Source organism: Eptesicus fuscus, chromosome 5 (assembly GCF_027574615.1).
Source record: "Eptesicus fuscus isolate TK198812 chromosome 5, DD_ASM_mEF_20220401, whole genome shotgun sequence".
Classification (NCBI taxonomy): Eukaryota; Metazoa; Chordata; class Mammalia; order Chiroptera; family Vespertilionidae; genus Eptesicus; species Eptesicus fuscus.
This window is the reverse complement of record NC_072477.1, coordinates 68,924,054-68,996,142: the sequence shown is the minus strand read 5'-3', so window position 1 is coordinate 68,996,142 and position 72,089 is coordinate 68,924,054. Positions and strand designations below refer to the sequence as shown.

The 72,089-nt window shown below is 40.6% G+C and overlaps 1 protein-coding gene and 1 non-coding gene across 4 annotated transcripts; both read left to right on the top strand.

Moving 5' to 3' along the window:
* The first annotated feature begins 40,138 nt into the window (after window positions 1-40,138).
* Window positions 40,139-65,584, top strand: TMCO5A (transmembrane and coiled-coil domains 5A). Of its 3 annotated transcripts, none has more exons than XM_028147445.2 (12): window positions 40,139-40,226; window positions 40,791-40,835; window positions 50,812-50,961; window positions 51,388-51,511; window positions 52,093-52,143; window positions 53,147-53,218; window positions 57,226-57,282; window positions 57,725-57,784; window positions 58,213-58,277; window positions 59,407-59,464; window positions 60,951-60,991; window positions 65,206-65,584. In XM_028147445.2, the coding sequence occupies exons 2-12, from the start codon at window positions 40,801-40,803 to the stop codon at window positions 65,402-65,404; spliced, it is 912 nt and encodes a 303-aa protein (XP_028003246.2). In that variant the 5' UTR covers window positions 40,139-40,226; window positions 40,791-40,800; the 3' UTR covers window positions 65,405-65,584. The 3 variants fall into 3 exon arrangements, with proteins under 3 accessions (XP_028003246.2, XP_028003247.2, XP_028003248.2); XM_028147446.2 differs by lacking the exon at window positions 40,139-40,226 and adding an exon at window positions 40,233-40,357; XM_028147447.2 differs by lacking the exon at window positions 40,139-40,226 and having other exon boundaries at window positions 40,791-40,877.
* LOC114232074 (small nucleolar RNA U13) lies at window positions 61,362-61,465 on the top strand. The gene has a single exon (XR_003618114.2). It is a non-coding gene; the product is annotated as a small nucleolar RNA U13 (small nucleolar RNA).
* Window positions 65,585-72,089: the final 6,505 nt, after the last annotated feature.

The window sequence follows — 72,089 nt, the reverse complement described above, 5'->3', positions numbered from 1 at the left end:
TTGGGTATGCATTATATCATAATTACAAAAAAATGAAAAGTGAACCATCCATATTTTTCTATTTTCTCTTATCAAGACACATAAGTTTTACAAAATAAAACTCCATTCAATTCAAAGATTGACAATAAACACACTTTCCACTGTTTCGCTCATCTAATTTTGAGGTACCCAATCAGTTTCTTCAACAACTGAACTGTAGGTCTGCAGAAGGCATTGGATTCTCTACATAGTAGACAGCACAGTGACTGCTTCATGAAGGTGCTGCAAGACCTGAAGATGGGAATGGCATGAAGGGAAACACAGTCTTGAAAAGGATGGCTACAAATTTATGGGAATTAATATTGAGAAACTAAGATAAATTTGTTAAGCCAAAAACTTTATTCAAAAATTACAATTATTTCATCTTTACATTTGCTTCTCTCTCAGACCACACATTGAGCTTATCTGCTCCATGTCTCTAACACCTGTTTCTTTGCTCACACTGTTCCCGGAACCCACAGTGTTCTCTATTGATTCTCCTCTTCCCACATCCAGGTTCTATTCACCCCTCAGGCTCAGCTTCCACATCGGGTAAACATATCTCTATCTGCTCCTAGGACAGTGCTAGTTTGTATAAATATTAATTAATGGCTCTCCCTTTTGCTTTCTAATTTGGACAATAAATTGTATGGTCATGGTGCCAGTTACCAACTTACTGCTTCTCAGCTACAGAAGTATCCTTCTCTGTTCTACGTTGTAATAGTGGAGCTGGGCTCTATAAACATTCTCCTTTGCCACATGCCACAATGTTATGGCTTGTCAGTAGAGGGCATAAGCTAAAGAGTTTAATAGTTTTGCCACTTTATAGATAAGTGATATGTTTATCCTGCTTACCTATATATGTCCCTTTGTAAGTCACAAGGCCTCACATGATGGCAATAAGGTGAGGGGTAGGGGAGTTGCGTTAATAGAAGTTTATAATTGAGTATAATATTGATGACAAATTACAAGTATGTCTCTCTTATCTATAAAGTGGCAAAACTATTAAACTCTTTAGCATATGCAAAATACTATTGTAAACACGTATGAGGATACACAGAACCAACCCTCTGTTATTTGATACAATAGGGTACTGAGGACATAAACTAATCAAGTATTTCAGTCTCTGTAGTTTGCCAATTTCTAAGAAATCATAACAAAACAAGTAAATTAACTTAACACCCAAACTATGTTGAATGCAATTCATTTTTGTGAGTCTGGCACCACCATCTTGCAATGCCTCCTGAAGATCATTTATCATGACCCTGCTAATCAAAGGGGAGATGTGGAAATTATATCCTCTGAGAGCACGGAGAACATAGTCAGAGACCCAGATACAATCCTCACTTCGTCACTTATTAAAAGGGGGACCAAAAATTCTGTTTTCCCAAAATGGCCCCAGTTTATGCTGTTGAACTGACATATTTATTAATCTTATTCTCTTTCAATCTCAAAACTATCTCCATTGAACAATAAATGATATGGTCACCCTACTTTTGTCTGACCTTGAAGATTAATTCAAGAGTTCAGAACCCTGGTTTCCTCAATTGCAGAACTGAGGACCAAACTGAGATAATATACACAAAAGGGGTTTGCACGCTCTTAAGTACTACATACATGTATGGTATTATCACCATCATTGGAATGTTTTGTCAACAGTATCAAATAATAAGGTATCCTGGCTTAAGAAAACATTGTGTCCTTTTTATTTCCTTCCTTCACTCATTTGCCAAATATTCATTGGGTTATTAGTATAAGACAAGGGACTGTACTTGTCACTGGGGCTAGAGATGGAAAAAAAAAAATTGGTCCTTACTTGCCCATAGAGTTTACACTAGTGTGTCTGTGAAAATTAACCATGCTGGGAAAGTCTAAAATGAATAAGGGTAAACATCCTGTTTCAATTTACTAGTAATTGGGGAGACAACTAACATGCAAAAAGATAAGGTTCTCAGATCACTCAGTCCATTTTGGACAGAAGATAAAACTCAAGAATCCTGGTTCACATCCATGCTCTGGCCAGTTCATTGTTTTGTTTTTAAAAGATTAATGGAAATTCTTGTCGTGTCCTTGATCTTACCTCGAGAGATCTTCTAGTTCATCCTGGCCTCTAGGCAGGATTGCCCTTAAAGGCAAAACAAAAATAAAGCTAATCCTTGTAGTTGTGAACAAAGTTGGCCAGTCGTGTTTATACTGGCTCCACTGGGATGTTATTTTCAAGCTTAATGGCCTCATCTTCAGAACTTTATGAGCTGCCATAACCCTATAGACCTCAAAACAGTCTAACATTCTCAGTAGAGAAATGGAGGACTTCGAAGGGAAATAAATAAAAGGGGGAAGACTTCTATAGTCATGTGTCCAAATTAATCATAACTGAGCGATGTTTTGACAACTGATCTATAAAGGTAAGTTTTCAGGGTGAAGATAAATATGAGTCTCTTTCTGCTATATTCTGTGGCTATCAAGACAGCAGCTCCTTTTGACACTATGACTACCCTATAAATACAAAGAGAGTAAGTTTATGAATCACTAATATAGATGCACCTAAATAAATGTGTGCCTTCGGTTCAAAAGGCCAGTTACTAACAGCGTCTTACACATCCCTTGCAGGTTCCAAAGCCATATTTTAATCAGATCTGTCCTGAGAGTCAGAAAACATCCTGACAAACCTGAGCCCAGTGCCTGCTCTGATAAGGCTGTGACCGCCATTCAGAGAGCTCCAAGTGCCCTCTTTTGGCCGGCAGAGAGCACTGCAATCCCCTTCTCTTGTCAAAAGAGCCCTTTGGAAAAAAAGAATGTGTTTACAACAAAGCCCTTTACTTATGAGAAAACCACAATGATGACTAGACAAGTGGAAGTCGCCTCTAGTGAAAGCACTTCTGCTTTCAGAAAGCCTCATTAAATGAGTTTCAATATACATCCCTCTCAAGCCTGGTCAGCAGGCACAGCTCACTATTCACCCTCTCAGTCAAAGCCTGGATTTTAATAGCAATTCGTCAGGGAACACATGGTTCTCTCTTACAAGCTGCCTCTGAGGACAAGTTATGGCCAACAGTCATCTGTCCCCTTCTTCCCTCTCCATTTAGAATCTATATCATTCTGTCCTACACTGTGGTTAGCTATTGACAAAATAGTTTGTCAATTCCATGAGGGCATGGACTATGTTATTGTTTCTCTCTCACCCCTAGAACTCAGCACAGCGCCCGGCATGTAGCTGGGCTTTGTGAAAATTGAAAGGGTCTTGGGATGTGAAAGAACTCATTTGGAGAAAATCTTTAGTAGTATCATTGATGAAAATGGGTTTTCTTTCTTCAATCTATTTTGACCCAATGCCCTGGTAAAATTTTCAATTTATTTCCTTTTAGAACTTTTGGAACTTGAGCACAGCAATAAGGATCCAATGGCATTAGGTAGCATAAATGTTTCAAAGGAAAGAGGAGGAACTCAAAGTTTTATGATCCCCTTACCGGGTCTCTGCCTTTAAAAAATCTTCAGAAAACATAGTGTAATGTTAACTGCAACCCTCAGCCTTCTACCTTAGAAAAGACCTTTAGAGTTAGTTATACTCAGGTAACAAATTCAAAACCTACTACTAGGTCAACATCAAATTTTACAATATAGCTTATGGGAAATTTCACCTTTTTAAAAAAGATATCCTTGCCCAATCTTAAACTATCTTGAATAATATCCTAAACTAAATATCTTCTCAAGCAATCTGCTCATTAATTTCACAACTCTAATTAGTGCTTTGGCTAAGAGTGGTGGATGGTTGCTGTAGATACTTACTTGATAAATTATAATAAAAAATTTTAAAGGGAACATATACCTCAGGTATTTTTAAATGTGACTTTCTAAAACTCCAAAGGACAAAGTTGGCTGTATGTTCCATCTACAGCCTGAAATTACACAGCACATTACCAGTCCATAATAACAACCTATATGCCCAAATAAAGTTTTCTCAGCACTATCTCAAAAGAAATTGGAAAATGCATCAGGCATACCTTGATCGGATAGGACCATTCTTTGTCATTAATTGGCATTTACCCAGCGCCTGCCAGATCCAAAGCACCATGGGCGTTAGTTGACTGCAAAGGTAATAGATGATGCCAAGGACCATGGTCCCCAAACAGAGCAATTCTAGGTCCAGTTAACTGACTGAGTGGCCAATATTGATAGAAACTAGTTGAAACACAAGCTCAACTAGAGATACCCCAATTTAAATGAATAGAATAAAACCTATTGCAGCAAGATAGTAATAAATGGCACACTCAAGCCTACTCAATATCTGTATAGAAAAAGTATGTTAAAAAATACTAAGTCTTGCCCTAACTGGTTTGGCTCAGTGGATAGAGCGTCAGCCTGCCAACTGAAGGGTCTCAGGTTTGATTCAGGTCAAGGGCATGTACCTTGGTTGCGGGCACATCCCCAGTAGGGAATGTGCAGGAGGCAGTTGATAGATGTTTCTCTCCAATCGATGTTTCTAACTCTCTATTCCTCTCCCTTCCTCTCTGTAAAAAAATAAATAAAAATATTTAAAAATAAAAATAAAAAAAATAATAAGTCTTTTGAATGGTATTTGTTGGGAGGGGTAAATAGAAGACACAAATCACCTCTGCCTTTCACTAACCTAAGAAGTCTTTATAAAGTAACTAAAATAAGAATGTTGCTTTCAATTAAAAGCTGTGGCAAATGATCAAAAGTCAAGTGTCAGTGGATAAAAAGATAAATAAGGTAATATATAAATAGGATAAATACCTTTGCCAGAAATAAGAAATTTGTTTGAAAAGTAAGTTTTAAAACCCAAAATGATACCTCTTTTTTTATACTAATATTTTAAAAACTGATGAGTAAATTGCAGTGTATTAATACAATCTAATGGGACAAAAGTAATTCATTAGTGAAGATTTTTAAAATTTTATTTTTTAAAACCCCCAATAGTTAAGAAGCAAAGAGATTAATAAATGGGGAATACTAATCTTTAAGGCAGTGGGAAACTTTCATTTTAAGTCTTAGCTCTAAAGTATATTATTAATAAAAATGACTTTTCACTGCACAGTTGATATCTATATATGTCCATGCATGTGTAAATAAATATAGACCTGTATGTATAAATGTATTTGAATATATGTACATACCACACATAATCACAAACATAGTTGCTTGGGGAAATATTTAAATTAAGAAACAAACTGATAAATCTCTTTTGCAGCAACTGTTTGCTAACATTTCCCCTAAACACATACTAAACAAAGAAAATATTATATCTATTAATGTTTTCTCTCTGGGATAAAACATTCTGTATTTGATCATCATGCATAACCATTTAGTTAAGCAGAAAAGAAGGTTTTCTGAAAAATATGCTCATATTATCAACAATTTAAGAATGTCCCTTGCTACTAGGTCGCCCACTGCCTCATGAAAACAGGAGAGGCAAAGGAGGAGGTCTGACCTTATGGTGATGGTATCTATCTATCTATATAATAATCTATTTGTAATTCTAGATCTAATTCATAAAGTATCTGGTGTAAGGTGCATAACTACTTTTTGTACCATGGAATCCATGGACAGTCTGGTGAGATCTATCAATCCTTTCTGAGAATAATATTTTTTAAATATATTTCAGAGAGGAAGGAAGAGGGAGAGAAAGAGAGAGATGAACATCAATGGTGAGACAGTCATTGATTGGCTGCCTCCTGCACACCCCCTATTGGGGATCGAGCCCACAATATGTGCATGTGTCCTGACCGGGAATCAAACTGTGATCTCCTAGTTCATAGGTCGATGCTCAACCACTGAGTCACACTGGCCGGGTGAGAATAATAAGTGTATATGATAAAATATATAAAATAACAAAGAAAACAGTTATCTTTAAATACATTAAAATATTTTAAAATGGAAAATTATGATAAAATACTATATGTGCTTTTTAACATATTAAACTTAAGTATCTATTTTTTAATTTTTTTTCTTTATTGATTAAGGTATTATATATGTGTCCTTATCCCGCCATTGTATCCCCACCCCACCACTCATGCCCTCACCCCCCTGGTGTCTGTGTCCATTGGTTAGGCTTATATGCATGCATACAAGTCCTTAACATAGTAAGCTTTACCCACACTCTAAAATCATTTAAAATGAAACAAATTCTCCAAATGGTAACTAAGATTTTTTTTTTATTCCTGAGACAAATTAGACAATTTTCTACTGACTTAGGAACTCCCTACTTGATCACTGGAATTTATTAAGCATCCCAAATCTCAGATTGCACTTAAGAAGAGAGGTGCATGTGTGCGTGCGTGCGTGTGTGTGTGTGTGTGTGTGTGTGTGTAAGGAAAGGGGATATTAAAGAGCCATGTGTTTGGAGAGAGACTAATGTCCTTCAGACCTAAAGATTAGTAAAGGCATGATTGGCAGGCACCAAATTAGTTGGTTACTAAAATACCAGAACAAAGAGTTTTGTCAAAACTGGAATGTGAACTAAAGAAATCTCTAGAAAGAATAGAAGCAACTATGTGAAATTCATAAGTTGTTCTTTGGATCTTTGGAACTCTGGATATGACTCTCATTCCAAAAATCAGCTCCACAATGTTTCATAATATTTATTTCAGAAATTCTCCATAAATTTCAGGCATCTTTATGATCCAAACTTAGTGAGAGTGTACTAATCATCTATGGTACCTAGAACCTAAAAAATATTGTTTTATAAATATTAACCACTAATATTGAATAGAACTTTACAGTTTATAAGGTTTTATATGTATTTTTTAAGTATATGGACTATATTTTTATAGTTTACTTCCCCAAATCTTTACTACCCACTTTCTCTACATTTTACCTGATCAGAAATTTTACCTATTTTTATTTCAATCATATATGGAACAAGATAAAAAGAGCAAGCTAGCTAAATATAGTGGGTGATATATACAAAGTTTCATTAGCCATATTTTGCAGGTAAAGAAAGTGAATATGTCTAAGGCCACACAACTCACTAAATTATGAAGCTGAGATGCATACAGAGATGATCTGGCTCATGCTCTGTCTACCAAACCACACTTCCTTTCTGTGATATGTGATCCACGCTAGTGTAATGCTTTGTCCAAAAGGTCAATCTAGTATCAAAGATCACATGTGTTGTGCTTATTTGTACAAGGCTGTCCCTCCAGCTACAGTATGAGCTCTTCAAGTTTTCATATGTAAGCATGAGATGAACAGTCAGATTGGCCCCTTTACACTCATCCTGTGGAGATCCCATGCCTGGCACAGCAGTATGTATGCATGTTGGCTGACAGCACGGCCATGTGAGTGCACACACACTCAGGGCACCTCAGTCTCTCTATCTAAGTCTCTTCCCAGTCTCTAGCCCTCACCCAGGTTCATTAGCATGCATACCAGGCTAGTGTCCAAAGGAATTTGTTGGACATGGATTTAGGAAATGGAGCTGTCCATGTTAACCTAGTGTAGTGCCAGGCATACAGTGGCTGTTCAGTAAGAATTGCTAGATTACTTAAAATGATTGAAATATTTAAAATAAAGGACCCACTGATTAGAACATGGACATTTATTTACATTATAGCAAGCATTTTTGGTATTCTGGTCATAATAACAGTCCTAGCAAGATTTGATTTATGATGACAACATGAAGCCCACTTTAAAATCCAGATGCATCAGGATGTTTCCCAGCACAACCGCTCAGGCCATTTGAGGGAAGCCCAGGAAAATCTCCCAGAAGGCTCAACATGCAACCCCCAGGGAGTTTGGAAGACAGAGACTGGAAGCTGATTCTAGTCCAGAAAGAGGCCAGAAACTGCAGCCTTTTATGGCTCAGGAGAAGCGAGAGCTTGGGCAGGACCAACCTGCGCTTCCGGAGTTTATAACACAAAAGAGCCGAGTGTTTCCTTTGAGCCAGAATAGATGCCAAGGGAAGTAGGGGGGTTCAAGTTGCCATGAAGGGACCATGCCCAGGTGGTTGCCCTCTAGGATTCTGTGACTCCAACAGAAATAACTGGCACCGGGGTCAGCCAGAGGGTACCTCTCCTCTGCAGGGAATAATAGGGGTCTCTTGGGAACCCAAAAAGTCTTCCATCTGACACTCAGAGGTCTACAAAGCCATGTGACCACTGTGCTATTTAAGAAAGACTTTTAGGCCTCCTTCGCCTTCTCTCTCTCTCACCTCATCCTGAACTTGAGAAATGAGTAAGACAAAGTGGAATACGGAAGGCAAGGATAGATCACACATCCACTTTCCCCACTGCAGGTTTCTGAGCCTGAGTCAGGCTGGGAACTATGGGGTATGAAGGTGGGGAGAGGGTCTTTAAATTGAGTATGATAGATGAAATTCTTGACATTCCAGATACTGGGCTTTCAAGTTGAGTACTCTTTCTATGCATTGTGCTGCTTACTCCTGGCAATTTCCTGTTTCCATATATTCCTATTATATAGCACATACATTAGAACACACAGGGTAGTGCTTAGGAGCTCTGGCTAAGGAGGGAGACAGACATGGCCTTGGGCTAGTTAGTTAACCTCTGTAGGCCTTGGCTTGCTCACATGCAGAAAGAGAATAACAATGGCACCACTTGATCAGGTTGTTGTGAAGAATGTGGCAGTCCATGGGGAGCAGTAGAGGATTGATGCATTTTATGAAAAGTATTGAATATATACTGTATTAATTTCCTAGGACTACAGTAACAAAGTACCACATCTTGGTGGCTGAGAACAGCAGAAATGTATTGTTTCATAGCTCTGGCGGTGAGAAGCCTAAAAATCAAAGGGTCATCTGGACCCAGCTCCTTCTGAAGGTGCTAGGGAAGGATCTGTTCCAGGCACCTCTCCTTGTTGTCTTAGCACCTTGGCATAGGGCAGCATAACTCCAGTGTTCATGAGGCATTCTTCCTGTGTGTGTCCATCTCTGTCTTAACTTCCTTTTATAAGGGCACCAGTCATATTGGATTAGGAGCCCACCCTTCTCCTGTGTGACCTTATTGTAACTAATGACATTTATAACAATTCCATTTCCCAGGACCTCAGAATGTGAGATCACATTCTGAGGTACTGGGAATTAGGATTTAAATATATACATTTTTATATAATTCAGCCTTTAATACTTTTTATGTGCCAAAAACTTCTAGGTACTGGCAGTCTGGAAGTGAATAAACTGTATTTAGCGTATTTGTGTTCTTTTTGAGAAAGTCACACAATAAATGTGCAAAGAAATAAATAAACAAGATGATTTTAGATAGACATAAGAGCTCTGTAAATGGTCAAATAATGAATTAGAACAGTGGTCCTCAAACATTTTGGTCTCAGGATCCCTTCTTCCTCTTGAACCCCAAAAGTTTTTATATATAAGGGTCATATATCCATCAGTATTTACTATTTTACAACCTTATTCTATTTAATCAGTTCCAAATTCAAAAATTGGTGACATGTGTTTAATGCTTCATGTGGAAACACCAAGTTTAATATCAAAGAACTAAATGAATGAATGCTTAGAAATATATAAAATTTTAGTGTCAACATTTATAACTCAAAAAGACAAAAAAAAAAAAAACATGACTTTTACACTATTTTATCACTTGAATGTTGGTTCAAGTGATCACTCAAAAATCATGCCTCGCTAAACTACATGGAGCTGAAACCCTATGCAGTGCTTATCTCCTGGTAGGTAATTTATTACCACTTACTTCAACCTAGCTGTGCATTAGAATTACCTGGGGAGCTTAAAATTTTGGGGTGACTAGACACAACCCCCAAACCATTTAGGTCAGAATGTTTGAACTTGAGTTCTTCTGGGTATCAGTGCTAATCTCCTTATGTCATCCTAGGTAATTAAGCTACAGTAGCTATGAAACACTGGAACCAAACAGACACACATGCCATGCAGATGATGTTTAAGCCAGGACTGAGAACTACTGCTCTAGTCCAGATGCGTACTAACCCCAATGGGGGTGTGCTAGTAAGAGCAACCTCTCTCTCCAAATTCTGAGAATCTTCAACCTGACCTTGCTCTGCTCCATGGAATCATTTCAATCCAACATGAATATGAACTAGACTATGTACATCATATTAATCCCACCTGTATTAAAACAGCCAAGTGATTTCAATGCTGGATGGAAATTTCAGCTCCTGCTGCCTTGGAAGATGCCCAACAATCTGTCCTGCGAAAAGGTTGAAATGTCAAATGACATTGCTTCCTACAAAACTGAATTTAGAGTGTAACCTCAAATGTTAATATATGCAGATCTTTCCTTTGCCCTTAGAAGGTCAAATATTCACAACAGTCATAAAGTCTACACCGCGCTATCCTCCCAGGATTTCTGAGGCTGCAGTAACAAATTACAAAATTAAAGAAAAAGAAATTCCTATGAAAGGAAAGTTATAGTCCAAGAAAAAGGAAGACGTCATGAAGACAGAGCGATACATGTCATCGATCCCACATTGACGCCTAGTAGTTGTGACCTGCTTTACAATTTGCAAAACTCTTTTGTATCTGCCAGTTGACCTTCACAACAGCTGTATTTGGTGACTGTTATTCATATTTCCATGTTCTAAATAAGGAAATAGAGATTGCAAAAGGTCAAGTGACTCATCCAATGTTAATGGCACAGATAAGACCTGAATTCAGGTCCTAGTCAGGAAACGCTGAGCCCTTTCAACTGCCTTTCCCAGGATGTGGGAATGTGTCAGTTGTTTCTTGAACAGGTTTTCCTGTTAGATACAACCTACAATGAAAACTTCCTTCTCAGAACAAATAAATGCAAAATCTGTTTTCAAATTTTATCGATTATTATAGCGCTCATAATTCAGAAAGGATGAATTCATTCACTAAAATAATATTTTCACAAATGTCCAGATTACTGGACTTTTTCTATACTTGCATTAACCACAGTTTATGAAACCAACAATAGTGCAGAGGAACCATTTGGGGGCAGATCCTGTAAATGCTAGACAGCATTTTTTAAAACCTATTTTTATTGCAGTATTGTTTCTAAAGTAAGTCAAATAAAACTGTAATAACTGAAAAATCTAACCAAACGGACCTGAATGCAATCACCCCTAGGAGACAATTCTGCATCAAATGAAAAGGCACGTGGCTAAACGAAAGAAAAAAAGAGCTCTCTAGCATTTCATCTAAAATTGGGTGGGAAAAGTAATGGTCACCCACATAAAAGGCAGTACTTTGAATAATAGTGATGAATATGAAATGCCCCATTTTAAATAACATATGTGGCTCTTTGTAATCAATAATAATAAAATGATTCTCTGTGTGTTCTCATGCAGAGGGTGTGGGAGAAATAGCCCTCAGAGTAACAAGATGGCAGCGATACCCTCTCCTTTCATATCAACCCCCCAAACAGCAGTCAGTTTTTACAGAACCAAGCAGCCAAGTGAACACTGGACAGAATAAGAGGCCGGGGCAGCAGAAAAACAGATGCTTTGGCGAGAAGGCAGGCTATAAATGTTGTTTTCCCAGGATTTTGATAGCAGGAGTGTTTGTCTTATTGAAAGCAGAGTCTAATTGAATAAGAGAGTTTTTAAAATAGTGGGCCATTAATTAGGCGGCACTGGGTAAAGCAGGGACTCAGTAATGTAGGAGGCTTCTGGGACCACGGGCGGCACTCATCGATTCTGTCGAGGTGCCAGAGGAACGAGAGCGCTGAATGTTTTGCCTCCTCTGAAAACCTACCTGATACATTTGGAAGTGGCTTCCCCATGCATTGCTTCTGTTCAAATCATCCCATAATTACTCTGGCACTGTAAGCTGCGAACTTGGCGGGCTCTGAGAGAGATCAGATGTTTTTCTCATGCTTGCTGAACCTCTCTTAGACAAATTTTGCATTGTTTTTTGTGTCAGTTTTATCGTGGAACATCGTGTTGCCATCTGGGAAGAAAAACAACATGGTAGAGGAGCAGCTGGTGAATGGCGATGGCCAAATAAACATTGGCAGGCACCCGCCATTAGGTGAGATAAGAGGGATGGGCAGTCGCCAACACAGACAATCCCTCACCGCTGGAACATCTTTCACTGTCCCCTTCTCTCTTATCTTCATTCAAATTCATGGCAATTTTTCATTCAGAGGCTCAAGCTCTGCAAGTGTCAAGTATCGGGCTTTCCCTTTTTTGTCCCAGAGGAGCAAGACAGATCTACAAAGTGCCCTACTAAGTGAATTTCTCATCTTGGGCAGGACAATGGGCTTCTTAAACAAGGGGAGAGCTTTTGATACCTTAACAGAAAGGCTCCCCTGAGGAGTGAGAGGATACCAAACTTTTCAACTAATTTGGTGGACTTTATTTTGGTCACACCCTACATCATTGGTATTCATGGCTTTCAAACCCTTCAATCTCTTAAGGACCATATATGTATGGTAAACCAATGTAAATCATACTAACCTGTCTTTGGGAGCAGGGAAGCAAGGGGAAGTCAGTCACACTTAATTAACAAAGTTATCCACCATACTTCCTTGGTTCTAAGATATAATTTTTCTATTAAAACATTTCTAGAATTGCATTTCTACATGCATAGAATAGATACCTAAAATATATAGAAAATATTACCTTTATATATATAAAAGCCTAAGAGACCGTTATGACCAGACAACCAGCCAGTAGCTATGATGCACACTGACCACCAGGGGGCAGATGCTCAATGCAGGAGCTGCCCCTGGTGGTCAGTGTGCTCCCACAGCCAACCTCCCATGGTCCCTCCCCCAGCCAGCCAGCCCTTATCGGCCCTGATAGGGACTGGGATAGATGGCCCTTATCTGCCCCAATCGCCAGCCAGGCTGAGGGACTCCACCCGTGCACGATTTTGTGCACCAGGCCTCTAGTGTTATATAATTAATTATATATAACATATAAAATGTAATATAATAAAAGCCTAATATGCTAAGTGTCTGACTGTTCAACTGTCATTTGACCAGTCGCTATGACACTCATTGACCACCAGAGGGCAGACGCTCTGATCGGTCGGTAAGCTTGCTGCTGGGATACTGGGATGGGGCCTAGGTGAGACTGGCCAGACACGCCCTGGAGCCCTCCCATGGTCCCTCCCCAGCTGGCCAGGGACCCCACTAGTGCACAAATCTGTGCAACGGGCCTCTAGTTAACATATAATTACATAATGTAAATACTATTGTATATAGTTTTCCCTAATTCAATTATATAGTGCATATATATTCAATGATGTATATTATACTATATTCAATATATATTTTATATGTATATATAATTTTTCACATATATATGAATTTTACCAGGAAAAAAATAGAAATGCAAACAAAACCTTGGTACTCTCAATAAGATTATAGTCCAAGTCCTAAAAAGGATGAGATTACACAAGAAGAGCAGTGTACCACCATGTCATTTATGAAGGCCAGTGGCTGAGAGCCTTTGAATGGTGGAGGAAAAAGCTAAACACAAATTTTGGTTGTGATAGTCATGAAAATGGCATGAAATTATATGTATCAATGATTAATTTAAAAGCATCATACATAAAACCTGTGTAAATTGTTTCTTGCACCACCACCAACAACAAAAGTCAATGGGAATATCAGAGGAAATAGACTTATTTTCAGAATTGTTGGGAATCATCTTATTCATTCCTTTGTTTTAAAACATAAGGTCCTGCCCTAACCGGTTTGACTCAGTGGATAGAGCATCAGCCTGCGGACTGGAGGGTCCCAGGTTCAATTCCGATCAAGGGCATGTACCTTGCTTGCGGGCACATCCCCAGTGGGGTGTGTGCAGGAGGCAGCTGATAGATGTTTCCCTCTCATCGATGTTTCTAGCTCTCTATCCCTCTCCCTTCCTCTCTGTAAAGAATCAATAAAATATATTTAAAAAATAAAAATAAAATAAAACGTAAGGTCCTAAAGTTCCACAGCTTACTTGAACAGAACTCAAACTAGAAATTATGAGCAAAGCGGGGTGGAGAGGGGACTTCATAGAAGGGAGAAGGGAGAATGTGAAATTAAATGCTTTGACCTAATGGGTAGGCCAAATTAGGACCCACCAGTAACTTTTCTTAAACAGCATCAGAAGTTCTCTGGAAAAATCCCCTCTACTAAATCAATGCTCATTTATATGTCTATGATTAAACATGATCAAGAAGATTGCTGGGAAAATCTATCAGACAAAACAAAGAAAACTTCCTGAAAGTCTGTCTAGATTCACTTCAATATTTTTCATGAGAAAAGTCAGTCACTATGACTGTCTCAATAAATAATATAATTTATTTGTAGCCACATTTTTTGTCAATGTCCTACTAATTCTTTTGACATCTGTCAGTTACATATATGACAGTTGTTATTAGTCTGATTTGAGCTCCAATGAGATTGTGTTAGTCTCTCATTATATTGTTAATTCAGAAACTTTGAGGATATATCCCATTAGACCATAATCCTCAGTCTGTGTCATCCATAAGATTTTTTATTTTTATTTCTTACCAACATTTATAAGAAATTATGTCCTAGAGCATCAGGGGAACATTTTCTAAAGTAAACCCATCATTGGCAGAAAGAAGAACTTCCTATGTTCTTGAGCATCTACTATATTGTAACACTAGATAGACTCTTTAGAGATGACAAAAAAAGGTCATTCCTGGCCTCATTTTACTGATGCAGAAATTGAATTTCAAAGATGGCAAATAAATAACTGGCCTCAAGGTCAAGCAGCTTTAAAACCCAGAGAATCTATCTGGAAGGCCCATGACCATAACCACTATGCTGTGATGCAAGGTGTGCACTAATTAAGTACCAAATCAGTACCTCTATTATAACTTTAAAGTCAGTCAGTGTAGTTCAGGTAAGCTTCCTGGAAGAGCTGGAAAATAGAATAGGGCCTGGAGGGATCAGTAAACTTAATTAAGGTAAATTTTGTCAAAGCAAATAAACAAACAAAACTGAAAAGCAGCTATTGGACAACAAGAAAGGGCAAGTCAGGAGAGAATAAGTGGAGTTTTGTAGAAGGCCTAGAGGAGATGAAATTGGAATTGCAATTACATGCTGGCCAAGGCAGTGCAAATCCATTTGTAAAGGATGGATGTCCCCATTGGAAAGCTTCCAGGGAGACACAGCAGTACGGACAGGAAGTCCCCCACCTTGATGAGTGAGTCAGAGCCTTCCTGAGACGGGTAATAGCCTCACCACTCAGTTGGGCCCAGATGACAGAATGTAAGAAGGCGACAGAGCTAATATGGTCATTGCATGATAAATTAAAGCATATAATCACATGGATATTTTTCACCCCAAAAGACAGGATCTTGTCACTTAACAGGATCAATGAAGAAAGAAGCATATCCCTGGCCACTGAGAAGCATCCAGAGCTGATGAATTTCTGACCTGTTGAGAGGGAGATGATTTTGACACAGTACAAGTTCATCTTCTGACCGACCAGAAGGTCTCTGTTAACAAGAGAATTTCATAGGAATAGTGTAAAATGTAATGATTAAGTACCCCCAACTCTAAGAATGCAACAATATGGCTAAGTTAGAGCTCAGGCTTCCAGATTTAAGATGGCTAGGGTAGGAAAATCTTGTCATTGACATTAGAAAAGGGGCATCATGAGTTTGAAAAACTAGGCAAAGTATCATGAGCAAAACCAAAAAAGATGCTAACATTGCACACTAATGAAGCCAGGCCCAGGATGAGGGAGGAGGCATTGGAGAGGGGGAAAGCCCCTGCCACAGAGTGGGCCTAGGTGGGAACCCTATAGGTTACAGAACCTGTTTAAATATGGAAGGACCATTTCTCAGCATTAGGCATCACCCTCTCTCGGGTAAATGACCCTGAAGCAGCAAGTTCATGACATCTAACCGACGTCACTCTCTGAAGGATGAGTGGCATTAATAGTTTGATTTGGACATGTCAAAAGCAAGTGAGGTCAAACAAACAAACAAGCAAACAAACAAAAGGAACGTGTTAATTACTTAATCTGCCCGGAGCTTCCAGCAGAGAAGACAGCTTTTGTAACACACAGGCTCCACCATACTTTAAAGCAGTAGCAAGGTTTGAATTCTCTGGCCCATGTTCCCCTGCTTCCTTACTCTCTCCTTCCTTCCTTTCAATTGCTTTTTTATTACAGCTTCAGGAGCACCCATTAGTAAAAATAGGCTCTGTTGTTAGTAAAAATAGGCTCTGTTGTTAGTAAAAATAGGCTCTGTTGCCCTACCAGTGGTCGGCAAACTCTGTTGCCCTACCACATGCGGCTTGCGAGCTACGGTTTGCCGCTCTGTTGACTAATGAGTTTGCTGACCACTGCCCTACCCTGTTTGTCTCAGTGGATAGAGCATCAGCCTGCAGACCGAAGGGTCCCGGGTTTGATTCCCGTCAAAGGCACATACTGCGGTAGCAGGCTCCACCAGGGCCCTGGTCAGGGGCATGCAAGAGGCAACCAATCAATGTATTTCTCTCACATCAATGTTTCTCTCTGTCTTTCCCACTCTCTTCTACTCTCTCTAAAAATCAATGGAAAAATATCCTCAGGTGAGGATTAAAAAAAATACAATGCTCTGTTGTGCTAAATACAACTCCTGCCTCTAGTTATCTTTATTCCCTCTCATTCAAGCTACCTACCAAATATCACAGCATATTACATAGCTGCAATAACTAGTATGCTGTGGTGCTGGTATACAAATTGACAGAAAAAAAAGTTATTAAATGGCTTAGAAATAGGAAGTAGAGTTTATTAAAATTTATATATTGTGAATGTGATAACCTAAATCAGTTTTACCAGTAAATATTACTGAAATGGTTAGTTAACTATTAGAGGCATTCAAATCTACTTAATTCCTAATCTATTTAAAAGGCAAGTGCAGACTGGCCACCGTAGCTCAGTGGTTGAGCCTCTAGTTATGAACCAGGAAGTCATAGTTTGATCACCGGTCAGGGCACATTGCCTGGGTTGTGGGCTCAATCCTCAGCGTGGGCATGCTGAAAGCAGTGGATCAATGATTCTCTCATCATTGATGTTCCTATCTATCTCTTCCTCTCCCTTCTTCTCTGAAATCAATAAAAATGTATTTTAAATAAATAAATTATAAATGCAAAAATATATACCAGGGAAAAAATTGAAAATAAAAAGTAGGTTTATCAATTTTCTAGGTTTTTAAACTTTAAAGTTAAATAAGAATTACAGGGGGAAAAGTTAAATTTGACAATATGAATACTTTGTCTTTATATCAGAAAACACCTTGAACAAATTAAAAATACAATAAACATCTAGTTTGGGGGAGGTAGTACTAACTTTACATTTCTATGGGCAAGTGATGCTCCCTCCTGGCTTATTTGGGTCTATCTCCAGTTCCCTAACAATGGTTGTGTGAGGGAAGTGTGTGGCCCATCCTATATTCTGTATCTATGACTATTTTTCAACCACGGTGATTAAGAAGTTCAAATTGGTGGTTACAGAATAGTCAGGGGGATGTATTCTAATAACTAGTGTGGTGCTGGATGAGTGCAAGATTCATTGGGATGACCACATATTAAGTTATGTAATATCTGGTCACTGGGGTGTACAAAAAATTTTTTTAATTAAAAAAAAAAAGAATGACTATTTTAGGAATGGGCACATGGTCATGTCCACCTAGTGAGACTCAATTCAAGAGACTGTACTAGAATAGCTGGGAAAGAGAATCCTGCACTGGGGTAACAGAGAGAGCTGAGCCTCTCTCTGCATGGTCACTGGCCACCGATGGAGAAGGTGTGCTTAAATGGGGTCAATCAAGAGGAAATCTGAGCTGAGAGATCGACACATTCTGAGTCTGGGTGACGCTATTAGGTCCCTGAACTCAGCTCTAACTGAAGGCAGTTCTCTGAAGCCTTCAGTGAGCCAATAAATTCCCATTTTTATTCAGCTAATTTGAATTGGCTTTCTGTCTCTTGTAACCAAAAATAAATGAATTAAAACTCAAAACAAGGAGGTGTGGGGGATAGAATATAACATTACAGAAGGGTGGTGATTTTCTGAATATTTAAATTATTCACAAAAATTGATCAGTATTTTACTTCATAGAAGATTAGCAATTTAATAGCAGGATAAAATGGCTAATAAACACAAAAAAAATTTAAATATACCATTATAATAATCAAAGAAATGCAATTAAAGCATACTTTAGGTATCATTTTCACCTTTGAGGTTTACCAAAAAGTTAATCATCCAAAATGAGAGCAAAAATGAGGTAGATGAGCGCTCTGCAGCACTGCCTGTGCGAGTCTACGTCTGGACAGACACTTTGTTGGTTCGAGGAGTTCCCCTGTGAAATATGACCCTGGCCCTGTACATGGAGGGCAGGGAGAGACTGAAGAAAGAGGCAGGCCACTCCAGATTGGTAGGTGGCACTTTTACTCAGCAAGGGAATTTGAGGCTTGCTTCAGGTGACTGGAGACAAATACATCTCCGCATCCATTGGACAGAATTTAAAGTTTATATGGAGGCCTTAGCTGGGCTCCATCATGCATACCGTCTGAACGGTCTCAACAACACATTGGTCTCTCAAGACTGCATCCTTGAGAATGAGTCCCACTGTACGGACAGTGGGTAGAGCATACATTCCAAGGACAGAGGACGAGGTGAGCAGTCTCTGACTGCCCAGGTCCAACATCCTCTTGATAACCTCCTCCATTTTTAAAGAACCATTTACACACACACACACACACACACACACACACACACACACACACACACACTTAACTTTTTAACACTTTGTTAAAATAATTCCATATTTATAAATCTATCCTAAGAAATAATCTGAAATAGAGATAAAACATTATGTTTAAGAAATTTCAAAAAGTATGTCATTAAAAATTACATTTATGAAAAGTTTGAAAAGCTTAGTAAAATATTTTCATTGTATCCTTAAATCAAAAAGGCAGCAAACAAACTTGTGTTTAATATGATTGTGACTGAAAATTTATGTGAACAGAGAAAAAAAAGAACAAAAGTAAGTCAATGTTCATGGTGACTGTCCCTGGGTAGTTGGGTAATGTTTTATTTTTTCCCTTCATATTACTTTTCTAAATGTTCCAAATTCTCTATAATAAGTATAATCTTGATAACCAATACAAATTTTTAAAATTACTTTTAAAAACGTACTTGCCTCTTTGTCCCGTTTTTTTTTTTTTTCAGATGTATATGGACTTTTGAAGGGTGCAGAATGTCAGACTCAATGGGTACTCTAATTGGAAAGGGTTTCAGAGGTGATGTGGATCAACATTTCCCCTAATACAGTGACCACATCTGCAGCACCTCTGACAGAGAGTCCTTCCTTCTCCATTTGAAGACCTGCAGTGACAGTGGGGGGAGAAAGGCACAAAGCTGATTCATACTCAAGAGCATTCATAACTAAGTGGTAGAGAATTCCCCCTTATATTGACAGCATCTTATGCTGGATTTACTTACGTTGATTCACCCCTTGGTAACTACAAATCATTAACCCTAGTTCTATTCTTTGGAGAATAAAAATTATGTCATGGGAAGATCATGGTTTTATCATCAGGTAGATTAAAGTTTGAATCTCTGCTACAGCATTGTGCTAGTATTATGATCTTGGACAACAACTCTGAACTTTTGTTTCCTCAAAATGGAGATAATGATACCTATTTCTCAGACAAATAAAAGAGGACCCATCTGTAAAGCACCTAGTATAAGTATACACAATACTTATTGAAAGTTAATTCTCTCAATGTCACCACACTACATTTAATTTAAAAAGAGAAAGGAAAATACAAAAAAGAAGAAAAAATACAACACACCAAATTTTATGGGATGTGGCTTTAAAAAATAAAGTAATTCTCTATTCTCTTATCCTAAGGGCTAGGCATAATACAGCAAGAATTCAAAAATATTTTTGAATTAATAAATAGTTTCTCAAACAGCTGTGAATCCACCAAGCAAACTATAAAGTATTTGAAAATGCAATGAGAGAATCTGAGATACTCTATAGAATTTAGGATACATTATTATTGCAGCTTTAAATTATTAAAGCTGAATTATTAGTTTTAAAAAAGGGAAAAGAGATCTAATTGGTCCAGCTAAATTTCCTCTTGAGCTCATATTCCTCTCAGTGATCACCCTCCCCTTATAATTGCTCATAAACCATCTACTTAATAGTCTAGTTGAGAATTACACTTATAATAACATCAAAATTACTAGGCTATACTATTTTTTTTTGGGGGGGGGGGCGGGGAGAGAAAGAAACTCTGATTTGTTGTTCCATTTATTATTTATACATTCATCGGTTGATTCTTGTATGTGCCCTGACCTGGACTGAACCCACAACCTTGGCATATCAGGATGATGCTCTAAACAACTAAGCTACTCAGCCAGAGTCTAGGCTATATGTTTTTAAATCCTTTTCTATTTTTTTTCTTCATTTGATATTTTGGCATTTTCTATATAACAGCTCAGTGAACTTTCAAGAAAAAAAGTGAAATAACCAAAAAAAGTGAGCACTTTTAATGGTGATTAAAAGCTCACCAGAAATTATCTGTATAGGTTCTTTGCATCCTAGGGTATAATGTATTTCAGCCTGAAGATCTGAACTTATTTAAAGCACATTGGGGTTCTTTGTACCCCTCTACCCCCTTACAATTTGATCCTCTCTTTATATTTTCAGTTCTACTTTTTCTAAGAGGGCGACCAGGTACCCGAAGCCAACAGGAGCATAGTAGGAGTTTTGTTTTCTCTGTTGGCTGTTAATTTTGTGCTAGGTGCCCTTGAAAGAAGTTTGATCTTTCTGGACACCTTTTAAGATTTCTGTCAAGCTTATCCCTGCCTGGGCCAGCACATTTCCCTATATGGCACCTAATTGGTCTCTGCCCATCATCTTTAGTTATTTGACTCTGATTTCATTTTGTTAGTATAGGAACAGCAACGGTTATTTTAATTATTATTCTTCCCCTTTCCTTTCCCCTCTGGATTAAAGCAGTTTCCTTTCCCCTCTGGATTAAAGCAGGATATCAAATGGGAATTTTAAAATGTCCCCAGAACTGTATTCAAGATCAAAGCTGAAGACTAAAATACACTCAGACTCCCATATTCTAATATATAAAATACTAGGGGCCCGGTGCATGAAATTCGTGCACTGGGGGTAGGGAGTCCCTCAGCCAAACCTGCCCCCTCTCACATACTGGGAGCCCTCAGGGGATGTCCCTTTGTGGGAGGCAACCGGGCTGATCAGGGGAAGGCACCAGCCCCATCACCCTGCTGCTGCAGCCCCTGCCAGTCACCCACAGCCACCAAGGTGTTTTCATCAACACGGACTCCAGTCTCTTCACCAAGAAAAAATGACAACTTTCTTTAGGCATTTTCAAGATGTGTCTTTCATAGGATATGCATTTCTTTCTTTCTTTTTTTTTTTTTTATCCTCACCTGAGGATATGTTTCCATTGACTTTTAGAGAATGTGGAAGAGAAAGGGAAAGACAGAGAGAAACATCAAAGTGAGAGGAACATTTTGATTGGTTGCCTCCTGCATGAGCCCTGATCTGGGCCCCGGCCAGGGAGGAGCCTGCAACATAGGTACATGCCTTTGATCAGAATGGAACCCAGACCCTGCTGTCGCAGGCCAAGGCATTATCCACTGAGTCAAACTGGCTAGGGCAGGATATGACATTTCTTAGCCTTTCAGCAGCGGACCTTCATTTTTTTCTCCAGAAGTGTGGTGGAAAAACCCTAGATCACCTCTTTGGATTCTTATTACCCAAGTTACTAAGAATATTACCAGTGGCATACAGGAAGCTTAGCCAATGTGCAGTCAGAAAAGGTGTTTCCTCTGTAGTTCACACCGATCTCGGGCTGGGCCCTGCCCAGGCCTAAAGCCTCTGGCCAAAGCTTTAGGCCTGGGCAGGGGCCCTCCAGCTCCCTTTGATCTCTGGCTCCACCCCTGCCCAGGCCTGCCCAGGCCAAAAGCCTCTGACAGAGGCTTTCGGCCTTGGGCAGGGCACCCCCAGCTCCCTGCGATCACAGGCTCCACTCCTGCCCAGGTCAGGGGACCCCCAGCTCCCTGTGATCGCAGGCTCCGCCCCTGCCCAGACTGAAAGCCTCTGGCAGAGGCTTTTGGCCTTGGGCAGGGGACCCCCAGCTCCCTACAATCGCAGTCTTTCGGCCTTGGGCAGGAGCGGACCCCCAGCTCCCTGTGATCGCAGATTCCACCCCTGTCCAGGCCTGCCCAGACCGAAAGCCTCTGGCCAAGGCTTTCTACCTTGGGCAGGGGACCTCAAGCTCTCTGCGATCGCAGTCTCTGCTCCTGCCCCCTCGTTCTGATTGCAGGCTTGGCCCTGCCCAGGAGCCCCCTGGCTCAGGCCCTTCCCAGGCTGCTCTGGGTCCACTGCGGCCTTACCTCACAGTGACCTGGGTGCCAGGATGTTCCTGGGACACAGGTGCTGAGCACCTATGTATGCAAATTAACTGCCATCTTTTTGGGTTAATTTGCATACTCACTCTGATTGGCTATGGGCATAGCGAATGTACAGTCAATTTACATGTTTGTCTACTAGTAGGTAAGATCCCTATAGGGCTTACTAATCAGAATCAGTTTAGAACAAGCTTTACCAACAACCATTACCACAACTTCCTAGGCAATGTAGGAAGAGAACTTAGAGGGTAGTGAGGAGAGTAGCCTTTTAAAGGACACTATGCCATTAAGGAATGTAGTTTAACTTGTTACTAAAACCCAGAAAAGCGGATTCATAGGAAATTCATGTTGAGAATAAGGTTGACTACTGGTACATGAAGGAAAGATGGGCAATTCATTTTCCAGTTGGCAATCTGTTTGGCCACCACACCTGGCCTACTTGAGGCAAGGAAAAGAAATTAGAGGGCATAGCCGGTCTGGTTCAGTGGATAGAACATCGACCTAGAGACTGGAGTGTCCCGGGTTCGATTCCTGTCAAGGGCATGTACCTCAATTGCAGGCTCAATCCCCAGTCCTGGTCAGGGTATGTATGGGGGGCAACCAACCAATGTGCCTCTCTCACATCGATGTTTCTCTCTGTCTGTCTCCCTCCCTTCCACTCTCTCTAAAAATCAATGGAAAAATATCCTTGGGCAAGGATTAACAACAACAACAAATAATAAGAAAGAAGTTAGAGGGCATAGTAAAGCTGGGGTAAGAGACAGCCATTAAGCTCTCTGCCCCATTGTTTAACATGTTATGGATGAATGACTTTCCTACGGGACAAGGAGAAAAGCTGTCGAATTTTAACTGTCTTCCCAGAGTTCACCAAGAAGGCTGATCAGAAAGGGGATGTCACTTTTGGGGTGGGCAACTTTTGCAGGGGTTAAGGGAGTGGAAAAGATAAAGCCAGATTTCACCCATCAGAACTATGTATTAACAAGGGAAGGACTTTGGAGGCCCTCAGAACCACCTACATGTGAGAGGACCAGCAACTACATGCCTGCCACACAGAAGGCATTAATGACTACCCTGAGTCAAACAAATGAGGACAAGTAATCAGCAGGGAACTCAACCTCCCCACGGGCAGTTAAGTAAAGAGGAATTTGCCCCTGTTCCTCTTCTACATTGCCTAAACATGAAAGAAAAGCTCCTGGTCAGAAGATACAAGAGGAAGAAGTCAATTCTTTGTAAAATGAAGGAGAAAAAAGAACTTTGAATTTAATATAAAATTAAAATTTTGAAGCAACACAAGACTATTCTATTAATTAAAAGTGACAAGAACATTCTGCATTCTGGCCAACATATTAGTAAGGTACCTGTTATTAATTGCATGCAATTAGGTACAGTGAAGAAGAACAGTTATTGAAAGCTTATACCCAAATGAATGGAAATTCTTCACCAAATATATAGGGTGGGGCAAAAGTAGGTTTACAGTTCTGAGTATGCAAAACATAGTTTATTCTTATATTATTATTTATTAATTATTGTGTTATTTTCCAAATGAACAACTGTAAACCTACTTTTGCCCCACCCCATATTTAGTTGTACCTTCCCATGCTTTTATCTTCTTTTAGAATGGTAACAGCCAGATTATCACTATTTGATGTTCTCTCCCCTTTTCTCCCTTTTCTGAGTTATATTTTAACTGTGCACTCAGGATACTTATGCCTCCTGGTACCACCTACAGCAGCACAAAAAAAAATGACTTGAAGGAATAATCTGAAGTCAGAGTCCTCAAAGGGCCCCAATTCTACCTTTGCAATGCAAGAATTCCAACATGCCAGGGGGCTTCCGTGTAGATTACCTGGGATTGGAAGATTGCAGGGCCTTCATCAAGGAGCAAGGACTAGATGGGGTAGAGATGTAATAACAGAAACATTCAAAGAGAGGGCCTTAGAACTCCTTGGCAATGTGAAATATGAAGGGAATTCATCCTGATGGGAGATTCAAAATGCCTGTTACAGTAGAGGGCCAACTATGGATTTTCCAACAGGCAAAAATCAATTAAAATCTCCCAACCCATCCCAATGTCCACACCAAAATCCACAAGAATGGGTGATATAGGAAATCAAAGAGGTGGGGAGGCAAGTTATTAAAATAAATTAGGAAATCAACAGGCACACTAAGAAAATGAAAACTCAAGATCAGATTATTGTTGGGGGAAAAAAGCTGTGCTGGTGAAAAAAGAATTCTTCCCCCACTTCACCAGAGGAACACTAACCACACTAGAGCTTCACATTCATTTCAAGAGTTGTGCCACCCTAAGGCAAGGACAGACCCCGCCCACCTCACCAAGGAGAGTCAGCCTAAAGAAGTGATTCAGAGGGCAACTGAGCACAGACTGGAACAAAACACATGTTCAATAAGCAGTTGTTAAAATGAGCATGAATAGTGGAATAGGAATACTTTTAGGGGCAGCAAAGAAAATATGAACTACTCTGAAGACCCTTCAGGAAAAAGGATCTCAAAGATTACATTAATAGGGATTTTTAAAAAGAATAATTTCATGATATTTCCCTTTATTATTTATTAATCTTATAGTTTTGATTATATTGAATGCATAGGCTAATTGTGGACTGGAAGATATAATAAATTTTAATGAAGGTAAGTGAAAATGGTTGAAAAATTAGCATTTGTATTTTAACTGGGCCTTTCAATATCTTAGCTCAAAGTCATAAGTAAAAGGAATTTTAGGTACCACTATAGGGAGAAGTCTTTTAAGGATGAACTGTATATTTATAAAATTCGTAACAGTATTGGCAGCCTAAAATTGTACATTAATATGCTATTCTTCTACAAAGCCACTGTTTCTGACCAATGTTATAAGGCCAATGTTGTGAGGGTTTTCTTTTGTTTTACATTCACTGGTGATGAATTTGAGCTGATTCAACACATGGCTCAAACTTTTTGTGACAACTGAATAAATGAAACAGTAGAGCCATAACTACATGATGCTCAGGTCATACTGTTCTGGTTTTTTAAGTCTGACATAAAATTTCCTACAGCCCATGAATAAAACAAGTTTGGCAACTTCTGTTTCAGAATATTCCAGCTGAATATATCATATACAACTATTTGTAAAAAAAAGAAAAAAAAAAAAAAAAACCCAAAGATGCTATAAACACTTAGTGATGGCTTTGCCTTTTATATTTTGGGGTTGTTTTAAAAAAAAATAAAAAGAGGAAGGTGAATCTGTTGTTACAGGACTTAGATAAAATTGAAATTTAGTATATTCTAATCTAAGCAATACTTACTAGTTGGGAATTCAAAACACCCCTAATTATAGTTCCTTTTGAAAAGTGAATAAGGAATTGGACAGGTGTGCCATATCCAGCATGACTAGAGACAGTGTAAGTGCAAAGTGAATAACATGCACTTTCACCCCAAAGACCTGGGAAATAAGCACAGATAAAATATCCAAGGGCTTAAAATATAGGTGTGGGAAATTTACTGCAGCGAAATAGAGAAGAAAACAGCTGATCCCGGGGGAAGCAAGTAGACGGCAATGTAGGATGCAATTCAGAGCAGTGCCCAAGTAATTCACCATTACTATTTGTTTAATCCAGTCTCTCTGAGCAAAGGTAGCCACAGGGAGGGAACCATACTCTCCACTCCAGTGTCTGGGGAATTCAGGGATTTCCAGCACAAAGACCCATCAGTTGAAGGGCAATGTGACAGAGGATTGAGAGAGATTGGTTGGCTAATGGACGGGGAATAAATTCTCCCAGAACGCTCCCTGTTCAAACCATTGGAAATGGAGTCGCCCTTCAGATCATCTGTGTGCCTGTTTCTTTTTTCCATTTTCAATTTATAATAACAATAACGACCTAGACATAGGACATTTCCTGGGCTTTAATGACTGTCTGAGGTTAATGGCCCTCAACTACACCTCAGGCCATCAACCCCTCCCAGCCTGTCATTAATCTCCAGGAAATATCCTGTTCCAGGGTCATTATTGTTTCAATATCAACTATACCTTAAAAGCTTTATGGATTCTGCAAATACAGGTCTCTTGCCAATAGAGGTTATAAAACCTGTTTAGAATTCTGAAATTATCTTAAGTTTCACCTTTCAGATATATTTTGTTCAAAACTAAAGTTGCCTTAAGAAAACATGCAATTTTATCTGTTGACATCTCCTCAGGAAAGAGGACTATTAAATATTACAAGGACCCAAATAAAAATCAGTGATTACTGGAAGACAAAGGTCAGCTTTAAAGGGAAGCACGCTCTCTTCTGGACAGTAGCATAACTCAACCTTTGAGAATACTACGTGATTTGTGAAAATAGCTCCCTAAAATGATTTATGTGTTCAAGTGTTGCCAGACTACACTCCATGCATAGAATTTTCAAAATACATCCTAATTCTAAAGTCTCATTTTTCACTTCCATAAGAAGTACCCCACTTTATACATTAACATTAGTACCATAAGCATTCTGCCCATAGCTGCTGAAACGTGGGTGAAATACAACTTCTAGAAGGGAACAGCCTTCAATGTTCTGATTCAGCAGCAAAAGGGAAGATGCTTGCCCAAGAAACATTTGAGATCTAGAGAACTGGTATAAACAAAGGAGGAGGGCAGGGCAGGTGTTTAAAAACAAGGAAATCCAACAAATGGTAACCGGGGCATGCCCCAGCAAACAGGCAGACCGTAGAAATGTGGGGACTTGGGCAGGCAGGTCCTTTGAGAGATGGGGAAGCACCAGATTGGCCCCAGCTTTGGGTCAGAGATCCATGCATAGTGGTTCTGGCAAGAACTGAGCCTAACCACAGCATTAGGCAGAACTGCATTCTCAACTAGACTGTGACAGAGTTCCAGACCCTGAAAGGAAGGAATAAACTAGGTCCCTGGTCACAGGACTGGGCACAAGCTGAGGTGCCATACCAGGAGCACAGCCAGAGAAGACAGGAAGAAAGGCTAACTGGATCCTACCCGAGTTCAGATTCCCATGGTCAGTGAGGGAGTGATTCTGGAGCCTGACTCAGAGCTGAACCTGTCGGTGGCACACAGCTATCTACTCCAATATTGCAATTTCAAAGGGGGGCAAAAACCTTTTATTTGAAATGCCACTTGAAGATTTTACTATGGGTCACATAAATGTGAAAACTGCAAGGAATTAGGACTCAAAGCTGGAAGTAGAAGAAAACTGTAACCTCCCACAGTTTTCACATTAACTCTTTATTGGAGGGGAATAAATCAGTTAACTCATAAAAACTGAAGCACCTTGTTCATTTTTTCCTACTTAACCATGATTATAACATTTTTTTAAATATCAAAGTTGACATATAAATTGCTACTGGAATATTTTAACAGTTAAATTAGGAAAGCTTAAGACAAAACATGAACTTGAAGCAGACCGTGAGATAAGGACTTCAGTATAAATAGTTTATTTGGAAAACTTCTTAGATGATTCTTAAACCCTCACCTGCTTTTAGAATTAAACCTGAGCCAGGATTGGAAGGAAGACTTCTTCAGAGGGCTGTGCTGTGTGTGAGTTGATGCCCACAATGGGGAGGTGAGAGTGCTACCCTCCCAGCCCAGGGAGATGTGAGTGCCGAAGGGAAGGATGGGAGCTGCTTCTCCCTTTCCTCAAGGTAAGTGAGGTCGGCCCCAAACATGTCTGTCCTAATGCTCAGTGAATACGTTACTTCACACAAAGGGTCTTTGCAGATGTGATTAAGGATCTGGAAATAAAGAGGTTATCCTGGGTTATTGAGATGGGCCAGAGGTAATCATAGAGTCTTTCTAACAGGGAGGTAGGAGGGTGAGAGTGAGAGAAGGCAATGCGATGATAGGAGCAAAGGTCAGAGAATCCAAGATTTGAAGATTGTGTACTGCTGGCATTGGAAACGAAGGATGGGCCATGAGCCTCAGCCTCAGGACGCAGGTGGCTTCAGGAAGCTGGAAAAGGCAAGAAAACGAATTCTTTCCTGGAGCCGTCAGAAGGGACGCAGTTCTGCTGACACCTTGATGTTACCCAGTGAGAACCATGTCAAACTTCTGACCTCCAGAACCATATGATAACACATTTGTGTTGTGGTAAGCCCCAAAATTGTGGTAATGTATTACAGCAGCAATAGGAAACTAATACAACAAGAGAAGGCTTGGGGGAGCTCATTAGGAGATCTTTCTACATGACCTCTACAGCATAGGAAGTACTAGGAACGGTTGTCTGACTCTCATCTGGGGGATCTAAGGACATGACACAGGTTAGCTAACTGCTTTGACAGCAGAGTAAACAAGTGGTAATTGGTCTATGTTCCGGAGCCTGTTTAGATAAAGAATACATGAGTGTGTGCTGCCTACATAGGATTATCTTAGATCTTATTCATGAAAACTATTTGCAGGGCCAGCTTCATGGACATGGGACTTCTGCAGTTACACAGGGACCTGCTTTCAAAAGAAATCTGTACTTGGTTTAATGTTCTTCTGTCACTGACTTGAAATTCATAATTCTTTTTGAGCAAGAGGTTCTACATTTTCATTTTGCGCTGAGTTCAGCAAAGTATGTAACCAGCGCTGGCCACATGGAAGGGCCAAAGACTAGCAGAGAGAAGCTGGCAGAAAGACAAAAGTCTTAGTGGCTGAGGGAAAAGCAAGTGAATAGCTGGATTATACATGCAATCGCCCAAATCAGATATAGAGATTCTAGGTACATCGTGACAGTGGTTGGGCGACCTCCACACACTTTGTAAGAGCATCCCCAAGAGAAAGAATCAGGTTTAGTCACCAACCAGGCCTCATGGGACAGGGTGCCAGGGCACATCTGTATCAATCAAGTAAAGACTTTCAAGTCCTTCCTTCCTCTTTGACCCAGTGGGTGTCTGAAAGTGTGGCCAGCTTAGTGAGAAGGAGAAGTAGATGTGCTCTGTGTGGAAAGAGATAAGTCAAGTAAACCCATTCCCAGTTGCTGCCTTCCCACCCAACAGTAGGCCTCAGCTGCCAAAGGAAAGAACCCTTGACACTACACCAAATTTAGAGTTTTGATTATGACATGGTGCTGGATCCTTTGATTACTGAACTGGAACATTGTTTTGTGAAAGCAAGCAGAAAATGTCATGAGAATGCCAAATTTTCATTGGGGGAAGAATTATCCCTAATAAAAACAATTTAAAAGAACAATGGGAGACCAAGTAATCTACATACTACAGTTGTTTAACACAATGGTCACATAGGTCTAGGTAGAGGAGTTAGGGATAAAAGCTCTTGCACTGCAAGTTGGGTGGACATTGTTCAACCATGAAGATTTAATGCTGCCTTTGTAAACCAGAGAATAAATAATAAAAAGGGGCAGGGGGATCTCAACATACAATTTCCAATTGGACAAAAATGATAACAAAAATGTGAACCCCATCCCAAATGGAAACATAAGGTAATCTAGCTCCCCTAAGATGTCTGATTGCAATGCACAGTGTGAATCAGCACTGGGGCTTCTTCCTCCCATGCACCCTTCACTGCCCCAGAATTATCTTTCTTAAATACAATGACCATGCCACTCTTCTACCTAAAATCTATCTGAGCCTCAGGGGGTGTTTCAAGATGAACCCAAAGTCTTGAGCACACGTATGCAGTGCTTCCCACCTGACCTAGCTGTCTCTCCCCAACCTTGCCACAGATGCTCGTAGAGCATCTTCAGTTACTTACATACCACCTTCACAGTGTTTGCTATAGTCACATTCCCTATTAGAATTCTCTACTTAATATATTTATATTAACTTAGTACTGTTTTTGCTCAAATAATTTATTCTCTTTCAAAGCTATGTCTTTAAATCAAGTTTTAATGTACTGCTTATAGTGTTACTAGTTAGCTATTGCTATTAAAATTCATTCTTAAAATTAAAAATGTTACCTCTGTGTCCCACCTAAAACCATCTGTTTCACCACCAATTGTTCATGCAACACACACTGGGATATGCTACTCTAGACAGGAACAACAGTGAGTTTTTTTACCAGTGAGCATACTGTGCCTTTGAACCTTTGAACCTGTTGTTCCCTCCTCTTAGTATATCCTTTCCTATTATCTGTAAACTTACTCTCTTCCTTTAGGACTCAGCTCAACCCATAAGACACCTCCCCTTTGAAGCTTCCCTAAATCATAGTTACATGTTCCCCTCTGTATTCCTAAACTCTTTCTACCTGCCAGCACTGTAGTTGTAGTGCCGTATGAAACTTAGTACTCTAGTCATCTTTGGGTCATTTCATTATCTAGATCAATACCTATTGGTTACTCATAAAAATGTTTGCTAAATAAATGAAGAATGATGGAATACAGGCATGCACCACATATCATTTTGTCAATGATAGAGTGTATATACAATAGTAGTCCCATAAAGTTATAATGGAGCTGAAAATTTCATGTCACCTAATGACACTATAGTTATCATCACATCATAATATCATAGCGTAACACGTTACTCACGTGTTTGTGGTGGTGCTGTAAACAAACCTACTGTGCTGCCTGTCATATAAAAGTATAGCACATACAATTATAGTAGTGAGCTACACTAAGTTTGTGTGAGTATACTCTATGATCTTTGCACAATGACGAAATTGCCTACGGATTTATTTCTCAGAACATACCCTGCCATTAAGCAGCGCATGACTGTATATAGCCAAAGCTAAGCCAATCAGAAGTCATTTATGCTATGAATATTCTAACATTAAGTTATATCTGTCAAACAAAATACATCCCAAAATTTCAACATATAGAAGACTTCTCTATAATTATCCAACGGGACTAACAAAAAGATTGAAAGGGCTGTGTCTCCAGTGTAGCGCAGAAGAACACAGGACAACTGAGAAGGCGGTGTGAAATTACACCAAACATCAGTGTAGTTTTTTTATAAAAATTTGCTTGCAGAAACCCTAGTTATCCTTTTTAGGAATCCCCTATTTATTGCTCACTTTCTAACTGCAAATTTTAAAAAGTAAAGCCAAAGAAGCAAATTTAAAATAAAGCTAAGGGTGATTAAAGCAGAGTTCAAGCATCAATTAACTTCAAAAGAAATTACCTCATTGAAAACAAAAATAATGTCACTAATATGTAGGGTACACTGAATAACTGCTCTGTAATATTATTAAGGAAATTCCCCTTCTTATTGTGCTTTCTCAGGCTTTCAGAAGAATAAATCTGAAAAATATTGAGAGGTATCATCTCAGGTGTAGGAGATTTTTTTTTTTTATTGATTTCAGAGAGGGAAGAGAGAGAGAGAGAAACATCAATGATGAGAACCATTGATTGGCTGCCTCCTGCACGACCCACTGGGGATTGAGCCCACAATCCGGACATGTGCCCTCGACCAGAATGGAACCTGGGACCCTTCAGTCTGCAGGCTGACACTCCATTCACTGAGCCAAACCAGCCAGGGCAGTATAGGAGATATTTTAATCTTCTTTTTTAATCCCAACAAGACATTTAAACTCTCTTGTCCTCATTTTCTCATCTGTGAAATAAAAAGCAATTGACTGATGTGTGAATGTATAGAAATTCAAAATGGAAAAAATCTAAGTGCATGTTTTGGTTATACCTAAAAAAAAAATAATGACTATCTTACCTTATAATAGAGAAACATGCAAATTGACCGCACCTCTGCTATGCCCATGATTGGGCCTGCCAGAGGCTGGGGGCGGGACTCCGGGTGGCCCATCCGGCCGTTGGGAAGACCAAGATGGCTGCGCCCAATCCTGTAAGTTCCGGGGGTCCGCATGGCGATCGCCACCGGGGGGCTGTGTCCGGGCCGAGCCCGGTGCTCCCCGGGTGTCCGCATGGCCATCGCCACCCGGGGGGGCGTGTCCGGGCCGAGCCCGGCGCTCCACGGGTGTCGTGGGGGCGTGTCCGGGCCGAGCCCGGCACTCCCCGGGTGTCCGCATGGCGATCGCCACCCGTGGGGGCGTGTCCGGGCCGAGCCCGGCGCTCCCCGGGTGTCCGCATGGCGATCGCCACCCGGCGGGGCGTGTCCGGGCCGAGCCCGGTGCTCCCTGGGTGTCCGCATGGTGATCGCCACCCAGGGGGGCGTGTCCGGGCCGAGCCCGGCGCTCCGCGGGTGTCCCGGGGGCAATCGCCACCCGGGGGGACGTGTCCGGGCCGAGCCCGGTGCTCCCCGGGTGTCCGCATGGCGATCGCCACCCGTGGGGGCGTGTCCGGGCCGAGCCCGGCGCTCCCCGGGTGTCCGCATGGCGATCGCCACCCGGGGGGGCGTGTCCGGGCCCAGCCAGGCGCTCCCTGGGTATCCCTGGGCGATCGCCACCCTGGCCTAAATGGCTGGTGCTGAGAGGGATCAATGGGGCCCGTGGAAGGATCCGGAGGTAGTTGACCAATGAGGGTATCTGCAGCAGCTGGATGCAGAGCTCAGGTCTGCGTTCTCCAGGTTGGCCTCCGTGGGGTCCGCGTTGCACCCATAGTGGCCGAGTGGGGATGCTGCATGAGGCCAGCTTCCCAAGCCAGGCTGCCGAGGGAGGGAGGGCCTCTGGGCTGGGAGCACTCCCCCACCCCAGTGGACAGGACACAGAGAGTGAGCAGCAGAGAGCTACTAGGGGTGGTGGGTGTGGTGGCCTGGCTTCCAAGAGGCTGGCTTCAGCTGCTGTGGCCTGCGCTGAGGTGGCTGGTGGTGGGGGCAACTGTGGGGGCGCATCCGAGGCTGGGGCACTGGGAGACGTGGGACTGCAGCCCAGAAAGCGAGGCTCCGGAGGATCTGGTCACCGACCCCCGGCATTGAAGCCGCCTCCTACAAGATGTATCCTAGCCTAGGTGTGTGGGAAGCAGGTTCAGGAACCTCTCCCTTTGCGGCGCCAGAGCCCAGGCCTGCCAGCGCCCCAGAGGAGACCCCCGCCAGGATCGGGGGCTTGACCAGTCTCTAAACCAGGGCGGCCATTAGCCCAGGCCTACCAGCACCCCAGAGGAGACCCCCACCAGGATCGGGGGCATGACCGGCCTCCAAACCGCCCCCAGACCTAGCCCAGGCCTGCCAGCACCCCAGAGGAGACCCCTGCCAGGATTGGGGTCATGGCCAGCCTTCAAACTGTGGCGGCCCCTAGCCCAAGGAGGCCTCCTGGCCGAGGACGCCTGAGTCTGTTCTTGACCTAGGGCCGGGCTCTCCCCGCAAGGGACTCAGAAGCCACCAGAGTCTAACTGCCAGTCTCTGGGAGTGCATCCACTGTCCACCAAAAAGTAGGGCCATCAAACCATTCAGTCTCAGTGCAGGCACAGGTCCGTGGCTGACGGGGTGGAGGCCAGACCAAAACAAAACAGCAGAAACACCCTGCCCACCTGGGCAGGTACTGCTGTAGTCCACGTGGCCTGGGCATTGTAGAAAGCGCTACCTTCTCCCAGGTCCTGTGCTGGCACCGCCGCCTCGCTCACCCTCAAGCCCCCCTGAGTCCTGACAGCAAAGTGTGTGGGGCATTCTGCAGGAGTTGTGCCGTTCTGGGTGCTTTTGCCCAAAGACACACTTTGGGATGAATTCAGAGCCACATCTCATTTCCCATGAGACTGGAAGAACCATGTAAAAGGATTTTGACAAAAGCTTTCCACATCTCTGTTTATTCTTTTGAATCCATAAAACGACCTTAAAAAAAGCATTCGGGCCACCTAAGAAAGAATGCACTTTCTGGCCAGAGCACGCAGGATTCTTTTGCCCAACAGGTTAAAGGGAGCAGAGCTGGCACAGTGGGAATGGCCCTGGTGCCCTATGAGGAGACCGGGGGAATGGGGTTGCCAAAATTCCATAAGCCTCTTGCCACCTTCTCCTTTGCAAACCACACCATCCAGATCCACCAGGACTGGAGGCAACTGGGAATCACAGCCGTGATTTGGGACATGGTAAACAAATCTTGAGGGGCCTCTGAAAACATCTGCAACTGATTATAAGACTGGTCTTTATTTAAAAAGAAATAAAAGAACAGCTTTGTTGAGATATAACCCATATACTGTACATGTCACCTAAAGTGTACAATGAACTGGTTTTTTAAAGTAAATTCAGAGTGGTACAACCATCACCATGCTCAATTTTTAAATATCTTCATGACCCATCCCCTCCAAAAAAAACTTCTACCCACTGGAATCACTTTCCTGATCATCTTCCCCAAAATAGATTGCACTTTAAAGGTGGGTAAAGGAAAGTTGAGGGAAGTTAAAACACTGCACAAAGGATATTGTAAGATGACAAAGCCCAAAGTGAAGATCATGTGTTTTCTTTAAAATATATATATATTTTTAAAATTTCAGAAAGGGAGAGGGAGAGAGAGATAGAAACATCAATGATAAGAATCACTGATCAGCCGAAACTGGTTTGGCTCAGTGGATAAAGCGTCGGTCTGTGGACTGGAAGGTCCCAGGTTCGATTCCGGTTAAGGGCATGTACATTGGTTGAGGGCACATACCCCGGTGGGGGGTGTGCAGGAAGCAGCTGGTCGATGTTTCTCTCTCATCGATGTTTCTAGGTCTCTATCCCTCTCCCTTCCTCTCTGTGAAAAATCAATAAAATATATTAAAAAAAAAAAAAAGAATCACTGATCAGCTGCCGCCCACAGGCCCCTTACTGGGGATTGAGCCCGAAACCCAGGCATGTGTGCCCCTGATCAGAATCAAACCTGGACTCTTCAGTCCACAGGCCGATGCTCTCTCCATTAAGCCAAACTGACCAGGGCCATGTGTTTTCTTCAAGTTCTGCGTGGTTGTAATGGTCCCCAAATCTATACTAATAAAAGGGTAATATGCTAATTAGAGTGGTTGTCTTCCGGACATCTTTCCAGACAAAGCCACAGTGGCTACAAAGGCCAAGGCTCAGGCAGCCATAACCAGCTGCAGTGGCAGCAGCATTGGGGTTATGGGGGTGGTGCCTCCAGAGGGAGGCCAGACGGGGGGCCAAGGCACAGGCAGTTTGGGGTGATCAGGCTGATAGGGGAGGGCAAGGTAGGGGCAATCAGGCTGGCAGGAGATCAAGGTAGGGGCGAGCAGGCAGGCAGGCAGTGGGGTTAGGGACAATCAGGCAGGCAGGCAGGTGAGTGGTTAGGAGCCAGCGGTTCCGGATTGTGAGAGGGATGTCCGACTGCTGGAAGTTGGACATCCCCTGAGGGGTCCCAGATTGAAGAGGGTGCAGATTGGGCTGAGGGGCACACCCCCCTACCCCCCCCTCCCACCAGTGCACGAATTTCGTGCACCAGGCCCCTAGTCTATATAAATAAAAGGCTAAATGCAAAGTGTACCCTCAGGAGTTCCACCAGGAGACCAGGAGTTCGATTGCTCGCTATGACATGTGCTGACCACCAGGGGGCAGCGCAAAATGAAGGAAGGCCCCAGCCAGCAGCCAGCAGCCAGCAGCCAGGGAAGGAGGACCCCGGGGCCGGTAGCCAGAAGGCCCCTCTTGGCCCTGATCACTGGCCAGGCCTAGGGACCCTATCCATGCACAAATTTCATGCACCTGGCCTCTAGTCTCTAGTATAAATTATATACTAGAGATATATTTCTAAATATATTTTTCTTTATTTCAGTGAGGAAGGGAGAGGGAAAGAGAGATAGAAACATCAATGATGAGAGAGAATTGTTGGCTTTTATTGGAATTTTTATCTTTAGATACAATCAGTAGGGTGAGTAATCTTGGGAGGACACATGTGTTTGCATTGTCCTCTTGATTGGCTGCTTCCTGCATGCCCCCCACTGGAAATTGAGCCCATAACCCGAGCATGTGCCCTGACTGGGAATCAAATCATAACCTCCTGGTTCATAGGTTGACACTTAACCACTGAGCCATGCCGGCCAGGCTAAATATATTTTTGAAGTGCTTCTTTTTGGGGAATGGGAAAACCACCTGAGTGTTTATAAACTTGGTCACAGTTTAACACTTGTTGAATATTTCATGTAGATTGAGTTGTGTCCCCAAAATTCATAGATTGAAGTCTTAATCCCTCAGAATGTGACTTTATTTGGAAATAGGGTCTTAAAAAAGAGGTAATTAATTTTAAATGAGGTCATTGGGGTGAGCCCTAATCCCATGTGATTGGTATCCTTATAAGAAGAAATTAGGACAGAAACACACAGAGGGATGGCCACGTAAGAACACTGAGAGAACACAGCCATCTGCAAGCCAAAGAAAACAGCCTCAGGAGAAACAACCCTACCAACACCTTAATCAGGACTCACAGCTTCCAGAAATGTGAGAAAACAAATGTCTGTTGTTCAAACCCCCCAGTCTGTAGTACTCAGCTATGGCAGCCCTAGGAAATGAACATAGGCATCCTCCTGGCCCTCAAGAGGAGACAGATATGCAAACAGAGAAACTGTATGGTTAGAAAGAAATGGTGAAGCAAATTATGAATCTGATCAACTAGCAGAATTTTAAGCAGTGAATGAAATAATAATAGAGAATATGTAGGAACCTGAAAAATGTTTATAAAAATATTAAGCGAAAAGGCAGAACACAACAATATATCTATTCTATGATAACAATAAAAGATGGTTTGGTAATAGAAAAAAAAATAGAAGAAACTTGGAAAAATACAAGGTTTTTGCTAAGGTGAGATCCTTGAAAAACTTTCTTTTTTATTTTTTTATTGCTGTCCTAATTGCAATGGTGCAATAAATTTAAAAACATTTAATTTTAAAAGAAAATACATACGGTAACTTTTTACTGGTTCAAACTACCATAATTGATTGCTAATGGCACTCTCTAGCTCTCTTTTTCTCCTTCACATTTTAATTGAAGTTTTTACTTTTGAAAAAACTACTCTGAGAAGATTCTGAAAGAAAATTCAAACAAAGTTTATGAACGTAAATATTGTGCAGAAATAGTCACTAAAAATAAGTAGGAACCAAAAGATTAAAATAGCTCTGGCTGGTGTGGCTTGGTTGGTTGGAGGTTCAATCCCTGGTCAGGACACATACCTGGGTTGCAGGCTTGATACCCAGTTGAGACAAGTACAGGAGACAACTGATAGATGTTTCTCTCTTGCTGGGGTTGACCAGCAGCCCCTGAATGACAGATGAACAGATTACTCCAACACAGTTTCACTGTGAAAGAGAAGGCTAAGGGATGACCTGGCTGATGGTAGCCAGGCAGCCTCGATTGCCTGCCTCATTAGGCTTTTATTGGAATTTTTATCTTTAGATACAATCAGTAGGGTGAGTAATCTTAGGAGGACACATGTGTTTGCATTGTCCTCTTGGCAAGGTCATCCAAAGATAAGCATAAGGATTCCAGTAAGCACCTGGGGGTCTGCACATGCACAGACTTGTTTGGAAAGGTCAAGGAATAATTAGGGGCACCACTTTTGACACTTCCCTAAGTCTCCCCTAAGTCGGAATTCTGATAAACAGGGCAGGCGGCCTTCTACATACTTCCCTTTTATCAGAATGTTCTCCTTACAACTTTCCAAACAATCTCATGCTTCCTCTCTCGGGAAAAAAAATAATAATAAAATCAATAAGCATGTCCTCAGGTGAGGATATTTTTTTAAAAAGTAAAAATAAAAATAGGTAGGGACATAAGGAAAACAGCAAAATTGATTCTGTATTCAAAAACAGTGACTTAAAATGAGGTTCTAGAGGCTTGTCTGGATATGAGCCTCAAAACTGGGCTCATTTATAAATTATCTAAGAAAAATTTGCCAAAGTGACATGCAGGCAAGCAAGGTGAGCAGAAGAAATAGTTCTCCACCCCTGTGAGGCAGCAGGAAGGCCAAGGCCCAGGACCTCCATTTATGGCTCATGTCCCCAGCCAGTCCCCCCCTGCAGAAGGGTAAAGGCCCAGCAAACAGCCTGAATGCCCAGTTTGGAAAAAGAGAGAGTGTTTTCACAACAGATTTCCACACAAAGGCCACTGCATTCCTGGCAGCAAGGCGGCAAAGTCTGACCTCTCTCAGGGACTCTTCTGCACAGGGCAGGGCCTGACATGGAAAAGTTAACAAGGTGAAAACAGCTGCTCTAAGCTGCACTGGGCGTTAATCAAGCCACCTCCTGAATAGCAGGAAGGCTTGTATCAAGGACCTTAATTTGCCCCCAAGGCCCTGTTTTTACCTTGATTTAACAATTCTCACTAACAGCCATCTGTTGTCCTCATCCCATATGAGGCCCCAACCTTGGGGTTCTGCTGCTCCTATGGGCTTGTCTTTGGTGGCTCCTCAAGGAGAAAAGCTCCCCTGGAAGGAGAGAGAGCTTTATTTTTATCCCAGTTAAAGTCCCTATCCAATGCATTAATAGCTACGATAACCTTGGTCCAGGGCATTTCCTGGAGACGCTATAACCTGCTGGGGTTAATGAACTCTCCCTACCATTAATTCCTGGGAGAGGCCATTGGCCTGAATTGTTACTTAATTACTCTTCTGTGTACAGCTTCATAAAGCAATGAAATGCCTTCTTTCAGGAAGAAGGGAGATGGTAATGGGGTCATCAGAGGCCATTAATTTTACAAATAGTTTGTTGGAAACTACAGTGTGTTAAGAAGTCACTCTGGACCACAAATCAACTCAATGCGGTCCTTATCAAGTCAAGATCCAAACTTCCCAGGTTAACATGGTTCACACACACAAAAAGTTACCAATGGTGCAGAATCGGGCCAAATATACATACTCCAGTATGCAGAAACACATTCATTGTATGTATTCTGCAATTGACTTTATCTTCCTCTTCTAGCTCCTATGCCTGTAGTTGGGCGGGGGGAGGTTGAAGGGGGCGGGGGGGAGACTCAATGGGGCCAATTCAAGATAATCATGAACTTTTCCCAGTTAAAAAATCTCCTTTGGGTAATTTCCCGGTGTTTTAAGAAGATTCTCCCTCTCCAGAGCTCTCTTCTTCCTCAGGAAGTGGGAGGGATAGGGGAAAGCTCTGTATCCATAAAGCATTGGAGGAGGAGCTTCGGGTCTTCATGCCTCCCCTCGGGGCTCCTGGACCCACTGGCCTTCCCAGCAGCATGCTGGCCCACGCTGCTACTGACCACAGACTCGCTATTACCCGTGACTGTGATGTCTGTGGATTGTGCATCGATCTCAGCAGGACATAAGGTGTCCCGTTTACTAGGCCTCCTAACACATCTACACGAGCGGCTCTGAAAATGCTCATCTGCTTTCTCTGCTTTGCCCTATTGAAACTGCAACACCTTCTCTCCCACACACACAATACACGATGCATTTCCTCTTACCCACTTCTCCCATTTGTTTCTTCCTAGCATTCTCCTCTGTTATCATACCAAATAAAAACAAATATATTCATTTATTTTGTTGCTTGTGCTACCCTTCCTTCATAAACACACATTCTAGAATGTAAATTCCATGCGAGCAGAGTGTTTTGTTTACTCTGTCTGCCTACTGCTTAGAACAGTGCCTGCCTGGCATATACAGGTGCTCTCTCAATGTTTCAGTGTTTGATGAATGAATGAATAATGAATGAATGAATGAATGAATGAATGAATGAATGAATAGTTAGTTAGCTACATAATGGGATCAGACTGCTGGTCTTAGGACTCAGAGTTCTCATATTAGTCACACTTAGGAGGGAGCTCAACCTGCCAGAGGAATCAAAGAAAGGGGCTACCCCTTCATGCGCCCCAGAAATCAGGCCCATTAAATCAACTGCTGCCAGAGGGAAGACTCGGCCATGAAAACACGTGCGACCATCTAGGCTCTGAACTCTACACCAGTCCTGAGAACCCATTGTCATCCTCCCCATTGTGACATGCTGCCCCACCCACCTAATGTCAACAGCAGAGCCATGACCACTTGGGAGGTTCTGAGATTCTACTGGATAGTTCCAGTGGGAAAAGATTAGACTCTTCAGAAGAAAATTGACTAGGGCAGAATCAGAACGATCATATACATCAGAGGGGAGGTAGAGCTTGTTGAAGAAATGAAGTAAAAGAGGAAACTAAGGGGCAGAATGAGCCAAAAACTTTGGCTTGGTTTTTCTTAGCCAATTTAATCTCAAAGATCTTAATATAGAGAGATTCCTGCAGAGGCCAGGCAAGAGAGCAGAGAGATTACTTTTTAGGGTGGTTATGCACACCATTCTCATTGGGGCCTTAAAAAAAGCAGCAAGACCTAGAGCAAAAAGGGAGGGAAGAATAATGGATAATCTTTATTCTTACTTCTGTATAAAAACTTCCAAATGTTTTGGGTTGGTGATCCATCTCTGAATATACCTACTAGCAGGACATATATTTAACTTGCCAGCATTATCCCTATCTCCTCACTGTATCCTTACTAAGGCATAATCAGATACGGGCAGAAGAATCAACAGGCTAGGCTTTGTCATGGCCAAAATGTGAGGATTGAAGGGAGAAAACCAGTTAATTTAATTTTGTTCCTATATTTTGGACTCTTAGCTAGTTACTCTGTGTTTCATACATAAACCCATTTCGCCAATTCATTAGAAACATCTCTGCTGGTATTTTAGGGAATCAACAATGGAAGAACACAAGGAAAATCAGCTAGATTATGAGTAAGTAATCATGATTATGCAAAGCCACATCCAAGGACCAAGGTATGAAGCAGGTCTGCTATTGGTGCTTTCCCTCGTCTTCTAATCTCCCTTTCTTCTTCTACTCTTATCTATCCGTCTCCCACTGTACTCCACCCCAAGGACTTTATGCCTACCTGAAATGAGAACATTTGCAAATTTCCTATCCAAGCCAGCTTTCCAGGGTAGGACTTTCTTTTCCAAAATCATCCCATTCCTACTCAAAAGTCCTTTTGTCGCACTACCTTAATTCTGGTTAATAATATCAAGGACAAACCAAGGAAAAGTTTATTGAGAGCTTCACATGTGCCAAGCACCCTTTCTAGACTACTCCAGTGTTACCATTCTTTTTTGCAAATTTAGTTCAAAAAAGATGTTTGCATTTTTTATTAAATTTATTGGGGTGACATTGGTAAGTAAATAGGTTTCAGTGTACAATTCTATAATGCATCACCTGTATATTGCATTGTGTGTTTACCACCCAAAGTTAAATCTCCTTTTGTCACCATATATTTGACCTCCTTTACCCTTTAGTACCTCCTCCCCACCCTCCTTCCCCTCTGGTAACAACCAACTGTTATCTGTGGCTATGAGTTTTTATTTGTTTGTTTGTCTTGTTTGTTTATTTGTTGTTTTCAGTTTTATATCCAACATATGAGTGATATCATAGGGTTCTTAACTTTTCTCGTCTGATTTATTTCACTTAGCATGATATTCTCAAGATCCATCCATGTTGTTGCACATGACAATATTTCAGCTTTTTCCTGTGGCTGAAAAGTATTCCATTGTATATTTGTACCACATCTTCGTTATCCAATCATCTATGGAAGAGCACTTCTGTTGTTTCCATGTCTTGGCTACTGTGAATAATGCTGCAATGAGCATAGGGATATATCTATCTTTACAAATGTTTTGGGTAGGTACTGAGAACAGGGATGCTGGGTCATATAGTAACTCTATTATTAATTTTTGAGGCACCTCCATACTGTTTTCCATAGTGGCTATGCCAATTTACATTCCCACCAACAGTGAATGAGGGTTCCTTTTCCTCCACAATATCTCTACTTACTGTTACTTGTCTTATTGATGATAGCTCATTGTAGTTTATATTTGCATTTCCCTAATAGCTAGTGATGTTGAGCATCTTTTCTTTCATATATTTGTTGGACATTTGTATGTCTTCTTAGAAGTGACTGTTCAGGTCCTCTTACCATTTTTTAATTGAATTGTTTTTTGTTGTTGACTTGTATGAGTTCTTTATGTATTTGGGATATTAAACCCTTCTTGGAGGTGTTGTTTGCAAATATCTTTTCCTATTTGGTTGGTTACCTTTTTATTTTGTTGAAAGTTTATTTTGCTGTGCAGAAGCTTTTTAGCTTGATAGAGTCCCATTCATTCATTTTTGCTCTTATTCCTCTTGCCTTTGAAGTCAAATTCATAAAATCTTCTCTAAGATCAAGGCCCATACTATGTTTTCTCTTACGTAATTTTTTGTTTCAGTATTGTATTTAGGTCTTTGATCCATTTTGAGCTAATTTTTGTGTTACAGATAGCAATCTAGTTTTATTCTTTTGCATGCCGCTTTCCAATTTTCCCAGGACAATTCATTAAAGAGGCTTTCTTTTCTCCATTGTGTGCTTTTGGCTATTTTGTTGAAGATTATTTGCCCATATATCTGTGCATTTGTTTCTGGAATCTCAATTCTGTTCCATTGGTCTGTGTGTCTGTTTTTCTGCCAATACCATGCTGTTTTGATTATTGTCACTTTGTAGTATAATTTGACGTCAGGGAGTGTGATACCTCTGGCTTTGTTCTTTTTTACTCCTGGTTGCTTTAGCTATTCTATGGCTTTTGTGGGTCCATGCAAATCTAATGATTTTTTGTTCTATTTTTTTAAATATATTTTATTAATTTCAGAGAGGAAGGGAGAGGGAGAGAGATAGAAACACCAATGATGAAAGAGAATCACTGATCAGCTATTCCTGAATGCCCCCTACTGGGAAATGTGCCCAGACCTGGAATTGAACTGTGACCCCCTGATTCATACAGGGGTCAATGCTCAACCACTGAGCCACACCAGCCGGCTATTCTGTTTATTTTTAAAATGCCATTGGGATTTTAATGGGGATTGCATTAAATCTGTATATTGCTTTGGGTAATATGGCCACTTTAACTATGTTAATTCTTCCAATCCATGAACACAAAATATGTTACTGTTTCTTTGTATCTTCTTCAATTTCTTTTAATAATGTCTTATAGTTTTCAGTGTATATGTCCTTCACATCCTTTGTTAAGTTTATTCCTAGGTATTTTACTCTTTTTGTTGCAATTGCAAAGGGAATTATTTTTTTCTTACCCTGAAATTTTATTGTTAGTAGATTTATTATGTATACTGCAAATTTATTTTATTTGTTTATTGTTTCTAATAGTTTTTAGCTGGAGTCTTTAGGGTTTTCTATATAAAGAATCATGCCATCTGCAAAAAGTAACATTTTTACTTCTTCATTACCAATTTGGATAACTTCTATTTCTTTCTCTTGCTTGATTGCTCCAGCTACGATTTCCAGTACTATGTTGAATAGCAGTGGTGAGAGTTCCTGATCTTAGAGAAAAAGTTTTCACTTTTTCATCTTGAGTATGACATTAGCTGACAGTTTGTCATATACGGCCTTTATTACGTTGAGATATTTTCCTTATACACTCATTTTATTGAGTATTTGAATCATAATTGAATATTATATCTTGTCAAATTAATTTTCTGCATCTATTGATAAGATCATATGATTTTTATCCTTTATTTTGTTAATGAGGTGTATCATATTGATAGATTTGCATATGTTGTACTATCCTTGAGCTCCTGGCATGAACCCCATTTGATCGTGATGGACTATCTTTTTAATGTATTGTTGTATCCAATTTGCTAGTATTTTGTTTTGGAGTTTTGCATCTGTAGCTTTCTTTTTGGTGTGTTATTCTCTCCAGATTTTGGTATCAGGATAACGTTGGCCTCATAAAATGTGTTAAGAAGTATTGCCTCTCCTTCAATGTTTTGAAAGAGTTTGAGGATAGGTATTAAATCTCCTTTGAATGTTTAGTAGAATTCATGAGTGAAGCCATCTGGCCGTGGACTTTTACTTTTTGAGAGGTTTTTGATGGTTGCTTCAATTTCCTCACTGTTGATCGTCATTCTGTTTAGATTTTCCAGGTCTTTCTGATTCAGTCTAGGAAGGTTATATATTTCTAAGAACTTGCTCGATCTTCTAGGTTATTGTTTGGTGGCATATAGGCTTTCACAGTATTTGTGTATGAACCTTTGTATGTCTGTGATGTTTGTGGTTACTTTTCTTTCATTTCTGGTTTTGTTTGAGTCTTTTCTCTATATTCTTTAGTAAGTCCAGGCAAAGGTTTGTCAATTTTATTAATTTTTTCAAAGAAACAACTTTTTGTTGCCTTAATTTTTTGTATTGTCTTTTTATTCTCTGTTTTATTTAATTCTGCTTTATTTTTTTTTCCTTTGGCTAAATTTGGGCTGCATTTCTTCTTTTTCTAGTTCTTTAAGATGTAATATTAGGTTGTTTATTTAGGATTTTTCTTGTTTCTTGATAGCCTGTAATGATATAAACTTCCCTCTTATTACTGCTTTTGCTGCATCTCAATAATTTGATGTGTCATATTCATTCTCATTTGTCTCTATGGATCTTTTTATCTCTCCTTTTATTTCTTCTTTGACCCAGTTGTTTTATAGTAGCATGCTGTTAATCTCTACAGATTTGTGGTATCCCCCCCTTGCTTTGTGCAGTTGATTCCCAGATTCAGAACATTGTGAACATACTTGGAGACACAAGAAAACACAGAAAGTTTAATGGATTCAGAAATAAAATAAATGAACAAAATGAATACTTTACCAGAGAGATTGAAACTTTAAAAAAGAACCAAATAGAAATTCTGGAGATGAAGAACTCAGTAAAAGACATGAATGATTAGCAAGCTGAGGAAAAAGAGTTGACTAGAAGGAGGAAAGAATTAGTGACATTGAAGACAGAAACTTAGAAATGATGCAGATGAAACAAGGGATTTGAAAGTAAAAAACAAACAAACAACAAACAAAAGATGAAAAAAACTACAAGAACATACTTGGTATAATTTCAATCTTCTTAAATTTGTTGAGGCTAGTTTTGCATCTCAAAATATGGTCTGTCCTTGAGAATGTTCCATGTGCACTGGAAAAGAATGTATAACTGTTGTTCTGGGATAAAAGGCTCTGTAAATGTTTATTATGTCCATTTGGTATAATGTGTCATTCAAAGCCAATATTTCCTTATTGACTTCCTGTTAGGATGATATATCCATAGCTGTCAATGATGTATTTAGATGCCCTACCAAAACTGTGTTTTTGTCAGTTTTTCCCTTTAATTCTGTTAGTAGTTGCTTTATATATTTTGGTGCTCCCTGGTTGGGTGTATGTATGTTGAAAAGTGTATGTTTGTTTTTTGAAGTATTGTTCCCTTTATCATTATAAAATGTCCACCATTGTCTCTTGTTACTTCTTAAAATCTATTTTGTCAGATGTAAGTATGGCTGCATCCACTTTTCTCTGCTCATTTGCTCAAAAAATCATTTTCCACCCTTTCACTTTGAGTCAATATCTGTCCTTACAGTTAAAATATGTCTCCTAAAGATAACATATGATTGGGTTTTGCTTTTTTATCTAATCTGTTCCTCTGCCTTTTTACTGCTAAATTCAGTCCATTCATATTTAGGGTGATTATTGATGTATGAGGATTTCCTATAACCACTTTATCTTTTGTTTTCTGATAATTCTGTGTCTCCATTGTTTCTTTTCCCTTGTGTGTCTGTCTGTTGTTTTAGTTTGGTGGTATTCTATGATTTTTTTTCTCTGTTTTCTCTTTTTATTAACTAATGTGTCTCAGTTTTAGATTTTTTATTTTTTATTTTTTTGTATATGGTTACCATTGGGTATATGCAAAAGAAAGTCCTTTTTCTTCTGAATGCATTTTATCTCCATTCCCCTTTGCAAATTCAGACCTTTACCTCCTTCCCTTTCATGTTTTTATTGTCACAAATTATCTCTATTTTTGCTGTGAGTCCATTTCCAAATTACAGTAATATTGTCTTTGCCTTCTCTTCATTTTTAGTGTTTTTACTTCCTATAAAATTTGTTTTTAAATGTATAATACCAATTTCTGAAAAAGGGTTACAATATACTGCTTCTGTCTGTCTAATAATCAGACTGCTTCTGTCTGCTGATTACTAGACAGTTATGTTTCAGATGTAATTAACCCACTCATAGTTATGTTTCAGATGTAATTAACCCACTCATAGTTTTGTTTCAGATGTAATTAACCCTTACTCATAGTTTTGTTTCAGGTGTAATTAACCCACTTCATTTTGTGGTGATAAATTCTCTCAGCTTCTGTATGTCTGGAATAGCCTTTATTTTTTTTCATGTATAAAGGATAACATTGCTGGATATATTATTCTTGGCTGGTAGATTTTCTCTTTCAATAGTTTAAATATTTGATTTTACTCTCTCCTAGCTTGTAGGGTTTATGCTGATAAATCTAATGGGCTTTCCTTAACATGTTACTGTCTTCTTTTCCCTTGCCTGCTTGAGAATTCTTTGTTATTAATTTTTGACAATTTTAATATAATGTGCCTTGGAGAAGGCCTTTATGGATTGAGATAATTAAGTGTTCTGTTTGCTTCCTGGATTCAAGGATCTAGCTCTCTCCATGGGTTTGGAAAGTTTTCATCAAATATTTGAATAGGCTTTCTATTGCCTTGTCCCTCTCTTTTCCTTCTGGTAAACCTATTACTCTTTCTGATGAAGTCAGATAGTTCTTGTAGTTTTTTTCAGCTTTTGTTTTTTTGTTTGTTTTTTACTCTCAAATCCCTTGTTTCATCTGCATCATTTCTAGATTTCTATCTTCAATGTCACTAATTCTTTCCTCCATCTAGTCATCTCTGTTTCCTCAGCATGCTAATCATTCATGTCTTTTACTGAGTTCTTCATCTCCAGAATTTCTATTTGGTTCTTTTTTGAAGTTTCAATCTCTCTGGTAAAGTATTCATTTTGTTCATCTTTCTGTGTTTTCTTGTGTCTCATTGAGTTTTTTTCAGAACTGAAATCTTGAAGTCTTTGTCATTGAAATCACATATTTCTGTCTTTACATTTATTTTCTGGAGATTTTTCGTTTTCTTTCTGAGCTACCTCATTACTTTGGTTATTTTAGGTATTTGATCGATTCCTTCACTGTCTAGGCATCTGAAGGAATTATATAATTAAGAGTGGCATTCTCTAGTAGATTGATAAGGAGAAGGCTTTCTTTTGTTTTCCATTTAGGGGCACTGAAGCACTGAAGGTTTTTTAGTTTCTCTTGCACTGCTCTGGCTTCTGGGATTTCCTATAGCAGTTTTATCTTTTTTCTGTGATCTCTGAGGGTAGTGAAAAATGCCCTTTATTCCCTAGTGAGGTGGGCATCTCCTTTGTGATCAGGACTCATTGGTCTCAGGGCACCACCCCCATGGGGGAATGTGCCAAGCTGTACCCTGCAACCAGCCTCTGCCAACAGTGTAGCCACAATGAGTGGGAGTGAGATGAGCTGGGAGAGACCACCTGACACCTTTGTAGCTTTGTCTTCCTCCCCCCCGCCCCCAGTAATGGTGACTGCCAGATATCACTTCTGTATCTTTACCCCCTGTCACAGGGATCAGCAGCAGCATGTGCCCACCACTCAGGGGAAAAAATACCTCCATTGTTCCAGTTCTCAGGGTTGAATACAATGTGCTCTGTAGCCCAGCACTCACCACTAGAGCCTCTTCTGGGGCCTGCTGCAAGCTCTGAGAGGGTGACGGGGAGCGAACTCTGGGTGGATGAAGGGAAGTGGCCAGGCTCATGGGCTTTGTTTTTCTGCCTGGCAATGACAGCTGCCAGACAATTACAGTAACCTCTGTGCTCTGCCTCCACCTGGGTCATGGGTGTAGCCACAGCGTGCACCAATCACTCTGCCAGAGCTAACAGTATCACCTTGCTTCTCTAAGCTCAGGGAGTGCAGGCAGCAGCCTGGTTCTTCCCCTCTCCCAAGACCAACAGTGAGCTGCAGGCTGTCAGTCAGTGGCACTGTCCCACGCTTCTCCCTTCCCTCCTCCCTAGCTCACTCCCACTCACCCACCTTCAGAAGTTTCAGTGTGCCTGTCTCTCAGACATGTTTGTGTGTTGAGCAGGGAATCCTTTGTCGAATTATAGCTGTTTAAATGGTTGTAACTTTAAGGGGAGAGAATGGGGGAACCTCTCACAATACCATTCCTCTGATGTCACCAATGTTTGCATTATTTTTTTTAATTTAATAAATCTTTATTGTTCAGATTATTACAATTGTTTCTCATCCCCCCCCCCATAGCTCCCCTCCACCTGGTACCCACCCCACCCTCTTCCCTTACCTCCCCGCCACTGTCCTCATCCATAGGTGTATGATTTTTGTCCAGTCTCTTCCTGTACTCCTCACACCCCTTTCCCCCTGAGAATTATCAGCCCACTCCCTTTCTATGCCCCTGATTCTATTATATTCACCAGTTTATTCTGTTCCTCAGATTTTTTATTCACTTGATTTTTAGGTTCACTTGTTGATATGTATTTGTGGTTCATAATTTTTATCTTTATTTTTTTCTTCTCCCTCTTCTTAAAGAATACCTTTCAGCATTTCATATAATAGTGGTTTGGTGGTGATGAACTCCTTTAGCTTTTTCTTATCTGTGAAGCTCTTTATCTGACCTTCCATTCTGAATGATAACTTTGCTGGGTAGAGTAATCTTGGTTGTAGGTTCTTGCTATTCATCACTTTGAATATTTCTTGCCACTCCCTTCTGGCCTGCATAGTTTCTGTTGAGAAATCAGCTGACAATCGTATGGGTGCTCCCTTGTAAGTAATTAACTGTTTTTCTCTTGCTGCTTTTAATATTCTCTCTTTGTCTTTTGCTCTTGGCATTTTAATTATGATGTGTCTTGGTGTGGTCCTCTTTGGATTCCTTTTGTTTGGGGTTCTGTGCACTTCCTGGACTTGTAAGTCTATTTCTTTCACCAGGTGGGTGAAGTTTTCAGTCATTATTTTTTCAAATAGGTTTTCAGTATCTTGCTCTCTCTCTTCTTCTGGCACCCCATAATTCTGATGCTGGTACGCTTGAAGTTGTCCCAGAAGCTTCTTACACTATCTTTCAAATTTTGGGATTCTTTTTTCTTTTTGCTTTTCCAGTTGAGTGTTTTCTGCTTCTTTGTATTTCAAATCTTTGACTTGATTATTTCATTCCTCTAGTCTGCTGTTGGGTCTCTGTATAATATTTTTTATTTCAGTCAGTGTATGTTTAACCCTTTGCACTCACTTGCTTTTTTCTCGATTCCTTTATTCTAATGCTAACCGTGTCAAGTCACACTCAACATCCGAGTGCAAAAGGTTAATTTCTAGTTGGTCCTTTTTCATATCCTTGAGGGTCTTACTAAATTTATCGGCCTTTTCTAGGAAATTCTTGAAAAACCTTATAACTGTGGTTTTGAACTCTATATCCAGTCATTTGTTTTCCTCCATTTCTTTCATTTGTGATCTGTTTCTTTGTCTCTGCATTTTCGCTGCTTCCCTGAGTTGGTAGGGTAGCTTTGTGTGCTAGGTGTCCTATATGGCCCAGTGGGTCGGCCTCCCCAGTTACCTGAGGTGAACACTCTTGGGTGCACCCCTTTGTGGACTGTGTGTACAGCCTTGTTGTAGTTAAGTCTTGATTGTTGTTGGTATCACTGGGAGGAATTGACCTCCAGGCCAATTGGCTATGAGAATCAGCTGTGTCTACACCAGCAGAACTTCTGTGCTGGAGACAGCCTTATGGGACTAGACTTGCAAAATTGCAAAAGCCTCTGTGCTCAACTTGGATGGGGCGGAGTGTCAGGGTTGAGCAGACAGTCTTGGCTTCCCATCAGCCCTGCCCTTGTGCACATGCCTCCAGACCTTTGCCTTTCACGGTTCCCCTGAGTTTCCGCCTGACAGTCCAGATTCCCCCCATAAGAGTGTGGGTCCCCAGGGGCTCGCCCGGAACTGGGGTTCAGTGCAGTCGGAACTGGGGTTCAGTGCAGTTGGGAGCTTCCGACTCCCTCATGCTAGGGAAAGCCAGTGGCAACCTCAGCAGTCCGTCTTCTCTGCACGCGTGTCTTTGTACCTCAGCCCTTTGCAGCTCCTCTGACTCTACGTGAGCTTTTCTCTTTCCTTCTAGTTGTAGAATTTCCACTCAGCCAGCTTTCTTGTGGTTCTGGATGATGTCCATTCTGTCTTTTAGTTGTAGTTTTGAAATTGTTGTGCGAGGCAGCAGTTTAGGTGCTTATCTATGCTGCCATCTTGGTTTCTCTCCAATGTTTGCATTCTTAAAAGTGAATGCTTTAGTCATATTTATGTGCTCAATGGCGTGATTTCCCATGGTAGTTCTCAAGCTTTCTAGTAAGCAATGGAGAAAATTTGAGATGGGAGGGAGGGGAAGACTAAAGCCCTACCTGCTGGTGGAAACCTCTTGTGGATCTGCACAAAGCTCGGCCCAACCATAGTGATGTGCCAGCTGCCTGAAAAGTACTCAATAAAAGTGTATTGTATGAGCAGATGTTTGTGAAAAATGTGTATGAGAAACCATTCTCTGCAATACCCTAGGAGATTTAGGGAAGCAAAGCTTCTCCTGGAATCAGAGTGGAACACTCTGGACGAAAAAGCTTGAGGAAAGAGCTCCATTGCTGACTGAGTTTGTAGAGCATGATTAAGAAATATAATTTCTTAAGAATGAGAAATAAAAGGCTTGCTCCCAGAAAGAGTGATATTAAAGAATTATGGGTCTATTAGATATCCCCTTTAGCCCAAAGTTTGTTGATCTTAAGATAACTGGCCCTTGTTCATTTGGGGGGCTGAGCCTATAGGTCAAAGAAAGTGGAAATCTTAAGACTGGCCCAGTCAAAGAGGAACATCAACAGTTTGAACATGGACCTTGAAAAGGATATGCAGAGAATAGACGAAGCAAATCAGGAACTTCTCCTCAAAATCCACGAGAAAGAAGATGAGATTCAGAGGTGAGTGTTAGGGTTTCATATGTGAAACTCCCAATCTAAAAAGAGGGGAGAAGGGTGAAGAAGAGACATAACTGAATTTTCCAGCTTGCTCTAGAGACCTCTACCTTGTATAGCAAAAACTTCCTTCTTCATTCTTTGGCATTTCTCTTTGGCTTATGCCCTGAAATATGGTAAGTTTCTAGCAGATTTCTAAGAGACTAGGTGACACTTACCTGAGTAGGAAGAACATTGTGTGTGTGAGTTGGAAAGCAGGGGAGTCTTACTTCTCCTACCTTTAAAGTGAATCTGATTCTAAGGATCCAGGAAAGAAGGGTTCTAAACTTGAGATTTGTATTTGTTGTCATTGAAGTACCCTTAAAACTGATATCTGTGTTTTATCAGTTCTGAAACTGTCAGCTTCTCACAGTTTGTGCTTGTGCCATTCAGGCTGGAAAGTGAGATCACTCAGACCAGAGATTCGGCAGAAGATGAGGAGTGGGAGAAGGAAAACTGCACCGCACTGGAAAGGGAAAGAGCCTTGCAGGAGCTGGAAGAAGAAACAGATAGACTTGTAAGCTAGAAGCTGGGGAGCGCCATTGGATAAGTTTTATTCCTCATCCTGTCCCTCATCAATTGTCAGAAAGGCTAGCCCTCCCTTTTTTTATTCAAAGAAGAGTCAACTGAAAAGTCATGGCGGACAAAGAACATAGTATATGCATAGCCCATGGACATAGACAAGTGTGGTGATGGCCAGAAGGAGGAGGATGAGGGTTGGGTGAAGTTGGGGAAGGGGGAAGGGGAACCGAGGCATCTGTAATAGTGTCAATAATAAATTTGAAAAAGAAGAACTAAACGTATTTAATTAAAACAAACAAACAAAAAAATCCATGGCAGAATGGGTTTATGCATAGAAAGGGATGTGTGGAAGGCAGAGTTTCTTTGATAACGTTTAATATTGGTAGGCCCTACATGTGGGTATCTCTGTCTCTGGAAAGTTGGTGTGTATATATTGAGATCAAACCACAGGTGCTTTATGAAGCAAGGTAGAGTTACTGCAGGAAAATATCACTGGGGTGAAATGAAGAACAATCCACCGAATAGAGAAGGATGGTGGTGTATAGATGCACACTTACACTATACCGCTTTCAACAGGAAAGGAAGAATGAGACTCTGGTCCACAGTATAGAAGAACTTCAAAGAAAGGTAGGATGAAGTGCTGTGTTTCCCCAGGGTCCCCACATCATTCCCAGTCATCAAAGAGGCAAGGAGGGAAAATCATTATAGAGGAACCCAGATGTCAGGGAGGCCTGAGCTGGGGGTGGGTACTACTCCTGCTCCACTCTCTTGAGGCTGAGCTTCATGACTTAAATGCCATTGATTCTCCCTGGAAGCACCAGGTCAGAGCAGCGGGTGGGATATCCAAGGTATTCAGTGATCCCATGGGTTCTTCATTCTACCACAAGAAAAGGGATTCCAACAGACACTTGGTTGAAGTAATTGACTGGAGCATTTGTGATGAAGTTAATTTTACTTTCATCAGAGACTTTTAAAAAACAAATTCCAAGAATTCCCTTTCCCTTGTCCAGGCATTCCCTCTACCCCAACTTCTACTCAGAGTACAGTGGATTTCCTATGATTACCCCACTTTATGACCCATGCCTGCAACCCTGAGTGACCCAAAATTGGGTTCAGGGGAGTACTCCTGTTTTGAGTGGACTCTAGCTTTGGTGGCTAAGACTAGTGAGAAGATGAAAGTAGAATTAAGATGTTCCTGTGTATCCACCAAGGGACCATCTCCTGGTAGTTTGTTTGTTTGTTTGTTGTTATCATTTTGTTAAACCTCACCTGAGGACATTTTTTCCATTGATTTTTAGAGAGAGTGGAAGGGTGAGGGAGAAACAGAGAGAGAGAGAGAAACATCGACACGAGAGAGACATATCGATTGTTGCCTCCCATAAACTCCTTGACCTGGGCCAGGATTGAGCCATAACTGAAGTACATGTCCTTGACCAGAATCAAACCCATGACCCTTCAGTCTGTGGGCCGGTGCTCTAACCACTGAGCAAACCAGCTAGGGCTCTTGGCAGTTTTTATCAAGACCAAGTTACTAGCCCCCATACATCAGAAAATGCCTTTGTCTTCTGTAACTTTTAATTTGATGTATTTTTGTTTCTTTGAAATGCCCTTGTTTTTTTTTAAACCATAGCTTACAAGAAAATCACCTAAAGCAACCAGGTCTGAAAAAGGCAATCTAGAGGGAACCCCAGAAGAGTCACAGGTAAACAAAAAAAACTATTTTAAATGGGTTTGGGGTATGTGACCAGGAAATAAGCTTTCAAGTGGAAACAATTGTCAAGGTTGGAATGAATTGTTTGTAGTTTTAGTCCCTGTCAAGCTTAAGACAGAGCCACTGAATGCTGAATTCTACTCTGCCGTTAGTAAGAATTTTCACTCTGAAGCCACGTATTTTGTTCTCACTTCCATCAGGAAAAGCAGAGCACAAATACATATATAACATTGGAGGTAGTTGAAGTCTGTAGTTTAAATCCTGGCCCCAGCATTTAGTGTGGTTGATGTATGAAGTTGGGCAATTTAATCAGTTACTGCCAGCCTCGATTTGAAGATTGAATGAGGTTCTGTATATAAATATTTGTGTGATAAAATATTTTTTCCTTTTTTTGGAGGGCTAAAACTTTTAAAAGTCACATAATTTTAAGGTAATTATTTAAATTCTGACTGAAATATATGTATGAATTCAGAGGAAGAATTAGGATTTGTAAATCTACTATGCATTAGACAGTTCACACACCTTGCCAATAATTCCAATCCAGAAAGAATTTGTTCAATTGTTCACTTAAATATTTTGTAACCGACCAGGTGAGGCCGCACGCCCCTGGGTCTGGGTGAGGCTGGATCCCGGGTCCGGGTGAGGCCACGCACCCCTGGGTCCGGGTGAGGCCACACGCCCCGGGGCCCAGGTGATGCTGGGTCCTGGGTACGGGTGAAGCTGTGCGCCCCTGAGTCGGGTGAGGCCGCACCCCTGGGTCCAGGTGAGACCAAATCAGAGGGAGTCGGACCTGCATTATCACCATTTGTTCACCATCCAGAACTGAAAAGTCAGTGCTGACATGTACACATAAGGAACTGGTGGACATTGAAATTGGGTCTCAAAAGATCTGTTGGTCCAGAAAGAAACTCACTACAGACTGATTCATTTGCCTGTCAGCATAACTATTATTGCTCGTCTCACATTCGGTTCTTATAAGTATATTTTTAGTAAAACATGATCTCACTCATCTAGGGGAAATGATGAACAACATAGACTGATGAACAAGAACAGACCCAGAAACAAGGAGGCATCGATCGGACTGTCGGGCCTCAGAGGGAGGGTAGAGGAGAGTGGGGGTAGCGGGGAGAGATCAACCAAAGGACTTGTGTGGATGCATACGAGCCTAACCAATGGTTAAGAACAACAGGGGGGTGGGGGCATCCGTGGGGAGGGGTGTGGGATGGGAATGGGGGGATGAGGACAAATATGTGACACCTTAATCAATAAAGAAATTTAAAAAAAATAAATAAATATTTTGTAACCTACAATGGAATATTATGCAGCTCTAAAAAAGAAGGAGCTCTTGCCCTTTGCGACAGCATAGATGGACCTGGAGACTATTATGCTAAGCAAAATAAGCCAGTTAGAAAAAGACAAATATCACATGATATCACTTATATGTGGACTCTAATGAACAAAATAAACTGACAAACAAAATAGGTCCAGAGGCATGGATGCATGGAACACATTTAACAGATCTCCATGGGGAAGGGGATGGAGGGGCCAGGAAGTGATTAACCAACGATCATATATATATACACATATATGCATAACCCATGGACACAGACCATAGTAGGGGAAGACCTGGGGTGGGGCAGGGTTGGGTGGAGGGGGGCAAGAAAGGAGAAAATGGGAACTATCTATAATACTGACAACAATAAAAAGAAAAGTCCATCCTTCCATCCACATCTCAGAGTTTGCTTTATTTACTTGGAGTGATAAGACTTTGTTATTTTCTGAGCATGGCAAAAGTATCCCTATTGTCTATATGATGTATATAGTGACCTCTACCTACTAAGCTCATCACACAGTGCTTGGCATTTCTCTGATTTTGTTCCAAAGCTAAGTATCTGGGCACAACCACAACCATCTGATCAAAGACAAGATTAATTAAAGACTTATTTATTTTCTTCAGAGAGCAGATAAAATTCTAAATACTTTCTATAGAATTAGTCTTTGTCCTTGCCTTCTCTAACTTCTCTTTAGTTTCTTAAAACCACACTTAAGCCCACACTGTACCATATGTATGAAATCTTCAAAGATATGAACACACTAAAAATAGAAACAGAAAATGAAAGAACAGGGAATTACTCCCCTATCTTCCGCTGGCCAATTAGTGTTGATGACTGAAAAAAACACAGGAAGTCCAAATCTACCAAGTAAACTTGCTTGGCCATGCTTATCCAGGAAATTTATCTGGAAAGAAAGAAATCTGGGGCCTGCAGGTATAGTGTACATTGGGAAGAAATTAGAGCTCAGACTAGAAAGGATTATGAAGCCCCTTGACTTCCTTTGCCATATAACTACAGCAGTCAGGAGTTTTTCTTCCTTCTTCTCTCCAGAACAAGTTTTTCTGACAGTAACCCAGCCAGAATCTAGTGGTGACACCTTAAGTCTGGCTGTGCTGGCTATGTCAGGTGAGCTGAGCTGATAGACAATAGATAAAGAGTTCCAGGCATTGTCAGAACAATGGCTAATTTTTCCTGGCAATGATCAGCCCAGTGATAAAGAGTTCTAGAGGATTATTAACCACTTGAATCATTCCCTTTTGCCCACCTGTGTCTTAGAATCATCAGGTGATATCTCTAATTCTATGAAATATACAGCATTTCTTTTGCTTCTGGTCCTCTTGCATGTGGGTGATCAGTTCAGCAGTTTAATAGGATGCTTGCTTCAACTCCTTGTGACTCACATCACTGTCTTGAAAATAGAGTCCTGAGCACATTTGGTTGTCTGGCCCTGGATGTAATTGATTAGAAGGGAAAGGAACTGTTGGAAGAGTACAGATGTGAAATAATGGTACCTAGATGAAAGTGGGAACAATAGGGTTGAAAATAAAAGGAGGGATATGCAGTCATGTCTGCTCTAGCTACAGAATAAACCCCAACTGCACCCAATTCTCTCTGTCTACTGCTACTACCCTTTTGCAAGGCACCATAACCTCTCACACTAGCCTCCTACCTAGTCTTCCTGCTTCTACTCTTACTCCTAAGCAATGTTCCACGCATAGAAAAGTCCTCTTTAAAAAACACAAATCAGATTGTGTCTTTACTACTTCAAGATCTTTCCTGGCTTCTCACTGCAATTAGAATAAAGAATCAAACTAATTTTAGAAATTATAAAACCCCACAGAATCTCATCCGTGTCTAACATTCCTTACCTCATTTTCTTCTTACCAGTCTCTCTTATGTTCCAGACACATAACTTTCCATACACACCAAATTGTGCTACTTCACAGTCTTGGCCCTTGCTGTAACTTCTGCATGGAACATATTTCTTCCAGATATCCATTTATCTAATATTTATCACTTAGACATCAGCTCAAATAGCATCTCATCAGAGAGGCCTCAGCCAACCACCTATAATAGCTCTTACACCATCACTCACTCTCACCACATTACTCTGTTTTCATTTCCTTCATAGCACTTATCATTATCATGTCGACTTATTTGTTATGTCCCACAACTAGAATGTCAGCTCCGAGAGGCAGAGAGCCGATCAATCCTATCACCCCTGTATCTTCAGTGCTCCTCCTGCCCCCTCCTGTCACTCCAGCATAGTGGCCAATAGAGAATTGGCTTTCAACAAATATTTAAGGAAGGAAAAGAGGGATGAAGGGATGCAGAGAGTGAGGAGAGAGTGAGCAATTTATAAAAGGAAAAGGAATAGTGAACTTTTTCAAGATTGATGTTTTCCCTAAGAGAAAAGGCTAAAAAGGAAGTTGAGAATTGAAGTTTAGGGGTGAAGGCAGCACTGATGGATAGAAGAGGTCAAAAGTTTAGAAAAGCAGGTCCCCAGGCAGCTTGCAAAGGATGCTGGATGGTTTGGCTCCTCCATCAAAAAGACATCTGCAATCTGGCCTGATGTACTCCAGCCACCTTCGAGAGAGCATTTCAGAATGGGGTCCCCTCTGGTTTTCACTTTGCTGTATTACCAATCTCCTTTCCTTTCTACAGGCTAAGTTACAGCAGCTGGAAGCTTCCTGTGCTGACCAAGAGAAGAAGCTGACCAAGGTAACGGCAGGAATTTCAACGTTACTTTTCCCAAAGGAAGGGAAACCTGATCCTTGGTCAGACCGTCTAATGCATTCCTCAAATGACTGAGTTCGAATAGGATTCCAGATCCAGACCATGAGGGGGCCGTAGGGGAGAGGAAGAAACATTAATTCAGTCCCCTAGGTTTACTTCTTTCTGACATTGTTACAGGGTACATTCCATAATCCATAAATTCAACAAATTAGTATATATTCTTCTCCAACTGTTCCCAAATATTTCCCGTTGGGATTGGAAACTACCGCTTGTTTATCCTAAAAAAAATGAAATGAGTACATATATACAGCTAAAACATACTTAGAACAATTCACATTTGGGGTCCTGATGTAGAATGAAACAAGCATACTCTTGTTCTTATAGCAATTTGCTGAGAGAACTTTAAAACTGAATTTTGGCTTCTCAGGTAATGGAAGACTTTGCATTTGTGGTGCAGCTCTGTGAAGACCAGGCCCTCTGCATAAAGGTATAGCTCCTAAGTAAAGGGCTAGCAAAGGGTTTGTTAAGGCACAGGATGAAATGTAACCAGGCTTTTCAAAGAATACTATCTCGAACAATTTTAACTCTTCAAGGTGGTATTACAAAAGACTTCAGGGCCCTCGAATCACCACCACTAATATAATTCTATTGCTGCCATGGTCTCCCAACCTGTCTGCTCTTAAATTAATAATGAGCACTTTGCCTATTTATAATCCCTATTACCCCAGGGTCCTGCCCAATGGTGAATTGTAGTGAGAGATCAATAGTGGTGGGGTGGGGGTGGGGAAAGCAGACAAAGGGGCAAGAGGAATACCAAACATTCATGTTACAATGTAATAATACATGCTTATTATGATTAGAAAAAGCATAAAGCTTCTCATTAGTAACTGTGGTTTCTTTTCTTTCCCTTTGAAGAAGTACCAGGAAACTTTGAGGAAAATAGAAGAAGAATTAGAGACTCGTTTCCTTGAGAGAGAAGTGTGAGCTTTGGCAAACAAAGGAACATCCTGGTTTTAGTGGTAACTCCATCTCAGCCTGGGTCAGAGCAAACATTTCTCTGACCAGTTCTTAGTTGGAATTGAGGGTGCCCCAACATCACAGCTTTCCCTGCCAGTGATCTGGTGGACCTCCATTAAACCACACCAACATTAAAGTGCAGGTCCTCCTCCCATTCTTCTTAAAAGACTTGAGAAACACATCTCCCTTTATAAGTGTATCATATTATCAATTATTCAAGTTTATATTAAGGTCAAAAACATATGTTTTAGAAAGGCTTATTGGTCAGTCACCTTGATAAGTTGAGGCATTTTCTTATATATTACAGAAAATGCCTTAAAACTTAATACCATCCTTACTTCCTCCAAATATATGAAAACAAAACCATATGGGATAAAAATGAAACTAATCCCTAGACAAACATTAAAGCTACCATAGTATAAAACTCAAACTATATTAAACTATGAACATTAAAAATTAGAAATGAGGGGCAGGGATGGGTTGAGGTGGAAGAGGATATAAGAGGGATACATAGTGATGGAGAGGAAACAAAATTTAAAAAGTAGAAATGATAAATAAGACTCTAAATGGTGAGAAACCAAAACCGAAAATCTCACTTCCATTTCTTGACCCTCCTTATAAGTCAAATCTAAATTTAGTCAAGAAGTATTTCTATTTATTAAATAGTTTGGAATCTTGGGAATCAAGAGAAGGAGACCCAAACTGCATTTGGCCTCTAAATAGCCCAAATACTCACTCACTGTGGCCTGGGGGTAAGGGTACCAGTACTGGGAGATCCTCACCTCTAAAGGAAACCTTCAAGATTGCCCACCTTCTTCTTGAGCGTTAGCTATGGCTTGACTTCTAAGCTAAGATCCTAGAACAAGGCTGCCCATGAGACCTTTCTGTGCTATCCAAAGGTAGAACCTCGTCACCTACTGAGTTGTCACTGAGGAACTGATTTTTTAAATTAATTTAAATGTAAATATCTACATGTAGCTACAATAGTGGACAGCTATTTAAAAACAAGAATCTAAATTTGTTTTTAAATAACCATAATATGAATATTTGAGTGTACTTTATTCAATCACTATTTTGGTTCTTTTCCCCAAGATCAAAAGTCTTGAGCATGAGCTCGTCAAGAAAAGGGTATAACAGCCAAAATAATAAGGTAAGCACTCACTGCCCCTTCAGCTTCTCTCAGTGCCATTGCCTCTCAAAGGAGTTTCCTAAATACCACAAGCCACCAATCATCTACCAATCTTCCCATGTGTATTTTCCAAGAATAGTACCAAACATCATTCCAAGGAATTCCAAATCTAAACAAGCAAAGAGGGTGCTGAGGAACAATTGTCTTCACTCTTTTTGTAGACACACAAATGACATGTTCTGAAAGAAACTAGCCTAAGACTTAAGGGAATGCAGAATGGAAGCAAGAAGGAACATATAACTGAGGGCACGCTTTATGGAGAGGAGTCCAGCACACGACACATAAACACTCATTCCTTCCATCTCCCACAACCACATACTCTTTCCTGATGAGCCCAACATGGTCCTGAATCTTTCACAACACAGAGCATCAAACAAAACTGAAATTAACCTCTCTTGAACCAAGCTTGGCATGCTCCCTGATGTGTCCCACCATCTACTTCCAGTGGCTATCAGTGTTCCCTCTGACCACCTGTCAGAGGAAAAACAGTTATCTTTATCAAGATTATCAATCCCATAATGGTTTTCTGACCTATGATGTTTGAGCAATCTTTATAGAGAGGCTGCCTGTGCAACTGTCCAGCTAGCATGCCACTTGATCTCACTCCAGCTGCAACCAAATCTGTATCCCAGAAAGTTTCTAATTCCAGTTCTGTGAGCCTCACTTCCCCCACTTTGAATAATTATAATTTCTGTACATATTTTTATTTTAAAAGTTAAAACTAAAATGAAATAACTAAGAAAATATTTTAGAATAGAGATACCACAGAAATTCAGGCTCTATCGTCACCCTTACATTTTTATAACTTTTAAAACTTATCCCTTTGAATAAGTTTGTATGTTTTTCAAAGCCTGTAACTTCTCGTAAGGATTACTGGCTAAGGAGAAGGTAAGGGTGCACCTGAAAGAGCCCAGAATCAGAACGCCTGGTCTCTAGGAACACTGATCTTTGGCAACATGCTTTACCTTTCTATGCCTTCATTTGTTCCTATCAGTATGTAAAAAGCAAGCATAAAATTATATATATATATTTTTTTATCTTTTAAATTTTCATTTTTTGCCCTAGCCTGTGCGGCTCAGTTTGTTGAGAATTGCCCCATGCACCTGAAGATCGACAGCTTTATTCTCAGTCAGGGCATATGCCCAGGTTGTGGGTTCACTCCCCAGTCGGAGTGCATGTGAGAAGCAACTGATCAATGTTTCTCTCTCACATCAATGTTTCTCTCTCTTCTCTCTCTCTCTCTCCCCACCTTCCTCTCTCTCTTCCCCTCTTCTTTTCTCTCTAAAAATCAATAAAACATTTTTAATATTCCATCTATCTATTTATGCATATTCAAATATAAGATATTACCTAAATATTATGTAACATTAACTAATGTTCACTGAATATTATTTTACAGTGATGGTAGCTTCCAGAAATTGCTTATCAATGTTCCTTCTTCTCCCAGGTTAATTCTCTCCAAAATAAGGGAATATGGTTCTGTAAAAGGTAAGTAAATATCTTTGAGTACACTTCCTGGAAAACTGGAAGTTATGCTTAGCCATCCTGGCAGAAAGCAAAGTCTAGACAAGGAGAACCTTGTATACACACACACATACAAAAACAGTTAAGTCAACAAATTAATATCATAGATGACTATGTTTCTCAGTTCTAATGTTATGACTTCTTTATTCAAAGGCAATTACTAATCTCAACTTTCCAATATTAGAAAATAATGGCCTAATGGCCATCAGAAACAAGAATCATTCACCTAAAACAGATACAGCAAATCTCATCTTACTCCATTTTCCCTTTAACAATTTGAATTAGCTTGATGTATCTAGTTCCCCAGTAGCATCAGTAGATTGAAAATGGGGAGACCATTCTGTGGTTCATAAGCATGATGATTGGGTTTTCATGCTATTTTGTACAATATTCCTCCTTCAAACCTTGTTGCAATGTCAGCACATTACCCCTCTGACATGGAAAAAAAATGGGGAGAGAACTTCTAAATGCAAGTATACTACTGCCTAACAGCACATAAAAGAGAGAGAGAAATGACTATGAAAAGAGATAGCACCTAACACTATCCAGCACATAAAAATTGCTCAAAAATACGTGTTAAACTAAATAAGAACTCAAGATTTAAACAACTGAGTGGATATTATTAGTTCTGAGGGACTCACTGTGATAGCAAAGTAAAATTGGTATTCATGAAGCCCTTGCATTTCCAAGAAAAGGTCAAATTGTGTTCTATATAATCTGTTTAAGAAGGCATAGAGAAACATATATTTGAAGTGGTTTGAAATAGGATATAAAAAGATTTCCATCAAAATAGTTAACATGAAATTATTGGTGCTTAAAGGTTAGCTTCAATTGTCTGGAAATTTTCCTACCAGATAAGTGATGCATTACTTATTTTGATATCTCTAAATATAAAGTTTTCTGAACAACTAGCAGAATTTCTTCACCTATACTTTAATACCAGTACCCAGCCTGGAATTGCCTGCACAATTTACAATAGCCAAAATCTGGAAACAGCCCAAGTGCCCATCAGTAGATGAGTGGATAAAAAAGCTGTGGTATATTTATACCATGGAATACTATGCAACAGTAAAAAAGAAGAAGTCTTACCCTTTGAGACAGCATGAAGGGACCTGGAGAGTATCATGCTAAGTGAAATAAGTCAGTCAGAGAAAGACAAGTATCACATGATCTCACTCATAAGTGGAATCTAATTAAAAAAATAAACTGATGGATACAGAGACATGGTAGCATGGAACAGAGTGCGGAATCTCGGAGGGAAGGCAGGGGAGGGTGGGTAGGTGGGAGGTAATCAACCAAAGACCTTGTATGCTTATATGCATAACCCATGGACATAGTCAGTGGGATGGTGAGGGCCTGGGGCAGGGGGTGGGGGTGGGCTGGAGGGGGTCGGTGGGGAAAAAAAGGGGACATATGTAATACTTTCAACAGAGAGTTGGTATCCAGAAGAGAGCTTCACAACATCCTGCAAGTCTAGTTCATCACATCAAACTACAAATGTCTTTCCTTTTGTTCTGCTCCGACATCCTGTGGAGCACTGACTCAAGAGATAAGAAAGCTAGGTTATTCCTGGGATTTTCCCTGGAAATGTCATCCCAGAGACGTCATCGCAAAACCTTCTCATGAATGTTATATCCAGCTTCAGGGAGAGTGGTGGGAAGAGCCTTGTAAAGGGCTTCTGATTCTAATTCTGACCAAGATGCTGTACTAGAATGGATCCTGGATCCTGTCACCAAGATTAACTCTATAGGAAAACTTTAAAAGCTGGCGGGAAAGGGCTGTTTTTGACTGGTGGGTGAAAGTAGGTAGTGAATTTGTCCTGGGGCAGGAGGAAGCCCAGCACAGGTATATAAAGGTAATACAAAAACAAACAAAAACGGTGGACATTTCCTCCTGCAAATCATTTTAAAACCACAAGTGCAAAATAATACACCAGTTAAAGAAGAAATAAAGAATACCATAGGGAAATTTATAAAAATTTATCAGGAAATATTAAAAGTAACATGAGTGAAAGAGAAATACCATAGTTATGGATAGGAGGCCTTAACATCATAAAGATATCAATTGTCTCCAAATTATTAACAGAGTCAATTCAGCCCTAACCTGTTTGGCTCAGTGGATAGAGCATTGGCCTGCGGACTGAAGGGTCCTGGGTTCGATTCCGGTCAAGGGCATATACCGTGGTTGCGGGCACATCCCCAATAGGAGGTGTGCAAGAGGCAGCTGATCGATGTTTCTCTCCCATCGATGTTTCTGACTCTTTATCCCTCTCCCTTCCTCTCTGTAAAAAAAAACAAAAACAAAAAAAAACCAATAAAATATATATTTTTTAAAATAGTCAATTCAATTCCAAACTCCCCAAAAGATCTTTCATGCACTTGAATAAAGTTCTAAAAAATACTGTATATGGGAGAGTAAGGATTAAAAATAACCTGGGCAATTTTAAAGAAGAGCAAGGAGTGGGGAACATGCTCTTCCAGGAATTACTATGAAGCTACAGCAATTTTGATTGTGTAGTATTTTCACAGGACTTAGAAAATTGACCAATGAAATAAAACAAAAAGTTCTGAAACAGTGCACTTATAGAATGTTGATATGTGACAGTGATTGTATGTCAGAGGGGAAAGAAAGAATTGTTCAATAAATATGGTGAGGAAAAAATGGTTATCCATATTTATAAAATAAGATCAGATTATTACTGTTCAGTATATACAAAAAGCAAGTCCAGATGTATTGAGGACTGAAATGTCAAAAACAAAACAAAACCAAAAAAAATGGGCATTAGTTATCTACCGCTGCAAAAAAAGAAAAAAGAGAGAGAACTCATGGACATGGACAACAGTGTGGTGATTGTGAGGGTGGATGGAGGTGGAAGAGGGCATAGAGGGGATAAATGGTGATGGCAAAAATAAAATAAAGATTTTCAAAAGGAAAAAAAAAATCACTCCAAAACTTAGTGGCTTCAAATAAGAAACATTTGTTATTTCACAGTTTCTAAGGGTCAGGAATTTGTGAACCACCTAGCTGATGGTTGTAGCTCAGAGCCTCTTAGGAGGTTACGGTTAAGATGTTGGCCAAAGTCATAGAAGGCTTGGCTGGGACTAGAGGGTCAATGTTTAAGGTAATTTATACACACATCTGGCAAATTTTATTGGTTATTGGCAAGAGATCTTAGTTCCTCATCTCGTGGACCTCTCCACAGGGCTGATTGTGTGTCCTCACAGCATGACTGCTGGCTTCCTCCTAAGCGTAAAGAGGAAGCTGCACTGTCTTTAGCGTGCAGTCTGGGAAGTCACACACTGTCACTTCCACAATATTCTCTTCTTTTGAAACAAGTCATTAAGTCCAGTCCGCATTCCAATGGAGGGGAATCTCTTGAAGGGAAAAATATCAAAGAATTTGTGGACATATTTTTTAATCATAAACTCTTAATAAAAGAGTATCTCTTAGGCCTTCAGGTAGGGAATTATTTAAAAAAAAGACACAAAAAGCATTGATTCTAATTAAAGAAAGGGCTGATAAACTAGACTTTATTAAAATTAATATTTTTTTGTTCTTTCATACGTTAGAGCAAGTGAAAGTTATAAAGTAGAGGGAAGATAGTAAAATACACACAATGGAAAAGGATTTATATCAGATATAAAGGACTCCTATAATTAATAAGAACGCCCAAACAACCTACTAGGTAAACAGGCAAGAGAAAGCACATAAGACCAATAAGCCTATGATCAGATGTTCAGCATCATTGTTCATCAGAAAAATAAAAACCAAGACTATGCTGAGGCATTACTTTACATCCATTTGATTGGCCAATATTTTTTTTAATTTGATCATATTAAGTGTTGGGGAGGATGCAGATTCACAGAAACATACATCTTGCTGGTGAGGTATAATTTGGTACCACTACTTTGTAAAACAATTTTCAAAAATAAAACAAAAAATAAAGGAACAAAATTTCAGACAGTGAGAAATGCTAGAAGAAAGTAAAACACAGTGATAGGAGAGAGTAGCTATGGGTAGGAGCTGCCTTTATAAGGGATTGTTGAGAATAAAAGCAACAATGAGTGGGAGACATCTGACTACCAAGAAGGAGCTAGACATGCATTTACATATGACTTATTATTTTGTTTCAGGTTTTCTAACCTCTAGCTAACAGTTTCTTGGCTTTCTCTTTGCAGGATTTTTCGATACTCCTTTTTCACCGCCCTGTTTTTCATCAGACTTCTGGGCTACTTGTTTTTCCATATAAGTTTTATAAATCCAGATGTACTTATCAACCTACTGCCCAAGGTACTGGGCAGGGGCATCTTGTGGAAGCTAAGAAGCTTCCTGTTTCCATCTCTCACGCTTGAGACAGAGGACATGCTACCCCACTGATCCCCAAGAAATATCCTTGAGCGAAAGAATCAAGTGGTGTCAGTCTAGGAGACAGCAGAACTTGAGGAGGGAAAAGGTTTTCTTCCGTTTTCCCCGTGAGGTTTGCCTACTTGATTACCTTTCCTCCCCATACTGTCTTTCCAAGATTGACCTTGCCCAGTAAAGAGCTCTGTCAATAGATTTCTGTGGCTATATGGATAAGCTAAACAGTACCAGACAGTAAACAAACTAGACCATTTTTAGAATAATGTCATGGATGCTAAGCAAAGTTAGCGTTTATCAACTCTTCTGGTGAATCTTAACAATATAAGAAACTGGATCCCTGCAACGCAGAAGATTGCTCACTACTTATGTTAGAACTCCTTGGTTGCAAGTGACCTTCACTTAAGCTAATTTGTGAATTTATATAAAAAAAAAATTATTGCCTCATGGAACTAAAAATCTGGGCTTCAGGCATGGTTGGATCCAGAAGCCTCAAAGCAATGTTACTGGGTTTCATCTCTCTCCTCTCTCTTTGAAGGGCATTCTCCTCTTAGTGACAAGATGTCCTTGGGAAGGTAGGAAGGAGAGACAAATATATCACATGCATACATGATGCGTCCCACAATAGAGAAAATTGAGGAGGGATTCCCATGCCTATGTATGTCCAATAGGTGAGATCAGATCCATGCTAGTCTGAGACAGGGAATGACATACCAAGCACTAAGTCAGCTGACCGTGTGTTAGCAAAGCCATTCTTTACTGAAAGACTAAAAGGATCTTCTACCCAAGATGAATATTTTAAGTAGAAGCAACCAAATAGAAGTAACTAAATAGAAGCAATCAAATAGAAATACCAAACAATTGACCAACTATCTTAATCTGGTAAATTTCATGTAATGAGTAAATTCCTAACTCCCGGCTTCAGAGAACACCAAAGCTGTTTCTGTGTGCGTAGAGTAATGCACAAATACCTGTAGGCTGACAATACAATGAACTCTGAGTTATTTACCCAGCACCCTAAATGGAAATACCCTCCACAATGTCAATAAGTTCTACATTCTCCCCACCACTTAATCCTGTAATGAATGGCAATGGAATTCTGGGATCCAGTGGAATCTGGCAGTTTTTTCCCACGGGGTGGCCAACGCTGCATTAAAATGAACTACATCTTGATGGAAGGGAAAGATAAGGTGTGGCCAGCTTCCATTTACCAACATCCTGCCGCATGATACAGCAAGAAATGCATGCCCTCTACACTCATGAATTGAAACTTGGAATCATGAAAGAAAATGCACTTTAACACACTGAAGCTTCAGAGTCATTTAAGAAAACTTTTTAAAATTTTTCTTTCATGCCTATTTCATTACTCATCACTACATATTTTTTTGTTGTAGCTAAGTAGAATAATGCCGAGAAAACAGCTCAAAAGTTATTGCAGAGAATGCAAATTCCTACTGCAGGCTTAAAAACCTCAGAATTCTCCTTTTTGTTGGTTAAAGTAAAGGAAAACGCTGACTACATTTGGGGGTCATACCCAGAATACAGTAGTTGAGAGAGAGAATTCAGAGCGCAGATGTCTGCTCAGAATGTAAGGAGGGCCAGCAATACAAATAAATAAAAATAAATCTAACCTGTTCCCAGAAGGTAGGGAAAGTTAGCAAAACAGTTTCCCCCATGTAACATCATTACTGTAGAAAATGATTCTGTGGCCTTTGAAAATAAAAGATGAAAAAAATAAAAGATTCCGTGGTATTTTAGATGGTTTTATTAAAAAAAAAAAAAGAGGAAGAGGAGGAGGGGGATGGCAAGAGGGGAAGAAAGGAAGAGAAAAGGAAAGGAAAGAAGAATATGTTGATCCCTTGCTGGTATAAACTTTGAACTGTTTTCTACAACAGCCTCCTTAAAGTGGTTTAATTTTTTTAATTTTATAATACTGAGAAGCTGAGGTCTTCTAAAGGCAAAGTTCAATGGTTAAAATCACTGTTTTAAAACTTCTGCCTGCCCGAGCTTCCAGACTGGTGACATTTGGAGATTTGGGGGCAGTGATGTGCTCCAGGGAGCATGGAAGCTCCTTCCCTTTCCCCATACCTCCCATCTCTTCCATTTGTCTGTTCCTGAGTTATATTTTTTATAACAAACTGGTAACCTAGTTAAAAAATAACAATAAAGAATTTATTTCTGCTGAATGACCAGCATGGCTTAGTGGTTGAGCATCAACCTATGAACCAGGAGGTTGTGGTTTGATTCCCTGTCAGGGCACATGCCCGGGTTGCAGGCTCCATCCCCAGGGTGGGGTGTGCAGGAGGCAGCCAATCAATGATTCTCTCTCATCATTGATGTTTCTATCCCTCCTTCCCTCCCTCTCCCTTCCTCTCTGAAATAAATGTTTAAGGTATTTTAAAAATTATTTCTGCTAAGAAGCAAAACTAATAGGAGCTCTTCTGTGCATGCAGGGAGAAGTGGGAGGGGAGCCTTCATACACAGCATGGGGTCAGCGCCTGCCTAGAAACCAGAGTAGGGGAGGTAAGCTGCTGCTGGCTGGGCTGTCTTGCTTCTGCTGAGGATTTACAGCTGAGACGGGCAATCGGTGCCAGCAGCTGGCCTCCCAGTGTCCTAATGATTGCAGACAGCAGAGCAGCTTTTTGCCCTGCAGCAGTGCACTTCCTTCATGATCTGACCACAGCTGCATGGTTCCCTCGGGAACAGTAGAGGGCACTGTTTCACGATGCCTGTGCCATCCAGCTATTTCTGTACATTATTGGCCTGCTGGATGCAGACCAGATGGGGGAAAGCCCAAGATAAAAGTAAACCTGTCCGATTTTTTCCGCAGGTTCCTAGGCCAGAAAGGTTTGAACATCAAGAGCATAGATGATATTAGTAGTGCCCTATCCCAAGTGACTATAACCTGCCTAAAATCTTCAGAATAGATGTTCTGAGTAGATTTCCTTAACATACTGTGTTCTTACACCTACGCCCACCTTGAAGCAGGACTCCACACTTTGATAAATCCCAAAAACAGATCTTACTCCTCTGTGCTAAATAAAGTTTTATAAATATTTGAACTTAAAATTTATGAAGTCAGAGGAAAAAGGGTGCATGGTGCTCATCACTCTGCAGAAACTGAATCAAATTCCCTCTTGGTAATGTTTATTTTTCCTTTTTAATGTCCTCTCTCCTCCCAACTCTTTCCATAATCTACTTTCTTCTTACTCCACACAGCTTTAAAAAATATTGCTGCCTAGAACCTTTCAGCTCTCCCTGTCAGATTATATTTTCCACTCAACAAAACTACAGTTTAGGAGTTACCTATACAGTTAACTGAGTTCTTTCTACCACACACAATAAAATGCCCAAGCAGATCCAGAAAGAGCACAGCATGAGTTTGCCATGACACTCACCCAGCCCCTTTACAACAGACATGATGTTAATGATCATAAATTCCATTTATTGAGCTCTTATTGTAGGCCAGGCACTGCAGTGTTTCTCTTGCATTCTTATATTAAACACAATCTTACAAGGTAGATATTATCATGCCCAGTTTACAAATAAGGAAGCTGGTTCTGAAAGCAAATAAAGCAACTGAAGTTCTGAGATGAAGTAACCAAGATCCATGCCTATGTCTGGCTCCAAAGCTTGACCTGTAAAACCCCTATAATTGACAGCAGATGTTGACCAGATAGCTGGCCAAGGAGAGGTTGGGGCATAGTCCAGAGTGTTGGTATGTTCACCCACCTGTGAAGGGCGAAATCCCAGCCACGATTGCATTTATAGAAGAATCAGGCAACTGGGAGACTCTCCAACAAAGCATAGACTCATAGAATTGGCAGGAAATTTGGGGAACGCTCATTCAAACCCAGTGATCTCTCCCCAAGATCACTCAACTAGTTACTAACAGAACCAGGATAAGAACCTGGTCTCTTGAGTCCCTTTTCAGTGGTCCTTTTAGTAAACTAGCATTCCCAGACTTTTTTTTTCCCCCCAATGTCATGATATAAAGTTTATTTATTTATTTTTTATTTTTTTAATTAATTTCTTTATTGATTAAGGTATCACATATTTGTCCTCATCCCCCCATTCCCATTCCACACCCCTCTCCATGCATGCCCCCACTACCCTGTTGTCCTTAACCACTGGTTAGGCTCATATGCATGCACACAAGTCCTTTGGTTGATCTCTCCCCTTTACCCCCTCCCTCCCCTACCCTCCCTCTGAGGCCCGACAGTCTGGTCCATGCCTCCTTGTTTCTGGATCTGTTCTTGTTCATCAGTCTATGTTGTTCATTAGATCATGTGCTATTAGAAATATACTTATAAGAACCGAAAATGAGACAAGCAATAATGGTTATGCTGACAGGCAAATGAATCAGTCTGTAGTGAGTTTCTTTCTGGGCCAACAGTTCTTTTGAGACCCAATTTCAATGTCAAACAGTTCCTTATGTGTACATGTCAGCAATGACATTTCAGTTCTGGATGGTGGACAAATGGTGGTAATGCAGGTCCGACTCTCTCTGGTTTGGTCCTGGGCAACCTGCAGTGACGCACAGCTGCTAACTGCTAGTATGGCAAGGCGACGTCAGCGTCTTCCATCTCTGGACTGTTTCTCTTCTGTCTTCAATGGCTGGAGTAGTCCTGTCGATTCCTCTCTGTTGCTGGAATCCACATGGTCTCAGAGTTGTTTTCTGAAAATATACAAACATATTCTCGACCAAAAGTTAATAAAGGAATATTTTCTATAAATTTGACTTGGGCTCCTATTTCATTTTTTGCCCAAATGATTTTCCTCTGGCTTGTTTTGACAACTTGTGTGTTTTTCATGGGTGTCTTGCTTTTAGCCTTACAATTAATTTTCTAGATGTAATTTACTTACAGGAGACTTTTCCTTACATGATATTCTTCTACTATCCCCCCCTTTTTTATTTAAATATTAGGAGGCTTTTGAAAATTTTATAATGAAGTCTTGATGGCTTTTAAATTTTAATTTTTTGCACTATAATATTACTGTTTTAGGTTCGTTACATGTTGCGCAATTTTATCATGAGATGAACTACCAATAAAAATTTTAGTTAACACTTTAGGAACACCTTTTTGACAAGTACAATTAATTTTTCTAGAATATTCGCTTATTTCAACTAGCCAATTTAAATTTGCCTGAAAACTTGACTATTTTACTGTCAAATTTATTACTCTAACAACAGTCTTATTTTACCCTGTAAATATTAGTGGAAAGGATTATTTGCCTTCTTGAGTAGGCCCTGAGCATTCCTGGTGGTAGGCTGGATTTAGATATCATAAACCCACTTCCCCACACCATGGGTACAAGACAACTCAAACAATTCTTGTTGGAGTGAGAGGACAGCTGCTGTCGGCCAAGTCTCTGTCTGTTACCCGGGTCCCGATTTGAGCTGGGCATGGGACGTTAAGCAGCCCTGGGGGCAGGAGGCTTCCTTCAGAAGGGGTGAGTGTTCAGGCCCCTGCAAAGTTGGGGGGTGAGGGTCTGTGCCCCACCTCTGTTGACCCCCAAGTTCTCTCCTGATAGCCCCTCTGTGACTGTGCCTAAGACACAGTTCCTTTCCTGAGGAATCTTACCTGTCTCTGGCTAACCAGCCATCCTCTGGGGCCAAGCAGGGTGATGTGAGGTTCAGTTCTGTCTCCTTGGTAGCCTATGCCCCCGTGGCCTCCATGCCCAGCACCTGCCTTGGGATCCCCTCGCCTGCTGGCGGGGCCCCAGCACTGATCACATACCTTGGGGAACCCGGGTTTCTTCTCCAGGGAGGGCTCAGTTCACCCCACTGGGCGAGAGACAGATCCATGGTACCAGTCATCACGAGACTTCAACCTTGACATGAACAGAGAGCTCAGGCAACAGCTGTGAGCAATTGAATTGTGAGAAGAGGGTCCCTCTTGGCCTAAATGGCAAGAGGGACCAATATAGAATGCTCAGGTGCCTTCCCAGGAGGCCCTCTACACAATGAAAGGGATTAAATCCTTACATGTCCTTTTTAAATTGCTGCCAGACATTCAAAGAATTGGTTTGTAAGTTTGCTTGGGATACTTGTATATTCTGCTGTTGTAATTCTAAAATATCAAGAGATGTGTTACTTTTGTCTCCAAGCACCAAACAGATGATTTTTTTTTTTATCACCAAGGGTGCAAGGAACTATTATAAGTAATGGGGGTGATCCAAATCTGGGAAAAATTTTAATGACAGTGTAGAATAATATCATGTAAGGATATTCTTTGTTCTAGTCCATGGCAATTCCCTTTCAAACTGGCTGTCCATTTCTTTTTTATAGACAAGGTCTTAGTTACATTTTCTGCACCTCTACCGGGGGCAAGTAGTGATAGTAGTGACACCCTTTCTTTGGTGTCCACACAAGCCAGAAACCTCTCTTTAATTTTACACACAAAGGGGCATTGTTTTGATTTTGTGTCATACAAAAGGGAAGCTGGGTGGAGACCCCTGTGTATTTATACTTTCTTGCTCCACCCATGGACCTCCTGGATGACCAAGGTGTTTGGTATTATTGGTAACTACATTAGTCAGGGGATCAGCCCACGCATTCCCAGATTTTAAGGTAGGGCACCAATATAACGGCGATTTTGTTGCAATTGTTATTTAAAACTAAAATCAACTTTACCCTCCTGTCTTCTAAAGTAAAGGTATAATTCTTACTTCTGGGGAAGTAAATTTCCATATTTCTGTC

Excerpts from the sequence above, each read along its gene's own strand:
- TMCO5A (XM_028147445.2), top strand. The coding sequence starts at position 40,801 with ATGGAAGAACACAAGGAAAATCAGCTAGATTATGA. Across the intron at positions 52,144-53,146 it reads TAGAAGAACTTCAAAGAAAG|CTTACAAGAAAATCACCTAA; the intron begins GTAGGATGAAGT and ends TTTAAACCATAG. Across the intron at positions 60,992-65,205 it reads GGAATATGGTTCTGTAAAAG|GATTTTTCGATACTCCTTTT; the intron begins GTAAGTAAATAT and ends TTCTCTTTGCAG.